This window comes from Pseudochaenichthys georgianus, chromosome 15, assembly GCF_902827115.2.
Source record: "Pseudochaenichthys georgianus chromosome 15, fPseGeo1.2, whole genome shotgun sequence".
In the NCBI taxonomy this organism is placed as follows: Eukaryota; Metazoa; Chordata; class Actinopteri; order Perciformes; family Channichthyidae; genus Pseudochaenichthys; species Pseudochaenichthys georgianus.
In genome coordinates this window covers 27,616,681-27,688,769 of record NC_047517.1, presented here as the reverse complement: position 1 = coordinate 27,688,769, position 72,089 = coordinate 27,616,681, and the positions used below count along the sequence as shown (strand labels likewise).

The window sequence follows — 72,089 nt, the reverse complement described above, 5'->3', positions numbered from 1 at the left end:
ACGTGGATCATAAATATATCAACAATTAAACAACATCTTCAATTTCTCTTCACACAATACGTCTCCTTGCAGTATCAATACTAATTCGGCTGACTTTTACATTTGATCTAATTCATAGATAGGTTATATTTACACCATAACGGTGCACAGCTGATAAAAAAGGACTGTAGTTTTCAAAGATATTACTGGTTTTCTTTGAATGTAAGAATGTAAATACTGAGTCTGAAATAGTATAGCAATATGCTGTAAAATGATGTGAAAGCATGCATAAAACTATACATCTTCAGATGTTGTACATACACACTAATAATACAAAATTATTATGGCTGTGTGCACCTTGTGTGCACCTCCTAGTGGTTAAAGCACGTTATTGAATTATTGTTTGTATGTGTTATATTTGATTACAAAAATATTAAGAGTACATACTTTAATAGGGGGAAAGTATAAATATAGAAATATAGAATATACAACATCAAGAAGATACTATAAGTGATCTCTACAATAAAACAGTTTAGTGCAGGATGTACACAGATATTAATAGGAGGAGGTGCAAAACAGAAAAACGGATTAATCTTTATTTAAACATTAAATATTAAGCCTGACAAAGTAATTAACGTCTAATATAGTGCTTTCCTGCAATGTTAACTATGTTGAAGCACTTATTTTAACTGATATTATATACATTAATTATACTCTTATGTATGTAGATAGAATAAGAAATGTGCAGAATATGACGGAGGTACACACATATTGATAGATGTCTTGTAATGCACTGTTGAGGAACCTGTGACCCAAGTTTTTCATTCATTGCATAACTACACCGTAGTTGTGTATGATATGTCAATAAACCTTTGAAAATCTTGAAAGGGATGTGCAAAATAGCCATAATATACAGTCTTTAATTAACTATTAGTAGAGAATAACGAGTAATGAATATACTTTATTACTTGTTTCCATTCATGTCAATTGCAGATACATGTTTAGTCTTCTCAAGCACCAACTATCAAATATCTCTCCTGATTGTTGGCACTTGACAATCACCTTACCTGAATTTTACTCAGGTGTAACTAAAGTCTGATTTAAGGGTTGTTTATATTTCACATAATTAATCAGAATCTGCAAAGTAACTCAAATAAATGCAGTGGAGTAAAAATACCAGGTTAACCTCTGAATTGTCGTGGAGTAGAATTACAAAGTAGCAATGAGCTGTCATGTGGGTATACGGCATTATGGACACAAGTGATTTTCACCCATTTATTAATTATATGTTTTACATTTGATAACACCAATGTGTTTAATAATGGCAACTTCTAATTGTGGGAAAAACGAAAACGTTCAGTAGAGACGTCCCATAGAACATTTTGCGAAACACAATAGCCAGCATGTGTAGTTCTGGGGGGGTGTTCGATTCTAGTTTTGGATAATCTGGCGTGGTTTCGTTCCATTTCACACAGCTGTTTGACGCTCTGCGTAACCTTACGGGAACTGTAGTCCTAAATGATAGCTGGGGATTATGGGTAGTGTAGTGTTTTCGGCCATCCTAAACTCAGAAATGTTGACAATCGCAATGATGCTCGAAATGTCCCTTATAGGCCTACGTCTGTTTCCGGTTATTTTTATTTTGAAATTCAGTTCCTGACGGACACCAAAAAAGCCCGAGGTTATGGAATTAAACCAATAAATAAAAGCAAGGATAATTGTGTGTTATTGGTGAGTAAATAACAGTGTGTTATTTTGAAAAGAATAACAAATTAGAAGGAAAAAAATATTTAAAAATACAGATTTCAGTATCCTGAGGCTCTGAGCCCCATTTATTTTCCTCACAGACGGCAACAAAAGTCCGAAATTATACGATTTAAAATAAAAGCAATAATTGTGGCTTGATATTGAGTAAGAACATGTTTTTATGAACCACACAGCTTCCGGTCTTCCACGACCCGACCGGAGAAAAAGACGTGCTGCAGCCTGCAGGCACGAAACACGTTACCAGTAGAAATACATTTCTTTTAAAATCGTGCTGTGCAACACGAAAAAAAGGGGCAAATCGTGATGGTGAACACGAATCAATAGATTAAAAGTCGTGTTGGTGAACATGAAATGCCGTGAGACTGGGTTGCATTATGAGTGCTCTGTTTGATTCTGAAATTGTATATATTTATATAAATATATACATATATATGTGTGTGTGCGTGTCCGCATCTGTAGCCTGTTATTGTCTCATTATACCGCACTGTGAATGAATCAAAGTAAATATATAAGTCATCATGAACACATCTGTCCATCAGACAGAGGGCTGCTGTGCCTTCTGTCATCATTAATGGACGTCTCTTTAAAATGACCGCTCAGAGGAGAGGAGTTCTCATTTGTCTAACCGCCTGCTGCTTCCCCTCCTCTCTCCTCGGTTCCCCTCCTCGGCTCCTCCGCTCGCATCTCCTGTGGGAGGGACTAAGTATCGAGGGTAGGAGTCGAGGAGGGGAGTCGAGGAGGGGAGTTCGAGAAATGAGAAAGGGCCCCGGTGTTTACAAGAGCTCCCGAAATTGAAAATTACCGATGTTCATCGAATTTGCAGGACGACTAAATCCCCAGCCAGAAAATTGGACAAAGGGTTCAAGTTATATGCTGCATCATATATTCATGATTACGAAGGTAAGACACAATTATAAACAGATTGACTAGTTAACTAGCTCGTGCTAATTTAGGCTAATGTCAAATGCAAGCTTTTGTTGTACAAATTCGCTATTTATAATCGACACTTTTGTCTTACTTTATGCACTCTATCTGATTCTAATTGTTTAAAACGTTAGTGGGCCTGGTTAACTAAAGTTAGACTTGTTAATAGCCACTGTTATGCTACGTGGTAGAAAGGTAAGTGCCTAGCATTACATGCTATTTGTAAGTAACATAGCCATTGTGTTGACGTGAGTAATATATCTAACCCAACACTCTGTTTTTCTTTATTCAGTGTCAAACAAAGACAGTCTGACAGGTCAGGTCAGCGTGAGAGCCTTGTGCTACCGGTCAATGAGGAAGAGTGAGACACCGCACAGTTTGAGTGTAGGTACTAGGCAGGGGAAAAAAACGTTGTTCACCCCTGTTCAGTGGGGTTCAGTTATTCACTAGTTAAAGAAATGTTTCCAATGCCTCCCTGCTTTATCATAACTTAATTGATTGGTCAGATAATCAGTTATATATTGATAATGATGAGATGGAAATGTGATAAGAATGGAGAGAAGGTAATGCTAAGAATTCTGAAAGCTAAACTTTTACTTAATTTAACCCTATAAAGTGTCTTTAACTACCTTGATGGGCGCTCTGTGGATAAAATGTATTATTATTGTTATTACTATTACTAGGATCATGGTTCAGTATCAATAACATGTTTCTACAAATGATAACCTCCTGGCTCTTTTCTTTGAAGAAGAGGTCATATTTTTAATCAGTATTTTTTCTTTCTTTCTTACAGCCTCCCCTGACACACACCCCAATCAAAGATGGTCGCAGCGTGAGTAAGCGCATCTCAAGCTCGTCTGTTTGTTGCTGTTAAATTAGCTCTTTAATGCTCATATCATTGATCCACATGATCTGAACCCATGATCATTTGAATAACATAGCAAAGTGGCTCACTACGGTCTCTGGATTATTGTATTTATTGCATTTGCAACTATGGAGGGAAACATGTCTCTGCAAACTTTGTGGGACGCGATTCAGCAAATCAAGACAGACATGCTGACTCACATTGACTCAAAAATGGATACCATTCAAAGTAGCTTGAGCAGGATACACAATTCCCTGTCTAGTCTGGGAGACCAGGTCAATTTGTTAGAGCAGCGTGTCGGGGCTAATGAGGACAATGTACACGAGTGTGTCGCTCGAGTCAAGCAGCTTGAGAAAGACAACTCCTTCCTAATGTCTAAAGTTGATGACTTGGAGAACCGGAGCCGACGTTCTAACCTTCGCTTCGTAGGAATCCAGGAGTCCGCTGAAGGCAGTGACATTATCGGCTTCATGTCTCGGCTCATCCCGCAGCTCCTGGGGCCAGATGCCTTCCCTACCCAGCCGATCATTGAGAGGGCACACCGCTCACCGACTGCCAGGCAAAACTCCCGTGCCAGCCCGCGGGCCATCATGATCGAGCTGCTGAACTTCCAGGACAAAGTGAAAATCCTTCGTCTTGCCAGGGAGAAAAAGTCTCTGGACTACAACGGGAAACACATCAGCATATATCCCGATTTCAGTCCCGAGCTTACCAGAAGACGCCGGAGCTTCGATCCAGTCAAACGCAAGCTCCGTGAACTCAACATGAAGTACTTTCTCCTCTACCCGTGCACCCTCTGCGTTGTTGTTGATGGCACACAACAACGCTTCTCTACCCACAAAGACGCGGAGGCAGTCTTCATGTCTACCTCAAACTCTCCTGGGTGACGAACATCCCCAGAGATGAGGCTGCTGCTAATGGTAGCATGTTGATCCACTTCGATGGTGCAGCTAAGTGACTTTCTCCTCGGTTTCCTCTCTTCTCTTCTCTTGTTTTTTATTTTTCTCATCTTCTCTAAAAACAGAGACCTGTTTACGTGACGTGTCATGACTGCTGAGATGTTGTCGACACTCTCTTTTGTGTTTATTATAACACAAAAGAGATAACAGGTGGGCACCCGCCTGGCTCTTTCAGTTGTGTTGTTTGTTTAAATTTTACAGTGACATTGACGTCACTTCTTCTTCTTTGGTACGTTAGAGCCCACTACTATTGCAATACTGCCCCGAGTGGCTGTTATTGTTAAATAATGTTTGTGTTCGTTCGGATGAATTTCTTTGAGCTATGACTTCTTTATCCTCTTCGTAGCTCTGTGTAATTATTTATTATGTTTAAGTGTATTCATGGTAATGCTTTGGGATTTGGTGTCTAGGGCTGCTGGGCCTTCTTAAAGCTTGTTTTGTGTTTTTCTTTTTGTGTTTGAATGTTTTGTATGTCTGTTTTACATTAATGGTTGAATCTAGCAATCTTTACAATCATGAATCGCATGGATGCGTACCAAGTGACAGGAACATTATTTGCTATTATTTCCAGACTGGATGAATTAAAGGGTATACAAATCATTCATTTGAATATCAGGAGCCTATTGCCCAAAATTGATTTACTTCGGATATGGGTTGTTCTACATAAACCTAAAATCATCACACTCTCTGAAACTTGGCTTAATAGTAACATTTCCAATAGTGAACTACAAATCACAAATTATTTTCTTTACAGATCCGATAGATGCAGCAGGGGTGGAGGTGTGGCTATTTATGTCTCCTCTGACCTTGTGACTGAGCTAATTGCTACTTCTATAGAGCCTCTACATTTTGAATGCATTTTTCTTAAAATAATTTTTCATGAAAATAAATGCTTAACTATTGGTAGCATCTATAGGCCACCTTCTTCATCTGCAGAGTCTTTTAACCATATAATTGACACTATCAACTCCATTTCCTGCGGAAATGAAATAATCTTGCTTGGTGATTTCAACAAAAATTGGTTGGATAAATCATCTGATAGAGAAAAAAGACTTTTCAGTAGTCTAAATGTTAAACAGCTAATTAATGAGCCAACTCGTATCACTCTTAGAACCCAATCTCTGCTTGACTGGATACTGGTGTCACACCCTGACATAATCTTAAAAGCTGGTGTCATGTCGGATTGCTTCAGCGATCATTCAATTGTTTATTGCGCATGGAAAATCAAATTAATTAAACTACCTCCAAAACTAGTCAAAATCAGACAATATAAAAAATTGAATGTTGATTTATTTATTAATGATGTTGTTGCCCTTAATTGGGACAGATTTCAACTAATACCTTTTGTACAACATGCTTGGGATTTTCTGCATAAAGAGCTCACTGATGTCATGAACAAACATGCACCTGTGAGAACGGTTAAGGTCAAAGGTCAACATCTCCCTTGGATCAATTCTGAACTCATCAGTCTCTTTAGGGAAAGGGATAAAGCATGGTCGATATATCGTCATTCAAGAACTATAGCCGATTGGGAAGTATACAGGCATCTCCGAAATCTGAGTAAAACCAAAACCCGAAATGCTAAATCCAACTACTATAAAGAATCTCTCACATCGGACTTTAAGAATCCCAAGCAATTTTGAACTAAAATTAAATCTATTTTAAATAAATCAGGTAAACATTCTATTAATAAAATAAGAACTGCTGATACAATAATTCATGACCCATTATCCATTGCCCAAATATTTAATCAGCATTTCGCTAATGTATGTTCCACACTACTATTTGAGGACTGGTATTTCTAATAGTAACTCATACTGCAACAGTTCTTTTTCTTTTAAGAAAATTCTACCACACGAAGTTCATAATGCTATCACAGAATTAAAAGTGGATGGCAGTGCAGGACTCGATGGTATAGAAAACAGGTTCATAAAACTGGCGTCCCATATTCTCATGTACCCACTTGCTGATTTGTTCAACCTGTCTTTGTCCACCTGTGAGTTGCCGACTATTTGGAAATGTGCACGCATCATTCCACTGCATAAAGGTGGTGATTTACTTGATACAAATAATTATAGACCAATCTCTATAATCTGCTCTATTTCCAAAGTTTTGGAGAAAATAATTTATAATCAACTGTCACATTATCTCAATACTTATAATATTTTATCTCCGGTTCAATCTAGTTTCAGGCCTAATCACTCCACAACAACTGCCCTACTTACATTTACGAATGACTTGTACTCTGCTGCAGATGATGGTGAACTCACAGGTGCCATTTTTATTGACTTGACAAAAGCCTTTGATTTCGTTGATCGATATCTGCTCTTGGATAAACTTCACGGCATTGGCCATTCTAATAATACAGTGTTATGGTTTAACTCGTACCTTCACAGTAGAAAGCAATGTGTGGTTGTTAATGGAAAACAGTCTGACCTGTTGATCCAACAAAAGGGTGTACCCCAAGGATCAACTCTGGGCCCACTTCTGTTCTCTATTTACATAAATGATTTATCTTCTTGTCTCATTAATTGTTGTACTCACCTTTATGCTGATGACACTGTCATATATACATCCAAATCAGATTTCTCACAAATTCAGATCTCTCTTCAATCGAATTTTAATATCTTACAGGACTGGCTATCACACAATAAACTACTGCTTAACAAAACAAAATCTTATACCATGGTATTTGGTACCAGGCAGAAGCTCAAATCCATATAACATAATGTAGTAATAACATGTAAGGATGGCACTTCTCTGCATAAAGTTGATACAAAAAGTCAATTACGGAATCGGTGTTTTACACCGCTCTCGCAATTGTTTTACGCTCAGTGTCCGAAAGAGAATTGCTTCTCAACTTATTCTTCCGATTATGGACTATTGTGATGTTGTTTACCAAAATGCACATAAATCAGATCTTGCTCCACTCAACATAGCCTACAACAGACTATGCAGATTTGTTCTTGGTTGTCCTTTTCGTACACATCACTGCACAATGTATAACCAACTTAAATGGCCTTCTTTAAATGTAAGAAGACACATGCATTGGCTTCAGCTGATATTTAAATGCATTTATCTTAACTATCCCCCTTATTTAAAGCAGTATTTTGTACCCTACTCACCAAATCATCAAGTTTGACATTCTGTTCAGATTTATTTCTTTGTCCCCTCTGCAAAAAAATGGATTGGCAGAAGAGCGTTCATGTTCAAAGCCCCAACTGACTGGAATACTTTACCTGCTGCTATTAGATCTTTTGCATCATTGGGTTTGTTTAAACATGCATTATCATCTCACTTTCAACTGGTCTGTACTTGTTATTAATGAAACTGATATTGATGAAACTGATTTGCTCGACTGTCTTAAATTGTAATGATTGTATGCATTGCTTGAATTTTACTTAACAGACTGTATGTGGTTTGTCTTGTGTGTCATGTTTTGCATTTTGTCTTTTTGTTTATGTATGTCTGTAAGTTGTTGCTATTGTCAGGACCCCCTTGAAAACGAGATGGTGCATCTCAAGGGGTTTATCCCAATCAATACACATTTCTATATATATAAAGCTTTGTGATTCCTCGCCGGTGGTGTTAACGCACAACCAGGGCTCCTGTGTTGCAGGCACTGCTTTACCAAACAGCTTATTATAGTCAACTGAACATACCAGTCGTGCCCCCTGTCCATAGCTGCACAGAATCGGAACAGCAATGGCACAAGTCACGTACAATGGTAATTTAATTGAGGTTTTAAAGTGTTCTTATTTGACTCACTTTAAGTGACTCCACACGATGCAAATGTGCTCTCTGTTAGGGTGTGAAGCCAGGACCCATCAACTCCATGGTCTTCACCAAACCTGTACCTAATAGGATGGTCACGACTGGAGTGCGGTAATTTTTCCTGTGTTACCAATGCAAAATGGGATTCTGATACTGTATTCTTACCTTTACTGTCAAATGTTAATGGGCTATATTGTATTTTCATCTCTTTGCAGAAGTGGATTCTACAGAGGCATGGTGGGTCCATTACCCGATCCTTGCATGTTCAGAGTAACGGAGGCCTATGAACAATTCAGTATTGAGGACAGGCCACTTGTGACTACAATGAACACGAGAGCCGACAAGCCCCTTGTGGAAAGTGCCTTCGGGATGGTGCAGGAGGGCAGTGTTCTGTCGTATCAGATGCCTGCTTTGAAATCTTGTTACATCGTTCTTCACAATGGTGCACCACCAACACCACACTTGCCTCTGGGATATGACATCTTGCCATGTGAGTGTGTGTTTGTGTGTTCTGAAGAGGAGCTACTGCATATGACCAGCTTATCTGTTACTATGAAAATGGCACACACAATTGAGGAGGCTACCCGTGAGCAAAGCTCTTGCTCAGAGTGGCATGAGCTACGCAGACCGAGGGTGACCGCCTCTAGATTTTGAGAGGTGTGTCATGTCAGAAGCAAGAGCTCTGCAGAGTCACTCGCAGAGCGAATCATGAAAGGTACAAGGCAGACAGCGGACACGAGAAGAGGTTCTGAGATGGAGCCCACAGTAGCAGTCGAGTACAGTAAACTAGCGAATGCAAACTACTCACCCTGCGGTCTTGTCATTCACCCTTCACACATACTTTTTCCACCACTAACGTTACATTGATTGATTTCGAACAAGTAAAATAAATAATTAAAAAACAAAACAAAAGTTGCAGTGCAGTCATGTAAGAAAAAATCAAAACAAAAAATGACATTTACAACAACAGCATTAGCAACATAAACAGTCCCACATCTAGTGTTCGAAAAGGAGTGAGAAGAAGTATATCTTATTTAATCTCACCCCCTTGTCCCTGAATGATTTATTTATAATCTATAATAATTATCATTATTATTAATCTGCTTTACCTGTTGATTTATATATATATATATATATATATATATATATATATTAGTGCTGTCAAAATTATCGCGTTAACGGCGGTAATTAATATTTTGAATTAATTGCGTTAAAATATTTAACGCATTTAACGCATGTGCAGAATGGCCCGCCCCATACGTGCCACCAGTGGCAGCGCCAGGGTATGGCTGGGGTAGGCTACACCCATACCAAGAAATGGCTTAGCCCCACCATGAAAAATGATGTTAAAGTAAGCAAAATAAAGTCTGCCAACTCGCGCGGAGTAAATTGCACAGACAGCCGTTAGTAAGATTGATTTCAGTCGCCACGGTTTTGAAAACTTTTGTCACGTAGTGATCGTCTTCTCAATAGAACATCTTTGATAACGGCGTGGTGTTGTTGAAGGAAGTCACGACGCAGAATACTTTTGCTGTAGTACAGGGCAGAGCCATATAATAGTAATAATATGGCTCTGGTACAGGGGTGCACATAACTGGTACGCAGGTTATGTGCGTAATCTGAAATGCGTATCGTTACTTGTGTCACAAAGTGCATGTGCGTACCGACGTACTTGTGAAGCTTTTCCAGAAGGCGGTTAGATCACCGGACGACAGAGTCGGTCTCCGTGTGCACAGACAGGGCTGCTGTTAACGTCGGTCTGTACAACGGACTTGTGCCAAAACTACGCCAACCGGCTGCGGAGGGAGACTCCCCCCTTCACTGGAGAACTGCGCTAAAACAGCTGATCACAATGTTCACACTCTGTGGTCACGAAGTACTCCACTAGCGCGCGCGCCCCCCCCCCCCCTGTCGACTTTCCTGAAGTACTCCCCCGTTGATAGAAATCAACACGTAATGAATTAAGACCCCACGGTTTGATGATTGATAGGTGTGTGTGGGTTGTCTTTCATTTTGACATGCAGAAAAATGTTATAATAAACATACTGTATGTTAAATTGATATATCCGCCTTCTTTCATTTATCTTTCCATTCCCACAACAATATACATAAATAAATGGCATATTTTGGACATAGTTCGAATGGTGATTAATCATGATTAATTAATTTTTAAACTGTGATTAATCTGATTAAAAATTGTAATCGTTTGACAGCCCTAATATACACACACACACACACACACACACACACACACACACACACACACACACACACACACACACACACACACACACACACACACACACACACACACACACACACACACACACACACACACACACACACACACACACACACACACACACACACACACACACACACACACACACACACACACACACAGATGAAAATAGTCAGTAGCCAAACGGTAAAATATGATTTACAATTCTGACAAAAAACTGACCACAGGACTACGTATAAACCTTTTTAGCTGTACTGGATACAATTTAGGCATTACCTGGTATAGAATCTGATGTCGGCGTCCGAGCCAGCAAACCGCTGTAACCCAAACTCTCGCTGGACACGCAACTCCTGCAATTTATTTTTGAGATCCTCTATGTCTTTGGACAAGTCATCAGTAGCTGAATAAGACATATCCAGTGCAGATGGTTCAGGGACTGAGCAGTAGTCATGATCAGTGAGATCGCAGGGCTGTTCGTGCTCCTCAGGAGGGACCGGTTCAATGGGCCGCTCTCTTCTTTCCCACACACCAGGCCGTGGTATTTTTAAAGTAAAGCTGTTCCACTCAAACAGCATAGGTAAGGCATCTTTAACGAGCCTCCTTCGACCATCAAGTGTCGTTGGATTTATTAGCTGATCGGGGGCAAAGTGTCCGCTACAGACCTCACCTTGGAGTGAGAAGTGATGGTGAAGTTCTCCCGGCGTATATTTACAAGCCACTGTCTTCTTAGGTTGAGTTGGGTTGGAAAGCCATGAAAACTCAAAACACCATTACATTTCGCCGACGCTGAACACAGTGGGACACAGCAATGTTCGGAGTATTTCCTAGTTTGCCTTTGCATATGCTCCGTTTTAAATATTTTTTTCCGTACACTCATTTTGAAACCAGACGCTCTACCGCGAACGGCAGGGACCGGAAGCAGACGAGCCGCACTAACACTGAGCCGGAAGTACGTCACTGGTCCGAGTGCATGTAGTGTGTAGTGTTGCTTACCTCCAGAAGGACTTTTAGCCCCAGTAGACAGAGCTGTCATGCCTCTCAGAAGAGCAGCCGCTGGGCGGAGTCACAGAAACGTTCAACTGATCTTCACTCCTCAACCGTTAGTGCCAGTCAAAACATACCGCTTTGTTTCAACCGCTGCCGTCTCGCCGTTCCCCAGTGTCCCGCCCTCTCTGTCTGTGTCTGTTTCGCTAGCAAGACTGCTGGTAGACCAGCATAACCAGCATAAACCAGCATGACATCCATGCTGGGCTATGCTGGTTTAGCTGACCAGGCTGGTCTTGAACCAGCAAGAACAGCCTGGCCAGCATGTCCTGCCTGGTAAACCAACTAAACCAGCAACCATCTTAAGCTGGTCTATGCTGGTTTTTTCAGCAGGGAACAGTGTGTTTCTGAGGTAAAATATTAACTAAAATTATATGATGTATTTGTTGGATACTGTCTTTAGTTCAAATGTCTAGGAATCCAAACTAGTATTATTAGAATCACTGTTTTGTAAGCTACAAATATAACTAGCTAAATATGGGTCAAGCTAGCAATCAGGCAGGTTCACAGGGGGTGAAAGCAAGACTGGTGGTCATGGGACGGTTGTAACGTGGCACATTTACAATGATGGCTCATTTGCTTGAATGATCAATTGTTCATTCAAGCATACAGTATTGTTGATTGGTGTGCATTGTCCCTGTAAAAATAAACAATCAAATACTGTACAGTAGGCCTAAAGTGTGTGTGTTTACAGTATGCCAAATGTCAGAAAGAGGAAGACAGACAGGGGAGTGCCACTTGCTCTGCTGCAGAGGGCCTCAAATGAAGTTGAGAAGGGCAAATCATTCAGGGAAGTGGCAAAGTCCCTGGATATATGCCATGTCACCCTGTACCGGTTCCATAAAAAAAGGCTGAGGTTGGAGAGTCAGGGATCACAAACACCCCCAAGAGTAGGCTACTGGACACCAAAGAAGGTGTTCTCAACAGAGCAGGAGATGCTTGACTACTGATGGAGGCAGCTGATTTATATTATGGTCTCAGCTCAAAGGAGGTAGGTCTACATAATTAAGGTAGAATAGGCTATCTATACTGAACAAAAGAAAAGTAAGTGATCAAATATATTGAGGCCTATAGTGAACAGACAAGTGAAATATTTCCCAATGTATATTCATTTTAGGTGCCGAAGTATGCCTATGAATTGGCAAAGAACTACGAATGCAACTTCCCTCAAACCTGGGCAGAGAAAGAGAGGAGTGGAGCTGACTGGCTCACAACGTTTTTGAAGTGGCACCCTACCCTCTCCATACGCAGACCTCAGGCTACCAGTCTCTCACGGGCAGGGTTCGTGTGCACTGGAATTTGGCCTTTTAATAGAGATATTTTCGACTTTGCGCCATCCCAAGTCACAGACTGCCCATCACCAGAGCCTTCTACCAGTGCAGCTCCAACACCAACTGTGGCATCCTCTCCTCCACTCACAACCTCCTCTCCTCCACTCACAGCCTCCTTTCCTCTACTCGCAGCCTCCTCCCCTCTACTCGCAGCCTCCTCCCCTGTCAGGCCATGTGTGGAGCCTGGGACATCATCCTCTGCAACGCCTTTCTCACCCATGTCCATCTGTCCACATCCAAAAGCTGGACTAAGGAAGCCGACCACAAAGTGGAGAAAAAGAAGAGAAACCTACTGAACAATCTACTCGAGGCTAAGACAAAAAGATCTAACGCAAAAAAAAAAAAAAAAAAACCCCCAACAAGAAGCAGAAGATGCAGGACTCATCTGATGAAGATGAGGCCCAATACCGCATTGTGTGCCTGGAGAGCTACTCCAGGTCCAAGGAGATCTGGCTGCAGTGTTGCTTCTGAAAAAAGCCTGGGCACACAAGGACTGCACAGATGGAAGTGCCTTTTACACCTGCCACAACTGTGAATCTGATTAATTCTGGTGTTCTGTTCATTGTTTGTTGGAGGATGTGTGAAACGTGAAACCCCATTAAAATATTGTTGCCTTAGAATTTGACAGCTTTCCCTTTTTGTCATGTAGTGTGAAAAAAGGTAACCGTTGTTAACATGTTACAACCGTGCCTGGTATGTGCTACAACTGTCCCTGTACACAAGGACAGTTGTAACAGTTGAGTTTAAAAAAAAAAAATACATTTTCCAACCTGTACTTATTTCATAAAAACATCTTAAATACATTGTTTCAGTAGCTGACATATTGATAATGTATAATATAGTAAAATGGCTATCCTATTGTAAATGGTTTTTTACTTATTGGGGAAAGCCGAAAAAGTGTTGCAACTATCCCTGGTCTCCCCTATAAAGTAACATCATGGGAAAATGCTCAAGTGAAGTACAAGTTCCTCACAATTGGACTTAGTACTTGAGTAAATGTACTTAGTGACATTCAACCACTGATTATTATGCATGAAACTAAGTTGCACTTTACCGACGGCGACCACTAACAATGACAGAAACGCATAGATGCATCGATAATGCATGGAATACTCTATCAAAAATATCTAAATTAGTTTACTATTTTTAATTAAATCCTACAGTAACATGAATAATATATATTTTATAAAAAGAAAATAAATAACACACGTTCACAAAACAAATAATTGACCAGACAAAAGTACGATAAGAGAAATAAGGACCAGAGAACTTGTAAAGTTAGCCCATAACTTAGGTTGCAGTTTAATCAAACCATGATCATTAAATTCAGAGTAGCCAGAGCAATAAAACGGAAACACGCCTGCCAAAAATATTTGAATAGGAAACTAAAAGGACTGTGTAATGTATTAAACACCACCATTCATGTCGTCATTCAGACAGACCACACAATCTTGTGCTCTTTCAAACCAAGAAGAAAGGATTTTGGTAAAAGCTAAATAAAATGTGTACACTGCAAACACAATTTAACTGCTGGAGAGAAACCTTGGCAAAAGCAATACTGTAATGGTACAGGTTGTATGGAATTAAAAGCTAGTCCGGGATCAATTTCTGAAACCAAATCTGCATTTTCTCAGCCTTAAGGCGAAGCGAGTCAAAATGTTTTCTTATGTTTTTCTTCTTCCAGATAAAAGGCCATGCCAAACAATGATTTGAACATGGTTTAGGCATTTAGACTCTGACACTCCTATATGGGGATCACAATGTTCACACCTTTTGCAATTAAAATACATTGAAGCCACTATAATGACCTATGTTCCTGGATCTTCCCTGTCTACCCAGAGTTAAGCAGGACTCTTGAATAGCTGACACTCGGTCTCAAAATCACAGCCTTGGAGCAGCTCCCTGTAGTTCTCTTTGACATCTTCATAGCGAGGCATGGAGGCCTGCTGGTCGCTCAACCCGGGGAAAGTCACAGGCTTCTCGTTGAGCAGCGCCTGCAGCCTCAGCTCTCCGGCTCCACAGTCGTACAGCACCAGGAGGAGGTTAGCTGCATAGGGTAACATGTGGCTGGTGCGGAAGGAGCGTTGGGTCTGTGTGGCGTAGTTGGTGGAAGTGATTGATCCGTTGTTCTTGAAGAAGCCCAGAAGAGTGAGCAGTGGCAGGAGGGTCTCTGCATGGCCCACCTGGACTGTCACAGCTTCAGTCACCTGCTGACCTGACCTGACATACAGAACATAAAACATCCGTTTCAGGTGTTAAACACACAATCTGCTCAGGGACAATTAAGCCTGATGCTGAACCAACCAGCAAAAAAGTCATGTGGACACCTTAAACTAGATGTTGTAGATATTAGTGCTGAAACGAAAGGTGTTATAATCAATTAGTTGGTTGCCGTGATTTGTTTAATCAATCTATAGAGACAAGACATTTAATTTGACAAAAAAACCTAAATAGTAGATTACATGAAACAGGGCTGCCAACACTCACGCATTGAGCGTGAGAGTCACACAATTAACCCATATCTCACGCCACACTTGCCTTTCCTCACGCTAAGTTTTCGTCCAAAATAAATGTATATAAAAATAAAGTGAAGGAACAGCAAACCGAGCGGTCTATGAAATGAGATGTTCTTCTGGCTTAGTTTAGTGAAGTTGGAACGATATTGGGAGATTCTGATTTCACGGATCAATAACTCATGAACAAAACGTTATTCAGACACAAATGACGTCTCCTAAGTACCGTGGTAAGGCTGACAACGAACTACAATCACATTTTGATCAAAAAAAGCCAATACGCGCCGTCCTCCGAGCTGGACACATTACATTGGTCTCTATCTGCAGCCGGAGAAGAAACGAGTGCTCAGGGACCGTCTGCAAAGTGCAACTCCGAAAAAAGAGAATACAATAATATTCAATCACTATTATACAGTTCATTACTACCAAACTCACTACACACATCAAGTCTCCTGTGTGTCATACTACAGCAAGGAGTTTGGAAGAATATTCTTTTGAATAATTTTGGGGAATATTTATAATGTAAAATCTTTAATAAATATGGCATCATTTTAAATAACTTTACTATTATACAGTATATTTCTACCAAACTCACTATTTGCATTGTTGTTGTTAGCATCTGGTTAGCTTAACGGATATTAGAAGCTGTTTCTAAAACAAGGAAAGGGAGAGCTCTGTCCTGTCAGACTGAGAGAGATAACTACAGCTCAGTGAGGTAAGGGACTCTCTGTTTAGATAGTTAACTTTAGTCTAGTTATCTCAGTGGGTCTCAAACGTTTTGGTCACCATTTATGAGAATAAATGAAAAACAGTTATGAAATACTATATGACAGTAAAAGAAAAATACAGTTTAAAAGGGGAGTGATTTGTAAAATATCCATAAAGAAAAAGAAAATCTGTTTACCATAAATTCATTTTGCTCTCAAAATGCACCAGGTTGCACTGTTACTTAAAAGTAAAAAAATTAACAATTTGTCAATAATCTATTGGAGTAAGAACTTTGTGTTCATCTGTGTTTGTTTCTAGTAACTCCAGGACTCAGATTGAAGTGTGACTTTTAGCCTACATGACCAGCAGAGCTTGGGTATAGTGGACTTATTGGCCCAAACAGTGCAGTTCATAGAAACATTGATGGACAGAGACCTGTGTTTTTAAAATTGCATAAATAAACCAACTTGTTTAAATAGACTGGCAGAGAGCGCTGACCTCTGCCAAGGCCAATTGTGCAATTACATGGATTTTTCCAGTCAGAACCTAATTATTCTGACACTACACGAATGCAGCACAAATGCACTTTTTTTTTGCGAACTAAATTATAATGAAACATAATTTGTCCCTGGATTCACATTCACTTCAAAATTAAATGGATATTATTATACCCAACCAAAAGTTATAATAATATAAAACTGAGAAAAACAACAAGACCATGACATTGGAGAATCTGCTTTGACAGCAACAAAAGTTGTCTACCTATATTTTGCTTGAGCTTTTTATTTAATCTACAAATCATTTCAGCTCTACCTATAAGAGTTATACGTGTAGGGTCTTGTTTTATAACTCAGTGTCTTACCATGCAGTGATTTGAAAGACAAAAATGGTTCCTATTGTTCACACATTAAAGACGTAAACCAACAAATAATTTATCTAAGAACAAATATTGTCTGTGTGTTGAATGCCTGATATATATGAATTCTAAATACCTCCATCGCTGTTCAAAATGTATTAAAAATACATTAATGAGCCACACAGTTGCACCTTCGTTTGTTTTAATTAACAGCGGCAGTGTAGTTACTTTAGGGCACTCTCATATACGGTAAACTGTTGCTGTAAATACGTCTCTAGAGCAACCAAATGTGTATTCATCCACAGATAAAAATAGTACCCAACGCATTCCCTGCAAGTTGTACGTCTTTAGTAAGGATGTTGCTATTTCCCAGACATTTAGATTCAAGTTTAAAATAAGATTAGTCTGAAAGTAAGAACACTTAAAATGTAGCACAATTTAATATATAGAGTTAGACATTGTCTGAAAAAGTATTGAATATGTTTTAGGAGCATATGTTTGTACTCACTTGTTCTCAACGGCTGTTCTGTTCAGTCGACTAAACACATCATGGAAGAGAATGCAGCTCGATTTGCTGTTAATATCATAACCGTAACCTCTTTTCCAGAATTGCTTGAGGTCATTGGCATACTCCATAACCTGTTGAACCAGAAAGTACAAATCATTGCTACAGCTTTCATTATTTTGTAATGGGGTATAACATTTCAGTCTTCCCGAGTGATAGGTCGGCTTGTAACACAAGACACAAAACACTATTTGTGACATGGATAACGGCAAAAGGTTTCTCGACAAATGAATTACGTTAAAATGCAGAGAAATAATTAGACAGCTTTTATACAACCTTTTTTTTTTAATTCAACAGTTTTTATTTGTTCATTTTGTTTGTTCAACAGAGACAATACCGTTTTACCAATTTAATCAACTCAGCAGAAGTCAATTTGCAGCAGTGAAATTCAAAATTAAATTCAAGTTAAAATAAATTGATTAGACATATTTCCGACCTTTGATGACATTGTTCCTGCATTGAGGGTCTAACACTGATAGTAATAGGTATTTTTAAACTGATAAGATAGGTCTGTTTGTTTGCTTAAACTTGGATTATTTCCCTTTGTCTTTTATCTAGATTTTATGTTCCTTGCGGACTTGCATTTAAGAACATGTTAAGTTATAATGTGTAGAGTTTATATTGATTTGTACACATTTGATTTGAAAAAGAAAAACCTGAAAAAGTAAAATACATAATCTATTATGATAAATAAACAAGAGTAATTTCACTCAAAATTAGGTTACTGACTAATAAACATCTCCTCCAAACAATTGTTCAGTAGCTGAGTGACGTACCTGTGCATCCACCTCATCAAAAAGCTGACACCAGGGGGAGTTCACGGTCTTGATGGCAAACTCATAAGCACACAAATAAAATGCAGCTTCTGCCATATCTGCAGCAAAATGTTGATAAGAAAAATCAGAGAGGACAGTCGGCCATTAAAGCTTGGTTAAGTAACATCAGAAAAGCAAGCTAAAGTAAGAAAGAAAAACCCAGCCCTGTCCCAAATCTTTTTTCATACGGAGAAGGTACCAGCACTAGCTCCTAACAACGAAAATTAACAACAAATACATTCTAAAACAGATCACCCAACATAGATTTAAAAAAAAAAAAAAGATTTGTTGATTTGATTACTTGTAAGTTCGTTGACAATGTTCACCACTAAAGTACAGGGTGCCCCTGCTGTGTCTCTAGTTCTTCCACATTTATTGGTTGACTTCATGCATTTTACCAGTGGCAGATAAATAAGGCTAGGGGAGGCTAAGACTTCCCTAAATAGTTTTTTCCTATATTATTGTGCAAAACAATGTTTTCTAAACGTCTCACAGGCATGCTTATTAAATAAATAATCAGAATACTTTCTCTACGACTGACCGTCATCGATGGTATTGTAGGGGACTCTGAGACTGTCTGCAATCTTCTCCGTGACCCTCCTCATTTCTGGTCCCTGTCTGAACTTGTCCACCTCTGACAGAGCTGTGGGGTTCTGATCAACTTCCTGCACAAACCTGGTGCAATGGTCAAAGAACCTCATGAGAGCATCATTCACTTCGTGGTCAAACTCCTTATCTGTGTAGGAACAAACTAACATATTACTCTGATAATCTGTTAAAGTGGTGAATACTTTTATATTGTATTGGCGGTAAAGTTAGTTTGAGGTTGGATATTTACATAAACATTTCAATAGAGATGATAAGGTATGTTGTTAACACAAGCTCAAGAGATTGTAATGCTTTGTTCTACGAAATAAAACACAGAAGCTTTTTCTTTTCATAAAAACGACAGTTACTAACCAGGGCCTAACGGTGTGATGACTACTACAACAATTACCACCATAGACGGGGCTTTGCAGTCACTTTGATATAACAGTGTCTTACAATGTATTGACAGTCCCTAATTGTAAACTGTTATCTCACACAGAGCACACAGGGTTTCATTTAGGGACCCTAAATGAAACCCTGTGTGCTCTGTGTGAGATAACAGTCCCCTGACAATGTGTAACTGAGGGAAAAGATGCTGGATGGAGTGAAAGTCTGTCAAATAATATCAACCCTTAAACAAACATCACCTCGGTTATTTGATCACTGCCATACCTGTAATCGCCCACAGCTCTGTCAGTCCTGCCTTGAAGGACAGCGTGCTGTTGACACACCTGTGCTTTGAGCTGGTCATGAATTTGATGAATCCTCCTCGGAGCTTCTCCTCTGAGATCAGAGAGGGGAACAGCTTTGACAGCCTGATGGCCAGATGCTTGTGATCCTCCACACCTTTCTGCACCAGTCTGCCGTCCATGTCCTCAGTGTACCACATCCGCCACTGGCTCTTGATTTCCCGCAGCCAGCTCTCTTTGCCCGAAGCGCTGCTCATGACCAGCTCGTACAGTTTCTGCATCTTCTTGGCATTTTTGCTCGTCGGGTACCTCGTACCATGTCTTATTATGGCCGTCAGATGAAATGGTTGACATTGTGCAGATGGAAGCGGCAGGATTGATGTGTTTACAGCGAGTATGTCCTTTATGAGATGCGGGTTCACTTCCTCATACCTCCCTTTCGTGGTGAAATATTTGGCGATTGCTGGTATGTCCAAATTGTCCTCATAATTCACATAGTCACGAAAACAGATGCCAAAGCTAGTTGAGATCGTGATAAAAACAACAATGTTTATCCACAAAACGACCGGCATGATGAGACATGGAGGCTACTCTTTGTTTGTATGGCCGCGTGCTCTCTCGTACCAGACCCCACAACTGATGCCGCGTCACCACGTTGGACTTTTCAACCAATCAGAGCCTGTCCCATACATTGCACTAAGTTTACATAATAAAATAATGAAATTTGATCAGTTTTGATCACGTGACTGCTTGTACTTTAGTAGGTGAGGTGACTCACAGTGTAGCAATTATTTGTTAAAGGTCAAAGTCCTGCATGTCTAAAGAAAAAAAGGATTAGAATAGTGTAGTGTAAGTGTAGGCTACTTTACTAAAATACAAATACTTATTAAGCAGCATCGCCCATTTCACAATTATATAAATGTAAAATATTACTCAGTTATAAATACATTTTGGGCTGGTATTGTAACCATATAGCCTACTGTAGCTTGTGATTTCAACCACACGATTAATAAAGTTGTATCCATAAAATACATCCCCTTACGAAAATGAACTATAGTATTACTATAGTTTACTATAAGAGTTGTATAGTATCCTATAGTAAGTTTGTAGAGTTCTATAGTATTTTTCACCAGCTATCGTATTACTATAGTCTTTTCTGTAGTGCCATTTTACTAGCTATAGCAGCCCTATAATATTTCAATAGTAATACTATGTATCTAGATCTTTGTAGTATTCCTATATTATTTTAAATATTATAACTATAGTATAATATATAGTGTTTCTGTAGTTGTTTTTTGAACACACTATAGACCACTCCTATAGTAATATGATATTGTCATAATGAATGCATATTATTACCATAGTGTTTGTAAAAGTATTACACTCCTGGAATTAATGTCGTTTTTTTTAACACACTGCTGTGTCAAAGGCAATTCAACACATTCAGTGTCATTTCTGAACTATTTTACACAGTGTAGTAGACAAAATAAAAATGCACATAGTCAACACATTAGTTTTGACTAACACTGGGCTAACATTGGGCACTGTCATTGGGCACTGTCCTGCCCAATCACAGTTGAGTTATTTCAAATGTATCATTTTTCAACTGTCCAACTGTCCATCAAATGTCCCAACTGCCATTTCACCTCTGGCTGCTGTGGAGGATGGATGTCAGCAGAGGAGAGTCTAACTCTAGGTAAGTTACAGAAACAAAACGTTTTTAACAAAGTGAGCAGATATGTTGTCATAATGTGAGCAAGCTAGGGGTCTAAATACATATTTTTAAACTTAATAAATATGTTTTGCCAATGTTGAACAGCTAACTATTGTTTGAGTTTAGCTGCCTGGATGACAATTATTTTTCCTTTAAGCCGTTCTTCTATTTTATTATATTTATTTTATCTTGACTTATTGTAGCGTACACTCTTTTCTGTGACCATCATTCTTCAATCGGCATTATATTGATAGCATTAGCAGCTATATGTTTAATGCTATCTCATTGTTCGGCCAGATGTGGCGGGAAAGTGCAAGTGACAAGACCGACAGAGGCTGCGTTGATATCATAAGAGGCTTCTCAATACTCAAATTTCCCCTCCTCAACTCCTCGACTCCTCGGTCCTCCGGTAGTGACCCGGAAATGAATTTCAGCACGCCATTTTGAAGGACGTCTCATTTCTCTAAATGCACACCGAGGACCGAGGATCGAGCGTCGAGGAGGCTCTCTGGAGGAGCTATAACCGAGGATACACTGATGGTTCCTCCGCGGATCCATTTCCGGGAACGGTGGAGGCGTGACGCACGGCCGGACTTATCTCAGCCAATGACAGCTCTGCATGCATCCCCTGGATATTATTTTAGAAACTGCTCTCATCGCAACGTGATGTTTACAGTGAGAACAGCTGTGAGGCCCGTGCAGAAAGCAGAGCAGTGTGTAAAATATATATCACTCAGTATAACAGACCTACTCTCTTTATTTGCTTTAGTTTAGTAGATATCTACAAAGAGTCGATATTTTTCTAAGACCATTTAGTGCTTCACATAATAAAATACACAACGGCTGTAGCCTGATTATGCGTTAGGAGCTGTAGGTGTGTGTGGTACAGTGTCGGTGCGTGTTGTACAGTGTTTAGGTGTGTGTTGTACAGTGCGCAGATGCGGCGGACAGACAGGTCTCAGTTGGTTTGGTGTCCTCTGCTTACTTTTAATACTTGCAAATACAACTTTTGGCCCGTAATTTCAATTCCCCATTTCATCGACCAGAGAGAGGGGGGGATATATCCAGTCTCTGATTGTGTTACGTTATTATGAGAGTGCTCTCATACTTTAAATTGCATATATTTATATAAATATATTTGTGTGTGTGTGTCCGCATCTGTAGCCTGTTATTGTCTCATTATACCGCACTCTCAATGAATTAAAAGTACATATGTGGGGGAACAATGTTCAGCTGATCTAACAGAGATTATAAAATATGACAAAACACTCGACAGCTGATGCAGCTGTTGCCACGTAATAATGAACGGACGTTGCTTTAATATGACCGCTCAGAGGAGAGGAGTTCTCATTTCTTTAAACGTCTGCTGCTTCCCCTCCTCTCTCCTCGGTTCCCCTCCTCGGTCCTCCGCTCGCATCTCCTGTGGGTGGGTCTAAGTATCGAGGAGGGGAGTCGAGGAGGGGAAATTTGAGTATTGAGAAGCCTCTATTGACTGTATGGTTGATATACAGGCTGAAGTCGAATAGTCCATTTAGCTTAGGAACCTTCCTAAAGGAGTGAAATGACCCGGAAGTCCCTCAGTGGCAGCCATGATAAGTGCCGTTCGAATTCTCTAGAATGATGAGAATGATAGGAAAGGAGGTTTCAAACTTCTTTTATAACCTCCTTTAGCTTAGGAACCACTGGACCTCCCTAACCGACAGGAGAAGCGAAAATGCTGCCCCACAATGCCTTGCAGCCGCAGCATTTGCTGTCACTCAACAGTCGGCCGTTCACGGAAACAACCGATTATGACCGAGAAATTATATCATGAAAGTTACGGTGCTTATTAAGCATTTTAAAACATAGGTGGTAGGTTGCCAAAGTGCTTTGTTTTGAACGTTCATCAGTATTATAATCAAAAAGAGAAATATGAACGTTAGTTTTCACTGAAATTATCAAATAAAGTCAACATTTCAGTCTTTACTGAGCTGTGTGGGGTTTGTTCAACTTTTAAAAGATGTTTGAATGGTGATATACACAGTGATAGATGGTAAGGACTAACGTTTATAATAAATACATTTGTATTGATTTTAAGATCTTTAGTTCATACAATCATACGTAGGCCTATTGGGATCATTTGTATTAATGTGGACCGGAGGGAGAGGGGGACGAGCAGAAGTTTCACTTTCCTTTTGTATTTCAATTCCAACTTTGGTCATGAAGAATATGTTTCTCTGTTGTCCACGTTCATAAAGCAAAGCAGCAGCATCAGAGCACGGTGCAGAGTCTCTAGATGAGTTCACAGTAATCCCTCGTTCTTATTAAACATCCATGTTGTAGTCCGCTGTATAGAAAACTGTGGTTTCCATGGTTTCCCCACAGCAGCAGACGCACACAATAGAGAGGCGAAGTCCCTCCCTTTCCGGGAGCCTCCATGGGACCCCGGAAGCGTAAAATTATACATTGAAGTCAATGGAGAGAGAAAGGTTATCTTTTGATCCCGTTTGAATTGTGCCACGAATGACACATATGATGTTTGTCAATTTAAAAGAATATTTTGCAACTCAAAAAAATTAAAATGTGTCGTAAAACTGTGAAGTTACACATTTTTTTGTGTGAAACCGAGTGAACTACAGGTCTCTGGTCTCGCACAATACGCGTCACCATCACAAAGATGGCCGTCACGTTAGCAAATTTCACCTGTTTCTTTCAGAATGAGAATAAAAGTATAAAACGAGGTGACTACAAGTCTGGACACGTTGAGAGCTGTACATACACGAAAGGGGAGTTATTCGGTTCTGTAAGAGCAGCGGGACCGGCTTTACAAGATGTTGGTGAGTAATATGAGTGCAATGTGTAACGTTAATGTCAGCTAGCTAACATTAGCTAACAAGGTACACTAATGTGTTTTGTTTCAGTAACTAGTGTTCTCCTTTAGAACTTCGTGGTCTGTGTGTGCTGTGGATAACATTAGTGTTCACAAGAACAAGGTACACTCCCGTGTTTTGTTTTAGTTGCTCTTCAGATTGAAGCGGACAGTTTTATATCGACTATACTGTATGTGTGATCTCCTTTTACATCTCGTTGTGTCATTTGAGTTTATTTTCTGTGTGTAGATTCAAGGGTTTTGGTTATCTTGTCAATTTGTTTGGTTATCCAGGCACAGCTGTGCGTGACTCCCTCGGGTACACTGGTATGTGTTTTCCTAATGTAGAGAGCATTGATTAATTAATAAACTACACACTGAGTCTAGATCCTGACCAAATCCTTTTTTATTGTTGATCAAATGTTTTTCAAAAATGTATTCATACACATTTAGAAAAATACAATGTACAATCACAACCAGTACAACACACATTACAAAAAATACAGAAAAAACAAACAATAACAACAATCAGACAAAACTATGGAAAAATAACCCCTCCCACCCCCAGATCTATGGGTCTGCTGGTCTCAGGTCAGTCTAAGCCCTCTCTCGCGGATGCGGCTGGATGTCCTTGGGCATGATGTTGACCCTCTTTGCTTGGTTCATCTTACTGGGGGGCAGCTACATGGATGTCGGTGCAGTCCACAATCATTGTGCAGTTGAAGGCAGAATGAATTTATTATTGACTCCGAATGAAGCACAACTTCATGTCATACAATACATTGACTTTATTTGTAATTGTGTAAAAAAATAAAGCATTGATTAGCAAGCAGGACATGCAGGAACAGAGCACGGTGATGGATGGAGCTGGGAAGAGAGAAGAATAAAGAAAACAGATCAACTTCATTATCGGATATTAAAAATTCAATTTCAGAACAAGTTGCCACTCCTACAGTTTTCTAGTGTGTAAAGATGATTTCACTTGACCTATGCACAATATCACACTCAATACATGTGTGTCTCTGGGGGGTGCATTGTGCCTTTGATGTATATAAATAATATACCATAACCAAATACTATTACGTACAGTGGAAATCAGGTTGCCAGAGCAGGTCAGTCCAGTGTGCATGTTCCTCAGGGTCTCAGCAGTTACAGGTGAGGTAAAGAAAATAAAAGAGAAAAAGGTCAGTAACAACACTTTAAAGTAACAACACTTTGAATAATTATCTCTTTTAATAATGTTCTATCAGTAATCACTCAACTACTGTCTTTCCAACAAACAGATTGACTCACTATCATCACAATGAAACACGTCCAGAAGAATGGACCACAGATGGAAATTAGCTATTAGCTATAATCTGGCATATTGCATCTCTTCTCTTTGCTGAGATTAATGTTTTTGTATGCATGGTCCTTCTATAAATAAATACATGTCATGCAAAACTGCCTGCCTGCCTGCCTTCCTTCGACTCTCCCTGAACTGCCTGATCTTTTAATGTTCAATGTTAACCATTTGAGCAGATAGCATTAAGTAGAAAAGATCGCAGATGCTAATCTGCCGTTAGCCTACTTCATGTTAAGGCTAATACAAATGACAAGGCTAAGTAATGTGATGCTAACTAACGTGCTCGCTACTAGCTATGTAGCTAGCTTGACTGTGTTCCATGCACAACATGTGTATTACCTGATATGTTTTGTCCAACGACTCCTGGTCCTTTCATCAGACGGGAAGCGATAGAACGAGCTATGATCTATAAGTATGATCACTTATGTGATTACAACCTGGTACAAAGCACACAGGCATCTTGTAAAAGTGAATTTATTTTTAGCAATCTCTTATTTATTGGAGGGAATAAATCAGTTATGAGATCTTCTTCTTCTTCGCTTTAATTACGAGTCGCAACCACTTGGAGCATTATCGCCTGTGACATCACTTACGCGAGCCAGAATGGGATTTGGGATTTGTAGTCTTTGTAGTCGCGTATTTTTCATAGTCTTATATTTCAACAGTTTTACGACAAAATGTGACTTTTTTGACATGGAACTTATTGTTTAAGATTGACAAACATCATATGTGTAGTTCGTGGCACAATTCAAACGGGATCAAAAGATACGTTTTCTCTCTCCATTGAATTCAATGTTAATTTTTCGCTTCCGGGGTCCCATGGGCCGGAAGTAGATGGGCGTGACTTCGCCTCTCTATGACGTCCGCTGGCGCATCATAAACACGTCGGATAGTGAAAGTGCATTCGGATTTTCTAAAGTACCGCAGTCTCTTCTCCTAAGTCCTTTTGAATTCTCCTATCCACTATCCCTTAACCCCGTGATGTTTCACTCAGAGGTCAAGGAATAGACGATAGGGTTAGAACTTAGGAGCTGATTTTTAAACTATCCGACTGCAGCCACAGTCTCTGCAAATACGTAACTTACTCGCACTAAAGTTATTAGTAGTACGTGTACACTACAGTTTACCTGTTTCTGACTAAAACATCAGCCACTACTCTATACTTGCAAATATTATATTGTGTAGAAGGGAGATTTCATATCTGCCTCTTGTCGCTAAGGCAACTTGTGTATGTGAGATGCAGCGTCACACACTGCACGTTGGGCCTTCCCTTCCGATTATTTGATTGGTCGGAAGGGAAGGGCCTGACATGTCCCTGACACAGCGGACTGCGGGGCTGCAGTCGGATAGTTTAAAAATCAGCTCCTAAATTCTAACCCTATCGTCTATTCCTTGACCTCTGAGTGAAACGTCACGGGGTTAAGGGATAGTGGATAGGAGAATTCAAAAGGACTTAGGAGAAGAGACTGCGGTACTTTAGAGAATCCGAATGCACTTTCACTATCCGACGTGTTTATGATGCGCCAGCGGACGTCATTGTGTGCGTCTGCTGCTGTGGGGAAAATATGGAAACCACAGTTTTCTATACAGCGGACTACAACATGGATGTTTAATAAGAACGAGGGACTACTGTGAACTCATCTAGAGACTCTGCTCCGTGCTCTGATGCTGCTGCTTTGCTTTATGAACGTGGACAACAGAGAAACAGATTCTTCAGGACCAAATTTGGAATTGAAATAAAAAAGGAAAGTGAAACTTATGCTCGTCACCCTCTCCCTCCGGTCCACATTAATACAAATTATCCCAATACGTATGATTGTATGAACTAAAGATCTTAAAATCAATACAGATGTATTTATTATAAACATTAGTGGTCCTTAACATCTATCACTGTGTATATCACCATTCAAACATCTTTTAAAAGTTGAACAAACCCCACACAGCTCAGTAAAGACTGAAATGTTGACTTTATTTGATAATTTCAGTGAAAACTAACGTTCATATTTCTCTTTTTGATTATAATACTGATGAACGTTCAAAACAAAGCACTTTGGCAACTTACCACCTATGTTTTAAAATGCTTAATAAGCACCGTAACTTTCATGATATCATTTCTCCGTCATAATCGGTTGTTTCCGTGAACGGCCGACTGTTGAGTGACGGCAAATGCTGCGGCTGCAAGGCATTGTGGGGCAGCATTTTCGCTTCTCCTGTCGGTTAGGGAGGTCCAGTGGTTCCTAAGCTAAAGGAGGTTATAAAGGAAGTTTGAAACCTCCTTTCCTATCATTCTCATCATTCTAGAGAATTCGAACGGCACTTATCATGGCTGCCACTGAGGGACTTCCGGGTCATTTCACTCCTTTAGGAAGGTTCCTAAGCTAAATGGACTATTCGACTTCAGCCCGGGTGTAGTATAGAGTGAGTAGCGTGCAATACTGTGTTTCACCACACATTAATTTAGAGGGGCGCTGTTTCAGTCTTTGTAAAATACTCACTGACAACAGCGGAGAGATGTTTTTTAATACAAATAAAAAATATGAAGAAATACCCAGCCTCCAGGAGAAAACGCCACTGGAGGCTGAGCAGAATATCCCCTGTGCTTCGCTAGAAGTTGTCTTTATGGGTGAAGTTAATTAACTTAAAATTACCATACTGCTTATAATTTATATAAGGTGTGTATTAATGGGTTTAACTAGAAGATGATAGATGATGGCATTTAATTTAATCTGGCATAATATGATTAGTCAACATCAGGATGAATTTGTCTTTTTTATATAATTACAGGAAGCGGGAATGAGCTGCAGGAATCTGTTAAAGTCCTAGCAAAAAGGAAATTAATAGAATAATCTACAGTGTCCAAAGCACAAACCATCTCCTGGAAGAAACAGGTGAATTTGGATTTGTCCTGGATAGGATTTTAAAATACAACACAGACTTCAAAGAGTTTATAGATGTTGATAGAAGTGAGAACATCAGTAACTTTGACAGATTCCAAGTGCACTTTTCTGAAGCACCGGATCTTCAGCCTGTCCTAAGAAAAGTCTGTCAAACTCAGGTATACATGTATCATGCTTGTTAAATTGTGTTTCAAAAAATCACACAGACCAGAACTTTACTTTGTGCTGTGCTTGCTCTTATTGTTTTGTTCAGCCAAGAACCAGTTCTTCTGAATGGCCTAACTGATCTACTTAAGAAGAAAATTCCAGAAGTATTTGATGAACTGCAAACTAATGCCATTCTTACCGAGAAGACCAGCCTCAAACTTGTCAAAGTTTGCTTCTCTGACTTGGTGGAGAGGCATGGGTTGTAAGTATATGAATGTGAAATGTGTTTATATATAGGGGTTGGGACACTTTTTCCCTTATTTTCATTGCCCAACCATTTCTGTTTCGGGCCTGAAATTGTTCTTGTACATTTTTTACATTTAAGTTATTCATATTCTGTGAACAATGTATTTAATTTTGTTAATAAAGTCCCTATCTTTCAAATTGAAACTGCTCTGCTTGCTAACTTGTATTTGTTGATACCATACTTACTATAGGGATGCATACATCATTATTAAAGCTAATTAACTATAGATTCACTATAAGATCACCATAGCCAACTCTATAGTATTACTATAGTAATTTTCTGTAGTGTGTTCCAAAAAACCATAGAAATAATATATAAAGCACTATAGTGATACTACATAAAACTCAATAGTATAGCATAATAATTTCCTATAGTGGCTGAAAAACCATAGAATACTACAGGAAATCATCAATCAATCAATCAATGTTTATTTATATAGCCCAATATCACAAATGTTACATTTGTCTCAGTGGTCTTCACAGTGTGTACAGAATATCAGTATGACAATACGACACCCTCTGTCCTTAGACCCTCACATCGTACAAGGAAAAACTTCCAAAGAAAACCCAGTTTAAAGGGAAAAATGGGAGAAACCTCAGGGAGAGCAACAGAGGAGGGATCCCTCTCCCAGGACGGACAGACGTGCAATAGATGCCGTGTGTAAATTGAAAAGATAATACATTTGCAACATAGGTAGTCCAAATGTTTGGAAATGCATGTGTGTATAATAGGAAGATGAATCCACGAGGATATCCATCGAGGACCTATGATCCAGGACCACAGCCACGACTCAAGATCCAGCGCTCGCGATCCAGGACACAGGACCGCAGGATCATCCATGACTCCGGATCCCAGCGTATATAGACACCAAAAAGAAAGACATTTGGGGAAGCTGGGTTAATCGGAACATGAGTGTACACGGGTATAGACAGAGAGAAGGAAGAAGTAAGATGTCCCCCGACAAACTAAGCCTATATCAGCAAAACTAGGGGCTGAATCTAATCAGCCCTAACTATAAGCTTTATCAAAAAGGAAGGTCTTAAGCGCACTCTTAAAAACGGATAGGGTGTCTGCCGCCCGAACACAAACTGGAAGCTGATTCCACAAATGTGGAGCTTGATAAGAAAAGGCTCTGGCTCCCATTGTACTTTTAAAGATTCTAGGAACAACCAACAACCCTGCATTCTTGGAACGCAATGCCCTAGTAGGACAGTAGGGTATAATGAGTTCTTTAAGGTAAGATGGCGCCTGCCCATTAAGGGCTTTGTAGGCGAGAAGAAGAATTTTAAATTCTATCCTGTGTTCGATAGGGAGCCAGTGTAAGGCAGCCAGAACAGGAGTAATGTGGTCCCTTTTCCTAACTCTGGTTAGTACACGAGCCGCAGCATTTTGAATCAGCTGAAGCGACTTGATTGACTTCTTAGTACTCCCTGATAATAAAGAGTTACAATAATCCAGCCTAGAAGTAACAAATGCATGGACTAGTTTCTCTGCATCGTTTTGAGGCAAGATATGCCTGATTTTTGCAATGTTACGTAGATGGAAGTAGGCGGTCCTTGAAATTGATTTTATGTGGGCGTTAAAGGATAAATCCTGATCAAATATAACACCAAGATTCCTTACAGTCTCACTGGAGGCCAAATTAATGCCATCCATAGTTAGTATGTCTTTAGATAATTTGTTTCGTAGATTCTTCGGGCCAAGTACAATAACTTCAGTTTTGGTCGTGTTTAACATCAAAAAGTTTAAGGTCATCCACGTTTTTAAGTCCTTAAGGCAGTCTTGAATTTTATTTAGATGATTAATTTCATCAGGCTTGATTGATAAATATAGTTGAGTATCATCCGCATAACAATGAAAGTTTACAGAATGATTCCTTATAATATTGCCTAACGGAAGCATATATAATGTGAACAAAATAGGTCCGAGCACTGAGCCCTGTGGCACTCCATGGCTAACTTTGGTTTGCGTGGAAGATTCATCGTTAACACGTACCAACTGAGAGCGTTCAGATAGATAGGACCTAAACCAGCCTAAAGCAGTTCCCTGTATGCCAACTAAGTGCTCTAGTCTTTGCAATAGGATATCATGGTCGATAGTATCAAATGCAGCACTAAGATCGAGCAAAACAAGAATAGAGACAAGTCCCTTGTCTGAGGCTATTAGAATATCATTTGTGACTTTAACCAGCGCTGTCTCTGTGCTATGATGTGTTCTAAAGCCAGACTGAAAATCTTCAAATAAATCATTGTTTTTTAAGTAATCACACAACTGTTTTGCGACCGCTTTCTCAAGAATTTTTGAGAGGAACGGAAGATTAGAAATAGGTCTATAGTTGGCTAAAACCTCTGGATCGAGGTTGTGCTTTTTAAGAAGCGGTTTTATCACTGCTACTTTGAATGATTGTGGAACATAGCCTGATAATAAAGACATATTCATAATATTTAATAAAGAAGTGCTAATTAATGGAAAAACTTCCTTCAACAGCTTAGTTGGAATTGGGTCTAACATGCACGTTGATGGTTTAGAAGAGAGAATCATTGAATGTAATTGTTCAAGGTTAATGGCTGAAAAGCATTCTAGTTTACTATCTAGTGTAATATTAGAACTTACGATTCCGGGAGCTGTTGATAACACTATACTGGTCGAAGGCAAGAGGTCATTAATTTTGTTTCTAAGAGTAACAATTTTATCGTTAAAAAAGCACATAAAATCATTACTACTGAGTGCTAAGGGAATAGAAGGCTCAATGGAGCTGTGGCTCTCTGTCAGCCTGGCTACAGTGCTGAAAAGAAATCTTGCATTATTCTTATTCTCATCTATTAATGAAGAGTAGTAGGCTGCTCTCGCTTTACGCAGTGCTTTCTTATATTCATTGAGAGTAATATGCCAAATTAAACGAGATTCTTCAAGTTTAGTGGAACGCCATATCCTTTCAAGTTGTCTAGACTTTTGCTTTATTTTGCGGGTTTCGGCATTATGCCATGGAGCTAATCTATGTTGTTTTATTTTCTTCTTTTTCAAAGGAGCAACAGTCTAATTTTATTCGCAGCGCATCTATAGCACTATCAACAACATGATCAATTTGGGGTGGTGTACATTTTGTATAAGTTTCCTCCCCTACATGCAGACATGCTATCGAGTTAAGTATTGGTTGAATCTCTTCCTTAAATGTGGCTATAGCACTAACAGATAGGTTTCTGCTGCAAGAGCTTTTGACTAATGCTTTGTAGTCTAGTAACAGTACTTCAAAAGTTACTAAGAAATGGTCGGATAAAGCAGGATTATGCGGTTCGACTAATAGTTGCTCAATTTCAATACCATAAGTCAGAACAAGGTCGAGAGTGTGATTATAACAGTGGGTTGGTTTATTTACACTCTGACAGAAACCAACAGAATCTAATATAGAGTTAAATGCAACAGTAAGGCTATTTTTATCATCGTCAACATGAATATTAAAGTCACCTACGATAATTACTTTGTCTGTTTTAAGAACCAAAGTTGATAAAAACTCAGAGAATTCTGATAAGAATTCTGAATAAGGACCTGGTGCACGATACACTGTAACAAATAAGATTGGCTGCAAAGTTTTCCAGGTCGAATGCGTAAGACTAAAAACGAGGCTTTCAAAAGAGGTATAATTACATTTTGGTTTAGTATTGATAAGTAAACTTGAGTCAAAGATTGCTGCAACTCCACCTCCTCGGCCCGTGCCTCGAGAAATATGAGTGTTGACATGGCTGGGTGGAGTGGCCTCATTTATGCTGACATATTCTTCATGTCTCAACCAAGTTTCAGTGAGACAGCATATATCAATATTATAATCTGATATTAAATCATTTACCAATATTGCTTTAGATGCTAGAGATCTTATGTTTAAGAGACCACATTTAATCTTCCTGTTTTGTTGCACTGTAGTAGTTGTTACATTTACTTTTATTAGGTTATTATGTATGACACCTCTATTAGGTTTTACCTTAAATTGTCCTTGGGCAGACACACACACCGCTAATATTGGGTATTTTATTGGGTTCGGGATTCCTATGGGTGACTGCCTAGGAGAGAGCGCAGAGAAGCGTGTAAGACTACGACTCTGCCTCCTGGTCTCAACTCCAGTTTGTCATGGATTACGTCCACAAAGCCCTGAAATGTTTGCCGAAATGAGATCTGCACCTTTCAAAGTAGGGTGAATGCCGTCTCTCTTAATCAGACCAGGTTTTCCCCAGAAGGCTGTCCAATTATTTACGAAGCCCACATTGTTTGCTGGGCACCACCAAGACAACCAGCGCTGAAATGATGACATGCGGCTATACATGTCATCATTGATCAGATTGGGGAGGGGACCAGAGAAGATTACGGTGTCCGACATTGTTTTAGCATAACTACACACCGACTCCACATTAAGTTTTGTGCATTCTGATTGGCGTAAACGAACATCATTACCACCGACGTGAATAACAATCCTACTGTATTTACGTTTATCTTTAGCCAGCAGTTTAAGATGCGCCTCAACGTCGCCCGCTCTGGCCCCCGGAATGCATGTGACTGTGGAGGCTTCGGTCTCTAAATTCACGTGTCTCATAATAGAGCTACCAATAACCAGAGTTGGCTTCTCAGCGGGTGTCTCGCTGAGTGGGGAATATCTGTTAGATACGTGAACGGGTTGGTGGGGACCTGCGGGTTTCGCGTTATGCCCCTTCTGAACAGTCACCCAGCCTCCCTGCTGCTCGGGAGTTGCCGGGGGACGGCTAAGAGGAGCTACATTTTGCCGGTCCGCACATGCTAACATGGGCTTTACTTTAGCTGAGTTACTTTCTAAGATGCGGAGCCGGGCTTCTATGGCTATGATTCCCGCCTCCAACCTAACAACTATACTACATTTAACACATGTATCCTTACCAGTAAGGGAGGCCGGGAAGTAACCAAACATGAGACAGGAAGAGCAGGAAATAGCACCAGAAGGTGGGGAAAGAGCCATGGCTAGCTATCAAGCTAAAGTAGCTACCGTTAGCAAACCCGAAAAGAGTGTAGGCAACTGTGGAGTTACAGTCGCTAAGAGAAGGAGAGTTGTGAGTGCTTAAGCTGTAGTAACGTGTGATTACAACGTCAGGCAGTTGCCGTGATCAAGAGTTTTAAAATGATCGATTAAGTTTAAGTTAATAAGCTATCAGCAACAGAACAGGCACACGGGATACCCGGAGATGACAACAACAACCGGAAGTTGCAACGTGCTCACCGCAATAGGTTCCTCCTTCCGCTCAGTCTCACAGAAACATTTAGTTTGAAATGGAAAAGGAAACACTATAGTATAACTGTAACTTCACTATAAGATCACCATAGCCAACTCTATAGTATTACTAAAGTAATTCTCTATACAGTGTGTCCCAAAACACCATAGAAATACTATCGCAGTTTTTTGTGGTATTTCTATAGTAATTCTCAATAGTAATACTATAGTGTTTTTTCGTAAGGGTCAAATGTGTAAATAAACTAAGAGTAAATGTACTTAGTATAGCCTACATTTTAACATTATTGCTATCTACCATTTAATGACCCACTGAAGATTACCTTGCCACTGTACTGTCTATTGTATTCACCATCCTGCCATTTTATATAGTCTATTACTTTTTGTTTTGCCGATAATATATTCCGTTTTTGCAAGCTAATCTTGTATTGAAAGAAAGACAGCCAGAAACAGTTAGTTAAAGGAGACCTATCATGCTATATTTAAATGATATAGTGTATGACCATACCTATATAAGGTATATTTATACATTTTATTTTTCAAAATACCAAACAGATCATTTTTTAGACATGCCTCGTTTCGCTCATTTTCGCTTTATTCCAAGCCCGTCTTTGAAAATTCTGAGCAGCAGCTGACCACGCCCCCCTGCAGAAGAGCAGGCATGAGCCGGCGAGAGTCACGTTACCATGCTTGCTGTGATTACGAGTGTCGAATAAACATGTCATCTCAGAGCAATGCATGTGTTCAAGCATACTATCAATTTGATCCAGAAACTGACCCTGAAGCAGCGGAGGTTTTGGTGGAGGTGCAACAATCTCGGTTGCAGCAGGACGTTTCTGAATGGTTAGCTGACAAGCTGTTGTCCCTATTTATTTTACTCCGTTACGATGCTTGCTCCTTATTCCGTTCATATTTTGACTAATTAGCAAGAATGCAATGTGTACAGTTTGTAACGCAAAAACAGCGATATATAATATTTATAAAGGGAGACATTCATATTTTCAGCATATATACAATGGCCTCATTGCATTTAATAGTTTACAGTCCTTTTCTTCCAACATCCTGCAACAACCGTTGGAAAGTTGAATAACTTAGGATGATAAAAAGTATAACTCCAACAACACCTCAGTTGTCAGCAATGTGTGTAGTTTCATGTGTTTTTAAAAGCTCAGTTATTGACTTATTTGTGCAAATTGCGCCACGACGTCATTGTACTATTATATACTACACAGCAATGGCATAACACACCCATGTGTACGACAAAAAGGTCCACACACACAACCTTATGCTTTTGAAATCAGAATATTCTTTACCCATCCAAACATGAATAATCACGACACATTTTGATATCAACTTGGAACTTTATTGTCAAAATCAACGGTTAAAAAAACCCATACAAAAAAACTAAATGTAGCCTACTTGTATTTTGTATAAATGACACTAAATATTTTTACAGAAGCTTTGTGAGCTGGTGCTGGGGCTTCCTTGGACGCAGGATCAGAGTGGTGATTCCGGCCTGCGTTGTCCTCAGGATACGCAGGGAGTTTCCTGATCCGTGAAATGTCGATGTTGGGTTCAGACAGCAGCCAAATTGAACCGTGTAGCATACCCGGCGATGACCTCCTCCCTGTCAGGTCGCTCATAATGGTGCAGGGTCCACAAAGACTTGCTCGAAGATGAGGTCCATCAAGTTGGCCACGTAGGGCTGTGCAATGGTAAAAAAAGCACAACAAAAAATGTGGTTTAGACTAGTATATTCATGTAAAAAACTGAAACTTCTTAGCAAAGCTCTCTATTTAGCAAAGCTCTTTGCTTAGCCTTTTCCAATCTGAGTTAGTTTTGAACCGTAACGTGCATGCTGTGTTTCTGACTCAATACAGATGATGTGTTGGAGAGGGGCTGAGCTCAGTAGACTGCCTGTAATGAGTGCTAGCCACTAATTAGCCTGTTGCTAGAGGTAAGGCCTTGTCAACAACAACAGACCAACGGGGCTTTAGCTCAGTTTTACTCGTGGTGTGTGTCCCCCCTCGCATACATACAGTGTTGTATCCTAACACACCCCCATTTATATTCATGTGCGCAAACAAGTAAACACACAAAAGCTTTTACATATAACGCTGCAAAACACGGCATGTCTCATTAGCGTAGCGTAGCTTAGCTTACAGATCGATGATATCTGATCGTTCTTACAGACTACAATCACAAAAGCGTTTACATATAACGCTGGAAAAAACGGCACTTGCCTACAGAAGATTACGTTTGTTATTATAACTTACTCAATATGATTGTAGAGGATATAAAATACTAATAAATAGGAGAATAAATACTTGTGTTATCGCCTAGGGCGTGGCTGTACAGCCTTCACACAGATCGCCATTACGGCAGTATGTCTGAACATGTTAGCAAATGCCTGATAATTCAAATGACAAAGCAAAGACTGCGGAGCGTACAAAATAAAATGCTACAAAAATATATAAACACCTAACCGATTACTATTTGGGTTTCAGGCGACATTGATGCGGCGAAGCTACATGCTACAAGCTAGAGATAGCTTTATCAGGAAAAACACCGCTAAATAAAAACTTACAGCTTCAAAATTGGATGTGTCCTCACTGGCCTGGTCCCGGATGGTTGGTATTGATCCCGGGTTTAGCATTAGTTTGGAGGCACATTCGTGTTGGACTTGAGAGAAGTTAATAAACATGTCCGTGGTAAAATGTTTGGAACACACAAACAGAAATCTTCCGTGGTCTTCTGGCACATGTCCCTTGTAAATGAAGTCTAGCCACAGATTCATTTCTTTTTCCACTGATGGCATTGCATGCAGTCCCCTGTCCCGAGTCTTGCAGCCAACAACAGCACAACGTTTAACTGGCTTAGACATCCTGGCAAGAGCAGGCAAAAACACAGATGTGACTGGGGTGTTGATTATTTAGCCTGCCGATAGCCTATATGCGAATGAGAGGTTTGGCAATGCACGTGGCCGTGGCTCATTCCCCTGATAGGTGGAGAGTTGACCAATAAGCGGAGCACTTCTTTGTGACGTAGAAAAGTATTGGAATGTGGATCCGTTTTTTTCAGATCCGTTGCAGCCCCTTTTTTAGAGATTTGGCGAAGGAGGAAAATAGAGAGGGTTGTGTTTTCTGACACTTGGTGAGTTCCCTGGAACACCGGGGACACATATTCATGTATAAAAGACGTACAAAGGTGCATTTTGCATGATAGGTCCCCTTTAAGTTCTCAGTTTTCAATCCAGTGCTTCAAGAAGTTAGTGCATCCTGAACATGTTTGATTAAAGCAAGCAGCAATGTAATCAACTTACAAAATCAATATTTGAAATGTCTAAAGCAGTACATTAAGAAGATACTCATTCATCTCGCAACATGTTCAGGGTAAGAGTAGGGTTTATTTAGCTTAGCAAATAATATATACAAAGCGACTATAAACCTATTTTCCAGGATCTTCCCTGTCTTCCTAAAGTTAAGCAGGACTCTTGAACAGCTGACACTCGGTCTCAAAGTCACAGCCTTGGAGCAGCTCCCTGTAGTTCTCTTTGACATCTTCATAGCGAGGCATGGAGGCCTGCTGGTCGCTCAACCCGGGGAAAGTCACAGGCTTCTCGTTGAGCAGCGCCTGCAGCCTCAGCTCTCCGGCTCCACAGTCGTACAGCACCAGGAGGAGGTTAGCTGCATAGGGTAACATGTGGCTGGTGCGGAAGGAGCGTTGGGTCTGTGTGGCGTAGTTACTTGAATTCAGGGATACGTTGTCCTTGAAGAAGCCCAGGAGGGTGAGCAGTGGCAGCAGAGTGTCTGCATGGCCCACCTGGACTGTGACAGCTTCAGTCACCTGCTGTCCTGACCTGACATTCACAAGGTTCAAGGTTCTTTATTGTCAAATTAACATAGCTACAGAGTAATTATGTCGTTGAAAATCTTAGGTCACAGGCCCAACAAATGGGCTTCAGAATTAAACATGTTCTGCTGTGACACAAGGATCTGCATTACATAAATATAAGTGTTTAGTATAAATAAAACACAAGATAATACTGACCCCTTCATCAGGCAGATCATCTGACTATAGCATCAATAGGATTGACACATCCTGCTCTCATGTGTTATCTTCTTAGTGCTGCAATATTGAGAGACAGCAAGCGCATTTCGTGGCATCTGCAGGCAAGTCTTTCCGGCATATGCCACAGAGGCCGCTACTCTGTGGTAGCTGTGGCAAGTCCTTCCGGCATATGCCACAGATGCCACAACTTGCCGAGGCATCTGCCGCTGCTCAACGGGAGTTGCCACAAGATGCCAGAGTAAGAGAAGGTTTACTGTAGCTGCCACTCGCCTTCCGTGGCAAATGCAGCTATTTAAACCCGTATTTATCGTGTAAAATGTCGCTGTTTAGGCATGACTTTATCGAACTGATCTGTACACAGGACTGATGTGCGATCTCTGTTTTTCAAAAAGATTATAAATGATCATTTCTATTCAATTTTACTTGGAGCATGGTTTGCTAAAATAAACAAACATATTTATGATGAAATATTGGCGATTGAGGGTTGCAACGCCCTTGGCAATTGTCGCTTCTTGAGGGGAGTTTCGACTGCCTGCTACGATAAACCAGGTGTATGACTAGTAAAGACAAATAATTAACAAATACATATCTGTATTGACACAGCAACGTGTACACTGGTGTTATTAGACTTAGCTACAGACTTAGGGCAACTGTAACTGATTGCAGTTGCCACTGCTAGTGAGATGCTAAGGTTAGTATGAAGGAGGTCCTTGATATATTTCCATTAGGCAAAGGACTTATATTTGCCCCATGCCTTCAGCAGCAGCAGGCCATTCACTTTGATTTGATCCAGTTATGAAATGTCATCATTTCGACAATAAAGAAATGCTACATAAACGTTATCTTGCACGTTTTATCGAACCATCTCCGTTTCTAACTTTCAATATATTTAAAAAGAGATCTCTCTCTCTCATCTGCGTGCGGGGGCGGGGCCTCACAGACATGCTGCTGCGCTGTGCACACTCTTATTTTACATCCATGTGTGCACACAGTTCTGCCGGTAATGAATATTAGGATACATTTTGTGAGGAAACTTTTCCACCAATAATTCCAATAAGTATTCCAAAATGTATTCACTTCAGGTTTACGAAAGTAACTGTATTCGGATTAGTTGTTTATCAAATGTAACGCGAGCTGAATACAGTTAGGCTACTTGGTTTTTGTATTCTGATTACGTAACGCCGTTACATGTATTCCGTTACAACCCAACCCTTTGTACAGATCATCAGTCCTGTGTACGGATCAGTTCGATAAAGTCATGCCAAAACAGCGACATTTTACACGATAAATACGGGTTTAAATAGCAGCATTTGCCACGGAAGGCGAGTGGCAGCAACCGTAAACGTTCTCTACTTTGGCATCTTGTGGCAACACCGTTGAGCAGCGGCAGATGCCTCGGCAAGTTGTGGCATCTGTGGCATATGCCGGAAGTACTTGCCACAGCTACCACAGAGTAGCGGCCTCTGTGGCATATGCCGGAAGGACTTGCCACTGCCTGCAGATGCCACGAAATGAGCCAGGCCCAACTGGCAATATTTGCGTTTTGGCTGGTGCTGTGTGCATTTACTCTGCAATAACTTATTAATTCAGAGAATTTGCTCAATCACCATTTGTTATTTGCTATAAAAAAGACAACGTAGTAGTCACGTGTTTAAACATGCATGTGAATCTGAAGTTAACAGAGAAAATAAAAATAAATGGTTGTTGAGTGGCAAATGAGTTGCTGGTATTTAAAATCTATATTTTTCTTTCTAACATGAAAGCAAATTAGCTGCATTTAACAATAAATCATATTGATTTTGGTGATCCTGGCTCTGGTATTCCCTGGAATTGTATCAAAACCAAATTCTGTAATATCACCTGCCAATATGGCTATAAAACAGAAAATGAAATCTTTATCTTTAAGAAATGTGGGGTGTTAGACAAGTGTTTATACCACAGTTAGATTATAGTCTATATGAGTCTAAGGGCACATTTTAAACCTCTATACTACTAAACTATACTTTATGGGACAAGCTGAGTAAAACCAATGACACAGATGATTATTTTTCCTAATCCAATGAATGCATTAATCTAAGTTTTCAACAAGTATAACCTACATGTGTACGGACTGCAGGTTATTATAGCGTACTTACTTGTTCTCACTTGCTGCCTTGTTAAGTCGGTTAAACACGTCGTGGAAGAGAATGCAGCTCGACTTGCTGTTAATATCATAACCGTATCCTCTTTTCCAGTATTCCCTCAGGTCACTTGCATACTCTATTACCTGTTGGTGCAGATAGTATAAATGTAACTGGGCGGCTTTTAAAAAAAATATATTTTAAGAAGGGTTAATTTAGCATTTTCTGAGACGACATGTTCAACTGCATGAGTAAACACGCTTTCTTTTACACATACAGTAGTGCCAAAGGATTTTCTCAATGAGTGAATGGTGTGGAAAACAAGCAATACATTTAGATATTTTAGTGTATACTCCTTAGAAACGAGCATTAGGGAATCTAAATTATTTTTATTATGCTGAAGCTGCCGTGTATTATCTGACCCAGATCAGACCGAGCTGTTTAACCTAAGTGTCTGTTAATTATATTTTATGAATAGATTTTTATCATTTTATTTACCTTCCTTCCCCCTGATTTCTTACTTTTCTTTATTATATTTTTGTATGAAATTATGTAATTTATTTAGATGTGTATACAATGCATTTTCACAAGTGCACATTTTTAGTAGCATCTCATATTCATCATGACATGTCACAGCAGACAAAGCGTATCTTCTTGGTTGTGCACGCTGGCTCCCTGTGACACTGTCATGTCTTCTTGGGACACTTGAATAGAACAGAGCCATCAGTAATGTTGTATGTGACACCTGTGCCATTCCTGCAATCACGAGAGCCTGTGAAAATGTCTATTGTGCAGACCACACCTGTTTGTTCTCACAGTAATACAATACCCCATGAATAAATGAACATGCACTTACCACATTTGATCTACATACAATTGAATGCCAATTTCTCCTACCTTTGCATCTTCCTCATCGAAAAGTTGACACCAAGGCGAGTTCACTGCCTTGATTGCAAATTCATAAGCACACAGGTAAAATGCAGCATCAGCCATATCTGCTGGAGAAGGGTGGGTATAAAATGTTTAGTGGTGAAAGCATGGAGGAGACTCAGCCATTTACAAACCTGAAATGCCAGAAAAATACTTCCTTCTATACAACAAAAACACTACAATTGCTCAGAAAGTAGTTTATCTTAATCTTAACATGAAAACATTTGAAAAGACACTTTATTATTGCATCCTTTGGAAGACTATGATACTTATTCAAGGCTATGAATAAGAGCTCACTACAACCTGCTACAGAGGCGTCAGCACTACCAAATTAGCAAACAACTCCACCCAGTGTGAAATGTGATCATTGAAATGTTGAGAACACTATCCCAAACACTTGACAGTCTAAGTGTAAACTCTGAGGTGCAATTACTGATATACAGTGTCTAATTTAAATGTGGTTTCAGGCAGTGACACACATGTAATTCTGTAAATTGGTTTAAGTAAGCTTGTTTTGCATGTTAAATTTGTTTAATGTAAGAAATATTTAGCTGCACGTTTTGTATGAAGGGTGCTAGACAAAAAAAGATATTGTGTCATTATTATTTGGATGATTAGCACATGGGTAATTTCAAGTTATGAAATAAGCTACACGATTTCAGAGAATATGTACACAACACTCTCAACGGTGTAGAAAAGTAGTGTTTCTGCAGATATGACCTTGTGTGATGAGACTGTACTGGACTCCGAGACGGTCTGCCATCTTCTCCGTGACCCTCCTCATCTCTGGTCCCTGCCTGAACTTGTTGATCTCTGACAGAGCTGAGGAATTATTATGAACTTCCTGCACGTACCTGGTGCAATGGTCAAAAAACCTCATGACAGAATCATTAATTGCATGGTCAAAGTCCTGATCTGGGTAGAAAAAAGGGAAACGTTATTATGAAAATGTATGTTGTAAATCATGATACATTGTATTACAGTCATACCTGTAATCGCCCACAGCTCTGTCAGTCCTGCCTTGAAGGACAGCGTGCTGTTGACACACCTGTGCTTTGAGCTGGTTATGAATTTGATGTATCCTCCTCGGAGCTTCTCCTCTGAGATCAGTGAGGGGAACAGCTTTGACAGCCTGATGGCCAGATGCTTGAGCTCTTTCACACCTTTCTGCACCAGCCTGCCGTCCATGTCCTCAGTGTACCACATCCGCCACTGGCTCTGGATTTCCCGCAGCCAGCTCTCTTCGCCTGTGGCGTTGTGAAGAACCATGTTGTAGAGCTGCTGCATCTCCTTGGCGTTTTTGCTCGTCGGGTACCTCGTGCCATGTCTTATTATCGCCGTCAGATGAAATGGTTGACATTGTGCAGATGGAGGCTGCAGGATAGATGTGTTTACAGCGAGTATGTCCTTTAGGAGATGCGGGTTCACTTCTTCATACCTCCCTTTTGTGTTGAAATATTTGGCAATTGATGGTATGTCCAAATTTTCCTCAGGAGTTACATAATTAACTACACAGCAGGGGATGATGAGGACGTGAATGACAGTGAACTTCCAAAAAAAAGTCATAATTTTCCACGCAAGAAAAGGTTTAAAATGCAGCTGTCCTCAAAATGTATCTAAATCCAAAACAACTGTGACAGTGTTTAAAATAGGACTGAGCAGAGTCCAGTCAACTTTGTGTCCTCACTGCAAGGTAAAGTAAACATATTATTTCACAATAGCAATTGATGACCACCAAAATGTAAATAGTAAGAATGGAAAATAAAGTCCTCGTTCAAAACTGGCTACATTTCATATTCTAATGATACAAATATCTGTTTTTCCTGAGTGCTGAATAAAGAGGTATTGCACACATTTTATAGGGTTTTATAATAAACGCCATGGTCTGAGCTTCAAGTTTCAAGGTTCTTTATTTAGTCATACGAACATAGCTACAGTGTAGTTATGCCGATGAACATATTGTGTCACAGGCTTCTCCAACAGTGCAACACAAAACACAGACACACAGAAAATATAGTGCAAGTAAATGGTAAATAGTAATACAAAAAGTGAAATTGTGCAATAAGATATATATATGCAAGTTATTGAAATATGATATATATGTAAATAGATAAATAATTTAAAAATATGTTTTAAGTAGCAGCCAGATGAATATTAAGGATGTTGTTTGAACTGTTGAGGTGTTTAACAGATTTTGCTTCAACATTTCAGGTGTTTAACAGTCTTATTGCCTTTGGGATGAAACTGTCCCTGAGTCTGGTGGTTTTAGTCCGGATGCGGTAACGCCTGCCAGACGGCAGCAGACAGAACAGTTTGTGGCTGGGGTGATGGGGGTCTTTTATAATCCGGAGGTATTTCTTCCTTGGTCGTAAAGATGTTTTATTGTTATCAGTGTCAATCACAAGCACTCCTGTTTTTTATGTGAGTAAATGACAGTCAGACAATCACATTTTACACAGCATAAGGGCTTTTACAAATTAACCCGAATAGGTCTTAAAAGATTAAGTAAAACAGATCTGCTGTTGATCCATGAAATAATTACATCACGTAGGCTGATAAGGATGTAAAGTGACCAATAGAGACAGTGAATGTATTATCAGGCTCAACTGAAGAAAATCCACTCGTCAAACAGTTGATCAGTGGTATCAAAAGTAGTGAAAAGCAATAATTATTGTGAATATATTTATTAAGATGTCAAATGACTATTGTAAAGTTCAAACAAAAACAAATCAGAAATGTTTTATATTGTGCAACTTCATGGACTTTATAAGATGATGGATGACTTTCCCCACTACTGTCCAGCTCAATTAAGTATAATACAAATATCAACATTGGAATTGATCATGATCATATGTGTCTAGCAGTCAACAATAATTATTGTGAAGCATATTGTAATTAGATAAACTAACTTGGTCTTTGCAAGTTTTGCATTTACATTTATATAGAGATTTCACTATATTGTTGGAATACATATGTTTGGTTCATATTGTTATATGGATTTCCACCATTACCCAATTCCACCCATTTCTGAGCTTTGGTTAAAAACCCTCACAACAAAGAGTGTACTTTAGTATGTTTTTTAATCTAAAAAGCTAAATGATACGTGCATTAAACACTGTTGCTGCATTCAAATGCTCCTCCTGTGCTACAACTTTAGAGTTCTCATGGTGGTAACATGTCTTCTCACGCATCCTTTGCCTAAAAAAAAACAGGCCATGAAATGTGAAGTCCATCGCAGTGTTGTTTTGTTTGTGTTGTTGCAACCCATGACACCGCATTCCGTATTTATGTCTCGTACAACATTTCAGATGGTACGTGAAGGCAGCACGGGTGACGGTATGTAGGGAACTCCCAGATTCTCCAGTCACACCGCCTACCCATGAAAACAACCGAGAGACCCACAGAGGGACGTGAGCCACATTTCGGTGATAGCCACTACTATTTGAAGAGAAGTCCTTCAACATTTCCACAGCAAGGTACATACATTACACTCATATTTACTACTCATTTGTCGAAAGAAGACAAAGCTATCCGCTGAGCCCTCCATGTGTATGTGTTTGGTCACTTAACACTGGCTCCAAATCGTGGTAAGGTAACAGTTAGTTACTGCTGTAGCACTAACTGAGTAAAAAAAACTTAACGTTGTATTATGTTTCGCTAAATTGCTCTACGTCTTCACTTTTTGACAGACTACTTCTTGACGTTTAATCTATCACCTAACGTAGTGTAAACTAGCGTTAACTAGTGCTGCTCACTGGCCTTGTGCTGAAACATTGTATCAGTTGTCGACAAAACCCTCTCCCGTTATCGTTAATCCCGACCCAATGTAATTGGCAAAGAAGCTAACCTTAATATCGGTTTGCGCTGCTGTGATCTCGCGTTAGTTGATATTAAGGTTACTACTACATATTAACACATTTTTAGTATTCTACAAGCATATAACTAACCCGTTACCCCAAACCGCGCTATGAATCCAAGAGCCCTGGCTGTGTGTTAGCTAGCGAACTAGCAAGCTAAAGCACAGAAGACGCCAGCTTGCCTATCTATTTTTAGGTGTTCAGACTATAAGCTCTTAAACCACTCTATACAATGGTTGCTGAGGCCCTGGTGTGAATGAGAGCAATGATTTAATCACATTAAACCACCTGTGTCAGCCATGGTGTTGAGGTTACGCTCACAGGTGTGCCTACCAACGTATGCATTCAATCGCGGTATATCATATGTATTCAGTTGCTGTCTCTCTCTGTATTATAACTCAGAGTTATTATTGGTAGTCAATGATGTGCTTTCTGGCAGGGTCAGATGTTTAGCTTTGTTTATTCTCTTTAAAAGCACAGCGGAACCGGTGACCTCACTGTTTCCCCTCAAATTGTTGACACGTCCCTGTCCCTTAAGAGGAAAAGGGGGGAACTGTGATCCCATATGTTTGAACAGTTGTGTCGTTGTTGGAGAAAAGCCACCGCTGACATGCTGTGTATGACGGCTAACTCAAGATACAGTAAAGCAGTACAACGCCTGTGTAGACAGCTGAGCCGACAGAGACATCGGTCAGAATACACAGAGGTGCTTTTGTGGCGGAACTGGTGAGAAAGCAACTTTTCACAGACACAGACAGTATGACTGCAGTCAGTGTCAAAGCAGGCAAAATGTGTATAGTGAGTCAATGGGGTTTATTGTTGTCAATGCATCCAGCCCAGTTGCCGAGGAAGCCTCATTGCCAAGGCAAAGCATGTCAGACCATCATCAAGTGGAAACAATTCGTTTTCTGTAGCCACAGCTGTGATTCAGCCTTGAAAAACGCCCTATTCTGACAACTAAACATATTGACATCCTCTAGAAAAACTGCTTTGTTGTCTTTGGACATTAGTACATTTGTCAGTTAGCGCTTTTATTACGTTTTCTGCTTTTGGAAGAGGAAAACAAGTGTTGTTGTTTTTACTCTGGATGTTACCCATCTGCTTCACCACAGTGGCTGTTTGTTACATTCATAGGCACGGATTACATTAAGACACAAGAGGCCAGTGTAATCTTTATGAATGGAAACACCTAGTCTATACTGGATATGACGGATGAATTAGTCACACCCAGATATTCCATAGATAACTGGTAATGGCATCCCTCTTAGTGATGTTTGCTTTTATCTGTTGGAACATAATGGAGAAGATGTTCGGCTGATGTTATATGGTCGGCATTTTAAAGCTGCATTATAAGCACCAGTATGATCTTATTAAAGCTACCTTTTATAGGAATAAAAGGTGTATTCCTCTTTGTCCAGTTGACACAAATAAACTTAATTCTCTGACAATTAAGGAACTAAGTAAAACACGTAGCCCTAATATGAGGCCAACATACATTTAGCTTTCAGTTGGGTTTTAAATATGTTACAAAAGGACCTCAGATACAAAGAGAAATCACTGTGTGGGTTGTCATGCATCTACAATTAGACATTTGGCACTACACACTCTTATTCGTCTTTATTATAACAATACCACTATTGCAAATGTTTGAATCTGCTTTTCTCAGCTACTTGAGCCTCAACACTCAAACCACAGCTAGCTAATGCTATTAGCTGATGGCTTTGGTCTTTTTGTTATTCTAGCCTATAGCAGTACAACGTTAGTGCCAACCAATTAGCCATTGATCATTTTATATCTTTCATAGGTTTTCCTCCAGAGAATTTGTTTGAAATGGCTTTAATCTTGTTTCTGCCATAATTAGAAACACATGAAGTTTTACTGCCAATCAAGTGACGTCCTAGTTTCCTGTGGCCTACAACTGCTGAAATATTGGCTAGTAGCACTTTAAAGTAGCCTGTTTTCGATAATTTTTGATCGCACTAAAAAAAGCGCACCTTGTTTTGCTGTTTTCAGACTCTAAATACGCACTTTTAGTTTTTTTCAGACTCTCTAAATACGCACTTTTTGGTTTTATCAGACTCTCTAAATATGCACTTTTTTGTTTTTTTCAGACTCTCTAAATACCCCAAACGAATCTTTGAAAGGGTTAGGTTAGGCCGTTTAAAAAGTGGCAACAGATGACCCACAAGTACCCTGTTTTGTCTATTTCTGAAAATGAATTGTCCAAATATAAGAGAACATTTCTATAACACCTTTGGGACAGAATTTAAATGACTTTAAGTGAAATTTGCCCGTTATACAAATAGAAAGGATTTTAATTTAAGGCTCTATATTCCAGCAAGTGATGCGGGTAGATGACAAATGCTTGTGGATAAGGAGTGGAGTGGTAGTATCGGTTTGGAATGTTAAGTAGAGCAAGCCACTGCTGAGAGGCCATCGTTCTTTGTGTGTTTGGTGCAATTACCTGGCCTGCTTACACCTGAGCTCCGTATCCCCCTGTCCTGACTTGTTTCAGATGTCTTCCCACACTCAGGGGACCTCCTACATTCCACCTTTGTTAATGAAGTTCCTACGGTTGTTTTGTGTTAATGAAGGCATACCAATATAATTAATCAGTAAACACCAAAGAAGCGTAATTGCCCTAGACCGGCTCCTGACCTAATTTTAGCACGTTATGAGTGACCTATTTTAAATGCAAAATGCATCATGATGCTATTTTGAGAGTAGCTGGTGTGACTTTGGCCAATAGCAGGCTGGTCACAATATTTCTTAAAGATACATAGATTAAAACCATATTATTATAGAGGAATGTGAAATACAGACTAATAATAAAACAACATAAACACAGCATACAATTTAAAACCTTATTACTGTTTAAAGTAGTGGTGTGTTTTTTAAAAGACGGTAACCTGCAAGATTTGTTGATGTGCTATCTCCAGTCTCTTTAAATTAAAATACTTTTTATGACTGTCTTTAAGGACTCTCAAACAAGGTAATAATTAAGAATCACCATTTTTTTGTGTCATCTATTTAAAAAAAAGTTAGGAAATTACTACCAAAAGGTGCAAAGTCCATACAAGTATATCAAGCTGCCACTGTTGTGGACAAAGACCTTTGCAGTTCGGAAAGTTTGTATATGAACACACTGATTACTCCCAGTTGACAGCAGGTCCTTTGGGTGCTATCTTAGATACAACTGCACCACATGCAGGGGAACGCGTTGGTTCTCTCGGGCCGCGAGGGCCTGCCGTCCTAATGAGTGACTCATAAAGCCACAGATGGTATTCTCATTAGCAGATCTCACCTATGAATACAGGGGTTGTTGTGCCGTGCAGCTCAGCCCCCCCCCCCCCCCCCCCCCCCCCCGAGACTTCTGCTAGAGCTTTCCATGCTTTATGCCTTGTCTCATCTTTACCCTTGGCATAACAGTTTGCTCTGTTAGTTAACAGACTGATAGGATATAATATTGTTCTGTGATTGCACGGTTGCTAAGGCCAGTGATGATAAAGAATGGGTTTATTTGGCATTGTAGATATCATCATATTTCTTGGTTTTCCTAGTATCAATATGCCAGATCAGCTGAGTGGTTTTGCAACATGGTAGTAAAAGAAACAGTTTCCAGGTATTTAGTTACTCTTTTTAAATGAACCGTCTTTGCCAAGGAATGAAAATCGCTAAAAATAAATATTATTAAATGGAATTTTCAATGGTGTATTTTTTTAAAACTGTAAATCAAATTATACCACACCTTAATATAGTTTAGTTTGTTTACTAACAGCACAGGCTTGGATAATTGACCCCAGTTGAGCAGACTTTAAAGTGCCCACAATAGAAACATTTTTGTGTAGTTTTCTGACCATATTTCTAGCCAGTATTGTGGGAGGATGTTATGTAATGCATGTTTTGGAGCTTCTGTTGTCAACTGTTATGGCTAGCTATTATTTCCTGACACATCAAATATCAGACCTCGCAGTCAGTGCCAGGTCTTCATTCACTGTAACTGCAGTCATTCAAGGTCATCACACTGTTACATTTCTCCGGTTCATACTATTCCTGTCCTTGAATAGCTTGTGTGATAGTGTGGAGACCTTGTGTCTGACAAGATGTTCCAAAATGACAATGGAATGATTGATCTAATATGAGTCTATGAACAGGACGTGCTTCCACGTCTCCAGGAACGGTTGTATGCGTGTCAATGTGGCATATGTTATTTGATAGATTGCTGTATAGGTCAATGTTCATTGACCTGGGGTTATCTGTTGCTCAAGGAGGACGTAGAGTGCACATTTCTTAACCATAGGAAACTAAGCATGGGTCGGTGTAGTTTTAAAATGATGCCTGTGCTTAGTTAAGTTTACTGAAAGACCCCCCCTGCATCATGTTGAGTTTGGTCTTGATGGCTCCACGGCTAATTTCTACAATCTACAGATGCATCAACAGTGATTGTTTGCTTGTATACAAAACAACAGCATGATTATACAGTCAATACCATCATGTGATGTATTGATGTCATGTATTGTTTATTTCATATATACATTGCTTGCTATAAACAAGACATTTGTGTGAGTTATAAACAACAGAGTATATACAGTAAATAGAAATAGATTTTGTAAGTAAATTACTCAATGAAATCAATGTTATCTGTAAGCGTATGCAAGTTGAAAGACATGTTTATGATCCTTTTTTAGTAGTAAAACAAGTCAAGGTAAATCGGTTCAACTTCAATTTGGTTGGTGGCAGAAATCTCATAAGTAAAACAAACTATCAACATGGAGTAAGTGGTAAAATGTTTGTTTAGTTTTCTAGTGATCTTTAGGTAAATTGACCCTTAATCTCTAAAATACTGCACATTCCAAGTGTGTTATTAATCTGCTTTGTGGTCACTGAAGCCCAACACTGTTTCATTTAGTCTGTCCTTCTTAAATAGTTGAACGAAGAAAGGCTATGTAATGCACTGCTGGTCGCTGAGCATCGAATACGTCGTTTATAATGGAAGTTGCCTGAGGTGTTTGAGTGATTTCAGGGTGTCCGCGTGGGGTCTTAAAAAGTATTAAAATGTTGATAAATCAATTTAGCGAAAATTAAGGCTATTAAACGGCATTTTCCAAGGTATTACATTTTGTAGCTTTTTTTCAATAAGTATATACATTTTCCAAAGAGGTTGTATTCTACAGTCTGCCTGAATGTAATCATTGCGTAGGTGTGTAGTGTGATTCTGTGTAGTTTATTTATGGCATCCCGTTGGATTTGACATCATCTGAACAGGACATCGCAGGCTGACTGACTGCTGCGCGATAGGCCCGTTTACGCCGGTTGTTAAACAACATCGTTATGGCGAAATGCAAGTTTGCGTTCAATTGGTTGGAAGATAAGGAGGAAGGACAATCAATACTGTATATAGTCAATGTGAGGTAAAGTGTGTCGCCAATGCAACCGGTTAAAACTCCAAGTGGCGATGAGGTCTTAAAATGTATGGAAAGGGTCTTATAAAAGGTATTACATTTGACTTCAGGATTCATGCATATACCCTGGATTCTCACCACAGTTTTTCTGATTTGTGAACTGAGTTTCTTAGAAATGATACCTGTTACAACACCATGCTCTTTTAAGCTGGGTGTAGGTGTATACAATCATTATAATAGTGCCGAGTTACTGTGCAACCAGGATCATACACAGTTAATATTTAACCATCATCACTTTAAACATGCTGGCCCAGTTGTGTAAATACGGCCTTGTGTTGTCTACCTGTGGGGCATTTGTATTGAAAGTGTAAAGGGATACAGGTGAGAGTTTGTTGTTCAACCATTGTCCGTTTGCTTCACAAGATAAGAAAACCTGTAAAGAAATACTACTCTTTGAAAAAGTGTGTATAAAGAACAGGGCAACAACACCCTTAGGACACAACACAGAGAGGGCAAACAAAGCATTCCTTTCTAAAAACTTCGTACTGAGAATATAATCTTTTTCTTGGCCTTTATGTGAAATTCTTTGCGCTATCTGGCTTGCTCTGTTCAAATATTTGGCCATTTTGTTTAACGTGTCACAAATATCCAGCTTATACAGTGGGGCACAAATGTATTTAGTCAGCCAACAATTGTGCAAGTTCTCCCACTTAAAAAGATGAGAGGCCTGTAATTTTCATCCTAGGTACACTTCAACTATGAGGGACAGAATGGGGGGAAAGAATCCAGGAAAGCACATTGTAGGATTTTTAATGAATGAATTGGTAAATTCCTCGGTAAAATAAGTATTTGGTCACCTACAAACAAACAAGATTTCTGGCTCTCACAGACCTGTAACTTCTTCTTTAAGAGCCTCATCTGTCCTCCACTTGTTAACTGTATTAATGGCACCTGTTTGAACTCGTTATCAGTATAAAATACACCTGTCCACAACCTCAAATAGTCACACTCCAAACTCCACTATGGCCAAGACCAAAGAGCTGTCAAAGGACACCAGAAACAACATTGTAGACCTGCACCAGGCTGGGAAGACTGAATCTGCAATAGGTAAGCAGCTTGGTGTGAAGAAATCAACTGTGGGAGCAATTATTAGATAATGGAAGACAGACAAGACCACTGATAATCTCCCTCGATCTGGGGCTCCACGCAAGATCTCACCCCGTGGGGTCAAAATGATCACAAGAACGGTGAGCAAAGATCCCAGAACCACACGGGGGGGACCTAGTCAATGACCTGCAGAGAGCTGGGACCAAAGTAACAAAGGCTACCATCAGTAACACACTACGCCACCAAATCCTGCAGTACCAGACGTGTCCCCCTGCTTAAGCCAGTACATGTCCAGGCCCGTCTGAAGTTTGCAAGAGAGCATTTAGATCAGGGGTGCCCACACTTTTTTGGCTGGTGAGCTACTTTTGAAATGACCAGCCTAACCCAAACCCAACCCAAAATAATATCCCAAATTGCAAGGGTTGCTGAATAACACGTTTTATTTATACATGGGATAACTACAATAGGGCTGCAACAAACGACTCATTTAAAAATCGATTAATCTATGGATTAATGAAACGATTAATCGACTATTCGGACTATTACTGTATGCCTTGCACAATTTCTCAAACGTTCTTATTTAGCCAACAACTTTTAGATTTAGCTTGAGGTTGTTTTAGGCATGTGGAAACTAACAATGAAGACAATAAAGATGAATACTTGATTCAAAAATACATATATTATTAAATTAACTTAACAGTTTGTTTACAAAACTAACATTGCTTTTTATTTAAATTAAATAAATAATATTTCACATCAAAAGAAACAAGTGTTTTAAGAAATCATATTTCCCTCCTCACCCATACCTCAAAGACCGTACCTACAGGGTAACTTGGAGAGGGTCCGAGTCCGACCCTTGTCAATTAACTACAGGGATCCCTCAGGGCTCTGTTCTTGGTCCCCTCCTCTTCTCCCTGTACACAAACTCGCTCGGATCAGTCATTAGCCCGCATGGTTTTTCATACCACTGCTACGCTGACGACACCCAATTAATTCTGTCCTTTCCCCGCTCAGAGACCCAGGTCGTTGCACGCATCTCTGCTTGTCTAACTGACATCTCTCAGTGGATGTCTGCTCATCACCTCAAGCTCAACCTTGACCAGACTGAACTGCTTTTCCTTCCAGGAAAAGATTGTCCCACTCTTGACCTGACAATCAACATCGGCACCTCTGTTGTTTCCCCGACTCAGACTGCAAGGAATCTGGGTGTGATCCTAGATAACAAACTGTCCTTCACTGCAAACATCGCTGCTACAACCCGTTGCTGCAGATACACGCTTTACAACATCAGGAGGATACGTCCCCAGCTGACCGAGAAAGCCACGCAGGTTCTGGTCCAAGCTCTCGTCACCTCACGCCTAGACTACTGCAACTCCCTCCTGGCTGGTCTACCTGCATGTGCCATCCGACCTCTGCAGCTCATCCAGAATGCAGCGGCTCGTCTGGTCTTCAACCTTCCTAAATTCTCCCACACCACGCCGCTCCTCCGCTCCCTTCACTGGCTTCCGGTAACTGCTAGAATCCACTTCAAGACACTGGTATTTGCATACCATGCTGCGAATGGATCTGGCCCTTCCTACATCCAGGACATGGTTACACTGTACACCCCAGCGCGTGCACTACGCTCTGCATCAGCCAAACAACTCGCTGCACCCTCGCTGCGAGGGGGACCCAAGTTCCCATCAGCAAAAACATGTGGGTTTGCTATCCTGGCTCCAAAATGGTGGAATGAGCTCCCCATTGACATCAGGACAGCAGAAAGCCTGCACACCTTCCGGCGCAGACCGAAAACTCATCTCTTTCGACTCCACCTCGAGCGATAGAATTACTAACAAAGAACTGCTAACAGAGCACTTATATACTAATAAAGGACTGGCTTATCTATAGCCAGTTGAGTAGCACTTGAAATGTTTGGCTCTATGAAACCTGATGTACTTATATGATTCTGTTTTCTTCAAGGTTGTGTCTTCCTGGTCGAATGTACTTATTGTAAGTCGCTTTGGATAAAAGCGTCAGCTAAATGCAATGTAATGTAATATTAAATAATCTGATGACAGAACTGTAAACAGAATAGCTGAAACTTTAACAAACTAAATAAATCTGTTACCTCTAATCATTAACCCATGTTTGTATAATTAAGTTAACTCCGTGTGTTGCTGCTAGCATACATAATAACACCTGACGTGGAAACGTTACTCATGGATGGGGCTACAGAGCTGCTAGAAAGACAGTCGAACCCGGTCCATTTCTCTGTCTGAATGTGGTGCATTTTTTGCTAAATATTTAGACAAATTGCTCGTGTTACCGCTAGGGATGCACGATATTGGTTTTTTGAAACAGATACCGATAACTTCCTGCTTCTTAAGACCGATACCGATAACCGATAATAATATATATATATATATATATATATATATATTAGGGGTGTAACGGTTCACAAACATTTCGGTTCGGTACGTACCTCGGTTTTTAGGTCACGGTTCGGTTCGGTACGTTTTCGGTACAGCAGAAAAAATTATCATATTAACATATTTTTTTTTAATTATTATTAAACTGTGAATAATGTATTCACTCAAATAAATACAAAATATAATAAAATAAACATTAAGGTGCAGCTTTTCGATGAACTGAAATAATCTGTATTTGAACTGTACTGTACTAGAACCTAAGCAGCCAGTTTGACATTATGACTTGCTTGTCATTGTATTTTCATGTTTTTTTAAAGAAAGATGAACTTGTCCACATTGCTTGCTGAAAGAGCAGATCTGCTGGCACTAGCAATGTCTCCTGCCGTGGAGAACACCCTCTCGCTAGGGACAGAGGTAGCAGATACAGCCAGGTAGCGCTTTGCTAACATGGCAACATAAGGATATTTGCCGTTTGTAATAGCTTTGGCTCGGTCTGAAGTTTTTGCGAGTGGTGGAGGCTTAAATGCTAGTGGGAGTTGGGTTTGCACTTCAGTCTTTTGGTACCGGTGATATTCACGTTCGGGTGATGCCTTTTCAAATGAGTGTGCAAGTTTGATGTATTGCCAGCCGCGTAACCAATGTTAGTTGAACAATGCCGACAAACAGCTTTGGTTCGGTCCACCTGTCTTTGTCCGTCATCCTTGTACGTAACTGCGAAACCAAAATGTTCCCAAACCGGAGACTTCAATGATGCTGGAGGATTTTCGAGCTCAACTTTATCTGCGTTCGCCATTTCCTCAAATTACTGATTACATTTGAACGCATCCCTCTGACCAGCTCGTCCAATGAAATGACTTGCTCGCTCTGACGCGTTGATCACAATGGGTGCAAATTACTCTGAATGCTGCGACGCAGCACCTGAGATTACTTCCAACATTTTTTTCACGTTCTCAATTTTTTACGTTTAAAGTTATATGCGTTCGGTACACTTCGGTACACACGTGTACCGTACCGAACCGAAGGGCCTGTACCGAATAATTTCGGTACGGGTACGTGTACCGTTACACCCCTAATATATATTAAATGTACCTGTAGTTTTTGCACACCTGGTTAAATGATGAACTAGCCGACTGAATCCTTTATCTTCGACGAGGGAGAAGGGCTGGTCGTCAAGTGCCATCATTTCTATGATGAAGTTAGAGATCGTTTTAGCCCTGGGGTCGTCTCTGGCAAACTTCTTGCCTTTTTCAAAAGCCTCGTCGATAGGTAAAAGCCTTTGCAGCTGACTTTGGATTCTCCGCTAGTTTAGCAGCGCAGGCGTCTTCGTACGCTTTTAACACACCATCGTAGCGATGGCGATGTTTCAGGTGACTAATCAGGTTGGAAGTATTAGCTCGTTGCCTTTTTCTCTCCTCGTGGAACTTCTGCATTGCATTTGGTAATACAAATAGCAAGCGAACTATCTAACTCTGAAACTTTGAAATAGTCCCATACTACCGACGACATGTTTGTTTACTGTCCTGGCTTCACGGCCGCACACCATTTACGTCACAGCCAGGCATGAGTTAGGGAGCGCTGGATTTGTGAAAAACTCTCCTCTTCCTAAACCACTAATACCACAGTACTGGCGAAACGGGAGGAGCCGAGTGAAAAACAAGCGCCCCTCATCCCAATCCACCCACACCGCAGTATGTTTTTCTTTTTTTTTACCCAAAAAATATATTGTATATTATCGGGGCTATTAATACTTTTATCGGGTTTATCGGGATGACGTCATAATTCCTAATATCGGACCAATAATTATCGGCCGATAATTATCGTGCACCACTAGTTACCGCCCTTACATGCTGAACTCTTATTGCACTTTTGGTAACGAGCATTGTCCACCTCAAGACGGGTAACATTTAACCACACCTTGGAGCGCTTCTCTCCGCCATCCCAGCCGTGTGTTGGTGCATGTAGCAGCTGCGTGTGTGTATAAACTGCCCCGCCCCCCTCGCTCGCACACAGACGGGGGAGAGAGAGAGAGAGATCTCGTCTCGATTGGAAAGATAAAAAATACACCGACCATAGACGCATTTGTTTGTCTTTTTGCATATTAGAAACAATTTGGCGACACTAAGACTGCGAGATACTGTTTGTGTAGCAATAATACATGACCTTTCTCTTTCTCAACTCGCTACTCGGAGGGAAGTCGCTGTCATATGCCTTGTGAAAACTCCGATAATGCCTCTGCACGTTACCTTTCTTTGGCAAAGCGACGCTTGCTTTCAGGCATGAGAATCACTCACCTTTCGGCGAAATTCGCCGTTTTGAATCCAAAATAGGTCGTTTGTGTGATTCATGTAGATCTGCAATAAAAATATTTTTGGGGTATTGGGGGGGGTCTGGGACCCGGCGTAATCTGCGGCCGCGAGCTGTTATGTGCCATCATGACACGCATGGTGTTCTTTTTTTTATATATTATAATGCAGCGCGAGCTGTGTGCTCGAGTCTTCCTGCCTGTCGGCTCTGCTGCTCCGCGATGATGGTCTAGCTTCAGCAGCCACATTAGCTACGGGTGCGTTCGTTAATATTAACTGTGCGGTCCGGAGTCACTGTGGCACAGACTGGACCGCTGGTGAACAGCTGTTAGAACGGGACGTTCAGGTGTTCAGAGCAGAGCTCCCTGTCGGAGCGCAGAGCGTGATGTGCACTGAAAAGTTTTTCTGTCGCAATATTATCGTTGAGCTAGCTAGCTAGCATACATTGTCACTATCTGCTAACGTTAGCTTTAGCCTTCGTTTTCTAATAGTTTTTTTTTCATAGGCGATAAACGGAGGTGGTATAAGTATAGATCTTGTACTTGAGTAAAAGTAGAAGCACTCAGATATTGTACTTGATTAAAAGCAGAAATACTCAAATCTTGTACTTGAGTAAAAGTAGAAGTACTCAGATCTAGTACTTGATTAAAAGCAGAAATACTCAGATCTTGTACTTGATTAAAATCAGAAATACTCAGATCTTGTACTTGAGTAAAAGTAGAAGTACTCAGGTCTTGTACTTGAGTAAAAGTAGAAGTACCAGAGTGTAGGAATAGGAATACTCATATGTCATGTCAAACATTACTAGAACCAGACCTGGTGAGTGTGTCTGACAGATTGTACCCAGCGAAACAGAATACAGACATTCTAATCTTTATGCATTCAGCTTCTTCTTTTGTTCTGCTGTAACCACAGAGTTTTTGATTCCTAATTCATCAGGGTTTGCAGCACCTTTTCTGGTTTTCACTAACCTCATTTGAAATGTATGTTAAGGGTTAAAGCTATGATCAACAATGGGTTAGTGTGCTTTAAGGATGGATGAATTATATTCCATCTAGTCATGCCTATGGTTGAGTTTCAATTGATGATGACACTACCCTGCAGGAAAGTTTGAGATGTGGTTCTGCCACTAGCTCAAGCACAGACATGCTGTTGTGAAAAGTCCTTATATTGACTGCTGTTACCTAAGAACTTCCCTGTTCAGTAATAAGCCACATTATGTAGATTATGCGTTTCCCAGAAAAAACGAGTTTACTGGGAAACACATGTGCAGCATTAGAGTGCCCACGGTGAAAGTACTAAATAGTTGTTGGCTCTTAACATGCAGGGAGGAAAACTAAAGAAAAGGTGGAAACTACAAGACAGAAGGTGGTGACAGGTCAGAGAAACACTCTTCCTCCCTCCTGAGGCTAATGCTGTTGAGCCGATGAAAGGAGAAGAGGGTGTATAGCACGGGCGCCCTTTTATAATGAAACTCAAAGTCTTAAATTCAGACTTCCAAAGCTTTAAAGTGGTAGCCAAATAGGTTTTTTTGGATAATAAACTTTAGAGTAAATGTGGGCTGCTATTTACACAGAAAATGTTAAGTTGCTACATGTCGTCTGAAACTTGTAGCAGTTTTTTTGAACAGTGTTTTAAGTACTAGTTGACACACCCAAACGGACTCTTCTTTCCTCTTCTCTGAAAGCCATCGTGAATGAGTAATTCCGTACCACTCTTGACAGCCTAAAGATGTGCTTTGGATGGTGTCTGTTTGTTTGTGTCAGCTTGACAGATTGTTGACCCTGAGAGGGATCTTTTGCAGTGATGTAACATGTACCGCCTTGTGTGAAACCATCCGTCCCCCTCTTCCTCTCTGCGCTGCCCCACCAAACTTCCCGAGGGGAAAGACTTACCGCATGACATTTTTTATTTGAGTATGACCCAGTTCTAATTAGGGCTGAACCATATATCGTGTCATGGCGATAACCGCCAGAGACGTGCGATTTTATTAATTTTTTTCTAATTTTTTTTTTTTTTTTTTTTTTTTTTTTTTTTTTTTTAGGACGTGCGATATTAAGTAGGTACATTAACTCAAACACGTCATGTAAAGATTATTGTGCTGCTTGCTACAAAAGGAAAACTTGCGCGGCTCTCATGTCAGGGGTACTTGAGTGAGTGACATGCAGGCTCTGCATGCACAGCAAACCACCAATAACAATCATTCTTAATCAGATCACAGCAGGCCCCGCCCCGCTAGTTTGCAGACCATCAAAACACAGGTAAAAAATTAGCGAGGCACAGGAGGACAATACCGGCGAGAATGAAGATTTACTTCCAAAAAGAAAACCAACATCTGCCATCTGGAAGGATTTTGGATACAAAAAGGTTCTTCTCTTCTTCATTCACAGATGAACCCCCTTATTTGAGGGTAAGCAACATGCATTATCATGACATGTTAGATCATGACTTAAGGTATGATGAGTCAACCAGTTAAGATCCAGACGTCCGTGACTAAAATCCTTCATCCGGTTAAATATAGTTAAAAAAAACGCAATATATATCGCAGGGGAAACAAATATATATCGCAATGTCAGTTTTTTTCAATATCGTGCAGCCCTAGTTTCAAATCCATATATTTTTTTTTAATGAACACATTTACCTCCTGTTATGCGTAATTGGGTGGAAAATGTGCAACAACAGGAAATGCTTATTTTTGAACAGAGCCCAACCCCCTTTTTCGGTTTATCACTGTGTACCTGACACATCATTCTGACCTTCTACAATATAAGTGTAACTACTAGGGGTGTAACGGTTCACAAACATTTCGGTTAGGTACGTACCTCGGTTTTTTGGTCACGGTTCGGTTCGGTACAGCAGAATTTTTTTTTCACAAAAGAAAACTTTACATTTTTTTTTTTATTATTAAACTGTGTATAATGTATTCACTCAAATAAATACAAAATATAATAAAATAAACATTAAGGTGCAGCATTTCGATGAACTGAAATAATCTGTATTTGAACTTTACTGTACTAGTACCTAAGCAGCCAGTTTGACATTATGACTTGCTTGTCATTGTATTTTCATGTTTTTTTAAAGAAAAATTAACTTGTCCACATTGATTGCCGAAAGGGCAGATCTGCTGGCACTAACAATGTCTCCTGTAGAGAACACCCTCTCGGTAGGGACAGAGGTAGCAGATACAGCCAGGTAGCGCTTTGCTAACATGACAACATAAGGATATTTGGCGTTTGTAATAGCTTTGGCTCGGTCTGAACTTTTTGCGAGTGGTGGAGGCTTAAATGCTAGTGGGAGTTGGGTTTGCACTTCAGTCTTTTTTCTTTTGGTACCGGTGATATTCACGTTCGGGTGATGCCTTTTCAAGAGTGTGCAAGTTTGATGTATTGCCAGCCGCGTAACCAATTTTAGTTGAACAATGCCGACAAACAGCTTTGGTTCGGTCTACCTGTCTTTGTCCGTCATCCTTGTACGTAACTGCGAAACCAAAATGTTCCCAAACCGGAGACTTCAATGATGCTGGAGGATTTTCGAGCTCAACTTTATCTGCGTTCGCCATTTCGACAGTTCCTCAAATTACTGACTACATTTGAACGCATTCCTCTGACCAGCTCTCATAGTATGCCTCTCGGCCAATGAAATGACTTGCTCGCTCTATGACGCGTTGAACCCAATGTGAGCAAATTACTCTGAATGCTGCGACGCAGCAACTGAGATTACTTCCAAAAAGTTGTTCTCAATTTTTTACGTTTAACGTTATATTCGTTCGGTACACTTCGGTATACACGTGTACCGAACTGAAGGGCCCGTACCGAAATTACGTGTACGTGTACCGTTACACCCCTAGTAACTACTGAAGATAATTAACTCTCACACAAGTCACAGAAGTGCATGGAACATGATTGTTTCCATAAGAGTGCAAAATGCCTGTGATGTTTCAATAAGAAAGAAAAGAGCTAGAGAGACAACGTAAAACTCTGGCTCATTTCTAACTACCACACTAACGGACTAGTGTCAATGACGGATTCTCAGAAGGTTACAGAAATGGTTGGTACACAGTCTGTGAGGTGTCGTGTGGAGAAGGTCTGGCAAGTCATCAGGAAAATCATACTTGACCTTTAAGGTGCCCCGTGGAGTTCACTGATCAAAAAGCAGTGATAACATCTCAAGATACGAACAATAGGCGCTCAAAGGCAGGGAACAGGAATACTGCAAGCCACTTAACTTTTATACAAAATACTGTTCATACATATTTGCAAATGTGTTAGGAGGCAGGAAGGGCACTTGAATTATCTGTTAAATACACTCATTGCAATGTTTTGGTGAGTAACACTAAATGTAAACATGAACCTTTTTTTGTTTATAAGGAAACTCTACAAAGCTAGTTTTGAAGAAGGGTTCTTGTAGTGATGCTTCACAGAAAAAAACACAACTGATGCTCCACTTCCTCCAAACAATTAGAGAACCGAGACTTGGTAGAATTGTAAGTGAACAATTGATGATATCGTACCTAGTGTTTTAAAATGTACATTTGGACTTTGAGTCTGTACTTGTCACTTTTATAATCTATGAATCCATATAAACATCGGAGCTGAGCACAGCCTGCTACCGGTAACTACAGACTTTTTACAGACACCTTAATGTATACTCAAAACATTTTGGGTGTATCCCTTTAAACGATTCTCAGCTTCTTGGGTAAAACAAAGGCTACTTCCCTAAACACCATGACAAACACTCAGTAAACAGACACCCACACGCTTAAAGAAATTGTAATATTTACTTAAGTTCTGAAGTAATACAAAAGGCTTTCAAGGTGAAATTGTTCAGGTAGTAGCTTCAATGTTTCGTTTGACTTCAAAATTCACAACGTAATAAGGCTTAAGCATTTCCAGACTTTCCTTTGTTTCTGTAGCTCTTTGCCTTCAAACTATATTGTCCTGAAGATTCACATCTGTTTATCTTCTGGCAGGAACCTTTATCAAAGCCTGCTATGTAGTCGTCTGGTGTTGGTTATCCTCAGCACACGAAGATTTTACTCAAAAGAAAATGTATTTTCCACAACCTTTGTTTTTCTGTAGAGTGTTGTTACAGCCAAGGAAATGTAATTCAGTTCTCCACATTACTTTCATTTTGTCCAGCACTTTGCTTATATGAGAAACACTACCCAAATAGTTATGCAAATGCTCATGCAATGTCAGCATATAAATAGCAATGTAAGGCATCCTAATTTAACACTCATTTCCATGATTTCTGGAAGACTATTCAGCATGCTTGAATGCAGGTTAGTTCATTAGTTCCAGGATTAGTTTCCCCCTCTCCCCAGTTTAGCTGAGTGAGATTATTTCTTCTATAAGCTGCTTCACAGACCAAAGGTCCTGCGCACACAGCTGAGTCAGCGATAGCTAATCTTCGATCCGTCTCAATCGTCTTCTGTTCACAGAGCGGTGCAACTGCCCTTTGTCTTTATGTGTGTCTTTATTTGCACTACATACTGCTCTTCTTTGAACTCTTTGCACCATGTGAAGGCACACAGCTGGGTTGTCACTAGGGATGTCCCGATCACCTTTTTTTAATAAAAAAAAAAAAATCCTGATACCCGATTTTTTTTCTTCCGATCTTTTGAAAATCACGTGATCGGCTCCAATCCCCGATCACGTGATCGGGACATCTCTAGTTGACATGCTATGCATATGTTTATTATTTCACTTGCTTTCAAGTATTTATATGTTAGAGTTGTTGGGTTATTCGGCCATATGGTCCTCGAGGCCTCAACAGGAATAAACGTGACGCCAGGTGTCAGTGCTGTCCACTGTATAGCCCATTTATCTGGCCTCAATAAACAGGCCTCTGAGGTGAGATGAGATACTGATGTGCAGTTTGTTGTCCTGCCAACCATTCAGCCTGCCAGTGTGTTTAGCTACTAGTGGTCTGAGCTGTCCTGGCCGTGCGGGGGCCTGACTGTTGGCTGACTGCCCGCCACACAGGGGTTGCGTTCTCTCCGTGCTCGGCGCTGACCTTCACTCTGATATATGAGTTCCTTCTCGCAGTCCGTTTCCCCTCCTATCCTCCCTCTTTCCTCACATCCATGCAGTAGATTAGTGCTCTCCAGCTGCATCTCTGACTCCCCCGAACACGAGCAGGGCCACCCTGTGTCCCCCACCGACATCGCGCTCTATAAACAAGCACGTGATACGCAACAGATGTGAGTTCATCTCCTTGTTAACCTTTGTTGTTGCCTGAAGGCTGGATGAGAAACATACACACGATGGAAAACAAACAAAAACAGGCTCTATGATGTAACGTATCTAGGATATAACGTATTAGATAGGGTTTTTATCGGCTATAAGCTACTTTAATTTGTTTAAGTGAAGACATTTTGATTTATTTGTTTGTCCAAATTCTTTTTTTTCTAACCAGTAACCCAATACACAAATACCGGAAACTTGCTGATCGATTGAGTCTTCATGTTGCTGTTATTGTTGTAAAAGCTCTACAATTACTTGAATAATTAATTGAATCTTTCATCCGTGATCTTCAGCAGCTCAGAGTTGGCCAAACAACCTGTGTCATGCTGCTCTACTATCCAGAGTTTACACACTAGCTTCCAGGTCTGACCAGGCATCCGGTCCGTGACACACCCAGTGGAGTTGTGTAAGCAGATATGGCAGCTATGACTTTGTTCAGATTCACAGCATTGTATCCTTCCTTTTTTTTTTTACAGGGGTGCAGCGTGAGGGGGAAGAGCTGATGAGGTGAAGAAAGCCAAAGGAGGCCACTGTGGTTCGTCTGCTCTCTCTCAGCCCTGATTCTGAGTGACCGCTGCTCACTCCCGCGTTTCACTTCGAGAGGAGGCTTGGCTCCCTCTGGGTGCAAGAAACACCATGTGCCAAAACTGGAGAGGATTTACCACCGCCCCATAGTCCGCCAAGCCTCTCGTGAACCCTCCCCTCTAGTCTTGAGGACCCTCCTGATCCCCCACATTGCCCACTGGCCAAGATGAAGAAGGTGGCAGCATGGTCTGCAGAAGATGTCTATGACTGGCTGAGCAAAGAGGGGATGCTGGAGTACATCGACGCCCTCCGTCAGACGGACGGTCCCGGTCTGCTCAGGCTCAACGAGGCAGATTTCCACAGGCCCTCCCTGTCGCTCGTGTCGTCTGATGGCGGGCAGCAGCTGTTGGAGCGACTGGAGACGCTGCGGATAGAGACTCACATCGAGGATCACAAAAACGGCCACGCAAACGGACATGCTGGGGGGCTACCTAATGGGACTAGCAAGCCTCAGAGGAACGGGATGAAGGACTACAGGATGGAGATGGTCCACATCCCCATCCCTACGAAGGAAACCACGCGGCCCTCCTTTCCGACCGAGTGGGGGAAGACGGGCATAGCGTTCGTCTACGCGGTGGTGTGCTTTGTTACCACCACCATCGTAATTTCAGTGGTCCACGAGAGAGTACCGCCAAAGGAGCACACCCCCCCGCTGCCCGATAAGTTCTTTGACCTGTTCAACAGGGTGGAGTGGGCCTTCTCCATCTGTGAGATTAACGGCATGCTGCTGGTGGGACTCTGGCTGATACAGTGGATTCTACTCAAGCACAGGTACAGTCTAGCACAGTGGTTCTCAACTGGTCAGGCCTCGGGACCCACTTGTTCCTTTGTCAATAAATCGCGACCTGATATTTTGAACCACTCAAATGTATTCAATAAAAAATTGTGCTGTAATATATATATATACTAGTGCTGTCAAAATTATCGCGTTAACGGCGGTAATTAATTTTTTGAATTAATTGCGTTAAAATATTTAACGCATTTAACGCATTTGCAGAATGGCCCGCCCCATACGTGCCACCAGTGGCAGCGCCAGGGTATGGCTGGGGTAGGCTACACCCATACCAAGAAATGGCTTAGCCCCACCATGAAAAGTAAAAGTTAAAGTAAGCAAAATAAAGTCTGCCAACTCGCGCGAAGTAAATTGCACAGACAGCAGTTAGTAAGATTGATTTCAGTAGCCACGGTTTTGAAAACTTGTCACGTAGTGATCGTCTTCTCAATAGAACATCTTTGATAACGGCGTGGTGTTGTTGCAGGAAGTCCCGACGGAGAATACTTTTGCTGTAGTTCAGGGCAGAGCCATATAATAGTAATAATATGGCTCTGGTACAGGGGTGCACATAACTGGTACGCAGGTTATGTGCGTAATCTGAAATGCGTTCCGTCACTTGTGTCACAAAGCGCATTTGCGTACCGACGTACTTGTGAAGCTTTTCCAGAAGGCGGTTAGATCACCGGACGACAGAGTCGGTCTCCGTGTGCACAGACAGGGCTGCTGTTAACGTCGGTCTGTACAACGGAACTGTGCCAAAACTACGCCAACCGGCTGCGGAGGGAGACTCCCCCCTTCACTGGAGAACTGCGCTAAAACAGCTGATCACAATGTTCACACTCTGTGGTCACGAAGTACTCCACTAGCGCGCGCGCCCCCCCCCCTGTCGACTTTCCTGAAGTACTCCCCCGTTGATAGAAATCAACACGTAATGAATTAAGACCCCACGGTTTGATGATTGATAGGTGTGTGGGTTGTCTTTCATTTTGACATGCAGAAAAATGTTATAATAAACATAGATACTGTATGTTAAATGGATATATCCGCCTTCTTTCATTTATCTTTCCATTCCCACAACAATATACATAAATAAATGGCATATTTTGGACATAGTTCGAATGGTGATTAATCATGATTAATTAATTTTTAAGCTGTGATTAATCTGATTAAAAATTGTAATCGTTTGACAGCCCTAATATATACGCTTTTCAGCATATATTATTAATTAAAATGAAGTACAGTGCATATATGCCTTATATCCCTTCACAGAACTAAAGTATGCTTTAAAAAAAAAAAAAGGTTTAATGAGATGATGGAATCAAAGCTGAACTAACATAAAAAGGCACATGTGCTGAAAACCCAACCCCAGAAGGGGGGTCTGGGGGGATTGTCCCCCAGGAGACTTTTTGAAATACTAACATATAAACTACACATTCTGGTACACTCTGAGAAGAAAATAAATAAATCTATTACTACCCGACATATTAATAATATTTTATGCCATTGTTTGTGTTTCACTTTGTTCTGACAGCTTGCTGCTCCTCACAGAGAGAAGAGCAAAGAGGAGAGTCTGTGTGAATTACTTTAAATTGTGGATAAGGGTAGATAGCCCCCATTGTTCTGTCTGTGACCTGTCAATCATCAAACCGGCAGTCATATTTCATTATGTGTTCATTTGTATCTGAAGTTTTACCCATGGATGTATAAAGAATAGTTCTACCGCAAAGTTATTCTCCGTGGGGACTTCCGGCAACAATCTTGCAGCATTCTGATTGGTCAGAAGACTCGAAAAAACATCAGCAAAGATGTTTTATTGAGAAGATGATCACTACAAAACTAACTCTCACAAATATTTGCTTGTAAATTAATAAGAAGTGTCTATACAGTGTTTTTGAGAATCAATACTGTATCACAGAACATAATACGTGATGATATGATACTTAAGTAGTGTTGAGTTAGTAGTTTGACACCCACCTAAAAAAACGTTGTATTATTAATATTCTTTGTCTTTTTTCCAGGTCAATTATAGGCAGGCGATTCTTCTTCATTGTTGGCACACTCTATCTGTACCGGTGTATTACAATGTACATCACCACTCTGCCTGTTCCCGGGATGCACTTCAAATGCTCTCCAAAGGTATTATTCACACACTTTCATTCCTCTCGCCATTGTAGCTTTGTTGAGCTTGAAAGACTTCTTTCTTATACAACATGCTGAATGGGCAGATTCAGCAAAAAAAGTATTCCTCTTGTTAAAGCTGAAAGCCTCCGAGTGCTCTCCGCTGACCGCCCGTCGCAAGATATGTGCGTGTCTGTTATACTGCGAGGGGCTTCAAGTGGTGGCTTCACTTTCTCAATGTCCTGTTATTATCAAAGGCTTTAGTAGAAAACACATTCCTATTCTTTCTTTAAAGCAACTGTGTGCAGTGTTTCTGTTGGATAATTGGAATACAAAATATTATGTTTTAATAAATAGAATAGTGCAAAGTGAGAAAAAGATAATACAACTTTGAATTTTGTAGTGTCATTGAGTTTTCTTTGTACTTGTGCTGATAGGAAACAAAACACCAATGATATATAAATATGGGTGCACACATCATAAACCCAAAAGCCTTTATAAAGTAAAAATGTGGTTATGGGAAATGCTCTTTGAGTTTAGTGAAATATCATTGTTATCAAAATGTCAGGATTGTAGAACTGCAAGGCTTAAGGTCATGGGGAAAACTTGAATTGATCCATGGCCTCTAGTGTTAAGTCAAACACGTTCTGCACCACATGTGTCAAACTCAAGGCCCGGGGGCCAAATCAGGCCCTTGGTGGATTTCATTTCGGCCCGCAGGATCATTTTGAATTACTATTAGATCTGGCCCGCCGGTATATTGCACGCACACCTTCACTCCATCCTGAGGGTCTCCTCAGCTCAGAGCCTGAGCCCAAACATTGATGAACTTGCACCCAAGATGAGATGCCAAGTGTCTGGCTTGAACTTGGCCCACTGTGTATTTGAGTTTGACACCCCTGCACACCTTCCACTACCTTCAAGTCCTGTTTTAACTGTAAATACATGGAGACATTTTTACTTTTAAATGAGTATTTTCACTTCTGCTATTCAAAAGAGTACAAGTAGTAATCCTGTAGAGGAAATATTTGAAGAGGGTTTCTTTCTTTCTTTTCCACTAAATATCTGATTAGGTGTTACCGCCCACTCTACATCCTACTTTTGGACATCATTCTTTGTGAGCTTCCAGGAAAACTGTTAGTAATTACACTGTTATTAGGAACCCTAAGAGGATAATGACTGTCTGTCTGTGTGTCTTTCAGCTTCTCGGGAACTGGGAGGCGCAGATGAGGAGAATAATGAAGATGATTGCTGGTGGGGGCCTCTCCATCACAGGGTCCCACACCATGTGTGGAGATTATCTGTACAGTGGCCACACAGTCATGCTAACGCTAACATACCTCTTCATCAAGGAGTGTAAGTTCCACTGTGCCTATACTATCGTTTAAGGAAGAATGTACTGGGTGGCTTCTACTTTAATGCCACAAATGAAGCTCCTTTCACTTCCTCAAAGTCTATCTTTATATTTACACATTTTAAGCAGATCATCGCCACAAACCCATCTGCTATGATTCAAGGTTCAAGGCTTTTATTGGTCATACGAACATAGCTACAGTGTAGTTATGACAATGAAAATTTTAGGTCACAGGCTCCTCCAACAGTGCAACACAATAAAACAGATAAACCGAAAGAAAATAGTGAAAGTAAATAGTAAATACAAAAAGTAAAATGGTAAAAAAAAAAGTGAAATAGTGCAATACGAGTTTATATACAAGTTATTGGAACATGATATATGAGATACATAATTAAGTAGCAGCCAGATTAATGTTATGGATTTTGTTTCAAAGTAATAATGTATTGCAATATCAGTTTAGATATGAAAATAAGGATTTAATATTCCTAAATGGTGACTAGGCTGTTAAACCATGTGCTTATGCTTTTGTAACACTTCTCTAAATGATAACGGAAATGAGCAGGAAACCTGCATCACGCGAGTGTCCGTGCATTGGGACATTGCTCTGTTGCATAACCAAACGTTCGATTCCTCGGCAGGCGTTTCTGTTACGTGACTCATCTGGCTTGCAAAGCGCTACTTGGTTAACCGCAGAGCATGAGTGTCAGAAGTCAGGTGTATTTTAACCGCATTGGTTAATGTACTTTTATGACACTTTCAGTAAATGTCTCCCTCCTGCTACATCACATGCTACTGCAATGCTTGTCCACCACAGTAGCGCCCTCTTGTGGTGAAATGGAGAATAGCTTTTTTAATATTTCTGTAGAAAAGCCAAAGTGAACAGCTGACTCTAAGAGGCTGATGATGAGCTGTTAACAATGATCTGGTCTCCTCTAGAGTTGACACTGATGGGTTTGATCTGTGTTCCTCCCATATTAACCATTTATTTTGTACCTTTTTTAATTGGCAGATTCCCCCAAGCGGTTCTGGTGGTACCACTGGTTCTGCTGGAGCTTGAGCGCTGTTGGGATTTTCTGCATCCTCCTGGCCCATGACCACTACACTGTGGATGTGGTGGTTGCATATTTCATCACTACACGCCTCTTTTGGTGGTACCACACCATGGCCAACCAGCAGGTGAGTTTTTAAGTTGTTGTCATTTGTAGTAAGTAAATAAGTAAGTCAAGTAAATTGGCTTAAAAGGACAGCCCCAACATTTAAGTTAAAGGCTTGTTACCTTGGTTGCTGGCTTTTTACTGTGAGAAGATCAATACCACTCATAACTTTATCCTAAATATGAATCTGCAGCCAATCATCTTAGCTTGTAGACAACACTTTTGTTTTACACTTGTGCTTTGGTATTGAATGATTAAGATAGGATGCAGTATTACATAAGCTGTAGCTTCCAGCCATACAGACAACAGAGTAGTTTTCCTTAATTTCAAAGAAGGCAAACATATTACTGAAAATATCCATGTATTACTTAAATATATTTAACTTTACAGGAATGTACGCTTAGTTGTGATGACTGTTCTTGAGGTTTTAGTTGTTTAGTTTAGTTTTTAAGCCAGAATAAACATATTCTTGTCTGGTTTATTATTTTAGCTATGATCAACATTGTATCTTAAAAATGTCCACTCAAACAACAAGTACAGTTGACATGATGCAAAAGGACAGAAGTCTTGGAAAAATGTGAAGTAAATGTGAAGTAAAAGTAAATACAAGTCTTGGTTCCTCAATGCGTGCCCGGTATTTAAGGTCCACACTTAATTTACATGTCATTTATTTGTTGTTGTGTTTGTTTCAGTCGCTGAAGGAGACATCGCAGAGTAACCCGTTCTCGCGGGTTTGGTGGTACAGACTGTTCCAGTTCTTCGAGGAGAACGTCAGCGGGATGGTTCCTCGTAACTATCAGCTGCCGCTGTCGTGGCGGTCGCTGCAGTGGAGCCGCGGCGTGAAGTACAGCAAACTGGAGGTCCAGTGACCCAAATCATTCAAAGCCGGCGAGAACTATGACTTCCAAAAGTGCTGTTTCTCCCCGAGGTGGGCGGCACGGTTCAATGTAGCGCTGTCCTTTCACCTCTAGGAAACAGACCCTGTCCAAATGGGTAGCACTGTGACCCACTTAGTATTTTTGTTTCTGTTAGTGTATATATATTTTGTTTCTCTTATCCTCTTTTTATTTTCTGTTAGTATCCATCAACACAGAGCACTACTTTATATTTGTTTTGTGTCTTCCTCATCGTGGGTCACAGTTTACGAAGCATTTCCTCAAACATTTTTGGCCTCAAGGACTCAAAAACGTTTTTTTCTCTGCACAAAACCATAGTTAATGTCTTCATGTTCTTACAAGAGTTTTTAGTGCAAATGGTGTCAATCAAATGCTGATTTGATAAGCAAAATGCCATAAGCTAGTTTTTGTTGTTTAATTTTTATAGCAAATTACTTTTTGTAAACGGTCCTTGCTAAAATGAGTCAAAGGTGCAAAAAATAATGTTTTTAAGTATGTCAAACTTTATTTTTCAAAAACAAATGATGTCCAACGAAAGATTTTTAGATTTTTACCTTTTTCAAGATGGATAACTGAGAGCATAAGAATCCGATGTGGTGTACCATTATTCCAGTGCCTTTCTTAGCTTGATTGTAAAACAGTTCAAGTACTATGTGTCTTGTGTCTCTCGGCGAGTACGAGGCGGTACTTAGTTAACAGTCTCGTTCCCATGAATGTAAAAACAACTACGCCAGCCTTACCAGAGAATTGGTTTTCCCAAAATTCAGTGCAGTGAGTGATATGTCCCGTTTATTTATTGATGCTTGACAATGTCTATTCGTGCTTAGTTTGTTAATGCAGAAAAATTACTGTTAATTGTATTTTCTTTTTTTAAATGTCAGTATCATTTTAATGTACCAATCAGTCTTTAACCAGCACCAGCCATGTTGAAAGCCCGATCATTGATGTTCGGTTGTATGCTGGGTTTACTTTCCACCACTAGTTATCTGCTAAGAATCACTGCCTGGTTGGAAAATGAAGACGTGTCTCCGAGGCGCAGGGTGACGCTTCTCTGCTCCTCGACATGTCTTTTTGCATCACAGCAGCGTCTCTTGCTCAGTTAATGAACCCCACGCTTGTTCCCCACATTGAGTCCCATTTTAGATCCTGAATGATCTCCATTACTGTCTGGTCTTGTAACCTCTGTGGTGGTGAGGAGATCTAGAGGATAATTGTGATCTGAGTTTTGGGAATGTCAAAAAACAGAAGCTTGAGGTAAAGTTTCTGAGCATGTCTGTAATCTCTACGGTTTATCAAGCTGCTGTCTTCCAGTTTTAAGATGGTGTATGTTCTACACTGCTTCCTTTTTAGTGCTACGCCAAATCTAGAAGTAGCTAACACTCAACGTGGAACCTGTGTGTGGGGAAGAGGCTGAAGCATGACGCACAGAGCTGGTTTGACCCGGGCCGTTTCTCATTGTCGAGTAAAGCTGTTACGAAGGACTGTTTAAATGCCCAGCATTCGGCGCCACTCGATGACGTCGTATACTTGAAATAGTGGCTCTGCAGCAGCTTTACTCGACATTGAGAAACGGCCCGTGTGTGTGTGCAGGAAAACATTGATTTCCATGAATGTGAAAATGCGTCCTTATTGATAATCCTAATTATGTTGAATTTTGCTTTGTGTAACTATGACTAAACTGTAAAGAATAAGTATTGCACACGTTTATAGAGGGAAAGATTGTGGAATTTCAAATTCAACTGAAAAGCTTTGAGGAAGAAAAACTGCACTAAGCTTTAGATTATACAAATCCCAAATAAATAATAATTATGTATCTTTCTTTGAGAGCGTGAGTATAACATTATTTCAAAGAGTAATTCATTTCAATGCCAGCAAGAGTCTTAATGTTTAAGACAAATGACAGTCCAGGCGTACCCTCCTTCCTTTATAATCATTTCACTTTAACAGAACAGCAGGTTCCTCACATTCGGCTTCGTTTTGCTTTCAGATAATGTTTCGAGCGCTTTGATAAGGGTGACGGTTGAAGTTTTTTTGTATTTTAGTTTACCAATCAAGTAGTTTTTTTTTTTAAACGTTCGTCATCCTATATGTTCCTCTGAAAACTTCTCACCCATGTTGTCCTTTTTTTGTGCGTATACCAGATGTTTGTAAGATATGATAAAGGATTGTACTTGGGATGCTTTTTAATAAAACCTTTTACTAAAATGTATTTGATTTGCTGTCTGCCTCTTTCTTTCTATATTTATCACTATCTCTTCTGACATGACGTCATGGCAGACCCACTAACAGCCAGCAGATGGACACATTGAGTTAAATGAAATAAGACCCGTACAGTGAGGGGGGGGCGCTCTCCTCCCAAATGTCATTTTGCTTCCTGTTTGTATTTGTGCAAGTATGTCTGACAGTCACTTCCTCCATTCATTGTGGCTTTTCTTGGTAACCTTTCCATCATGTCTCGCTAATGTTTCCAACTTGAGTCTTTTTGTAACCTCTCATCCAGCCAGATGTTTTATAGTCTGCTGAGCATAAGGTTTTTGAATAAACACACTGACATTTACACTTTCCAGTCCCATGTATCCATTGTTAGACTTTTTTTGTAATAACTTGAAAGGGCCTAAAATGGGGTCTAAGGGTTATGGTTC

The 72,089-nt window shown here is 40.2% G+C and overlaps 3 protein-coding genes across 4 annotated transcripts; 1 reads left to right on the top strand and 2 right to left on the bottom strand.

Moving 5' to 3' along the window:
- Nucleotides 1–14,155: 14,155 nt before the first annotated feature.
- Nucleotides 14,156–20,266, bottom strand: LOC139432832 (multiple inositol polyphosphate phosphatase 1-like). Of its 2 annotated transcripts, none has more exons than XM_034100746.2 (5): nt 19,603–20,266; nt 18,884–19,093; nt 18,304–18,401; nt 17,471–17,601; nt 14,156–15,105 (listed from the first exon to the last, which is right to left on the bottom strand). In XM_034100746.2, the coding sequence occupies exons 1-5, from the start codon at nt 20,189–20,191 to the stop codon at nt 14,727–14,729; spliced, it is 1,407 nt and encodes a 468-aa protein (XP_033956637.1). In that variant the 5' UTR covers nt 20,192–20,266; the 3' UTR covers nt 14,156–14,726. The 2 variants fall into 2 exon arrangements, with proteins under 2 accessions (XP_033956637.1, XP_033956638.1); XM_034100747.2 differs by having other exon boundaries at nt 18,884–19,078.
- A 17,242-nt stretch (nt 20,267–37,508) lies between these two features.
- LOC117459679 (multiple inositol polyphosphate phosphatase 1-like) lies at nt 37,509–42,912 on the bottom strand. The gene is made up of 5 exons (XM_034100749.1): nt 42,233–42,912; nt 41,964–42,158; nt 41,211–41,308; nt 40,329–40,459; nt 37,509–37,981 (listed from the first exon to the last, which is right to left on the bottom strand). The coding sequence occupies exons 1-5, from the start codon at nt 42,807–42,809 to the stop codon at nt 37,603–37,605; spliced, it is 1,380 nt and encodes a 459-aa protein (XP_033956640.1). The 5' UTR covers nt 42,810–42,912; the 3' UTR covers nt 37,509–37,602.
- Nucleotides 42,913–44,610: 1,698 nt separating this feature from the next.
- On the top strand, nt 44,611–71,656 carry LOC117459715 (phosphatidylcholine:ceramide cholinephosphotransferase 1-like). Its single transcript, XM_034100798.2, has 6 exons — nt 44,611–44,719; nt 63,042–63,921; nt 65,944–66,061; nt 67,246–67,399; nt 68,407–68,573; nt 69,244–71,656. The coding sequence occupies exons 2-6, from the start codon at nt 63,317–63,319 to the stop codon at nt 69,418–69,420; spliced, it is 1,221 nt and encodes a 406-aa protein (XP_033956689.1). The 5' UTR covers nt 44,611–44,719; nt 63,042–63,316; the 3' UTR covers nt 69,421–71,656.
- Nucleotides 71,657–72,089: the final 433 nt, after the last annotated feature.

What these genes read in the sequence shown, in the direction of transcription:
- LOC139432832 (XM_034100746.2), bottom strand. Translation starts at nt 20,191, where the DNA reads ATGCCGGTCGTTTTGTGGATAAACATTGTTGTTTTTATCACGATCTCA. An exon ending in AGAGCTGTGGGCGATTACAG is followed by an intron (nt 19,094 to 19,602) that starts GTATGGCAGTGA and finishes GTAATATGTTAG; the next exon opens with TTTGTTCCTACACAGATAAG. An exon ending in AGAACAGCCGTTGAGAACAA is followed by an intron (nt 15,106 to 17,470) that starts GTGAGTACAAAC and finishes TCTGTATGTCAG; the next exon opens with GTCAGGTCAGCAGGTGACTG.
- LOC117459679 (XM_034100749.1), bottom strand. Translation starts at nt 42,809, where the DNA reads ATGACTTTTTTTTGGAAGTTCACTGTCATTCACGTCCTCATCATCCCC. An exon ending in AGAGCTGTGGGCGATTACAG is followed by an intron (nt 42,159 to 42,232) that starts GTATGACTGTAA and finishes TTTTCTACCCAG; the next exon opens with ATCAGGACTTTGACCATGCA. An exon ending in TCGATGAGGAAGATGCAAAG is followed by an intron (nt 40,460 to 41,210) that starts GTAGGAGAAATT and finishes CTGCACCAACAG; the next exon opens with GTAATAGAGTATGCAAGTGA.
- LOC117459715 (XM_034100798.2), top strand. Translation starts at nt 63,317, where the DNA reads ATGAAGAAGGTGGCAGCATGGTCTGCAGAAGATGTCTATGACTGGCTG. An exon ending in ACTTCAAATGCTCTCCAAAG is followed by an intron (nt 66,062 to 67,245) that starts GTATTATTCACA and finishes TGTGTCTTTCAG; the next exon opens with CTTCTCGGGAACTGGGAGGC. An exon ending in ACACCATGGCCAACCAGCAG is followed by an intron (nt 68,574 to 69,243) that starts GTGAGTTTTTAA and finishes TGTTTGTTTCAG; the next exon opens with TCGCTGAAGGAGACATCGCA.